This window comes from Pristiophorus japonicus, chromosome 13 (assembly GCF_044704955.1).
Source record: "Pristiophorus japonicus isolate sPriJap1 chromosome 13, sPriJap1.hap1, whole genome shotgun sequence".
Classification (NCBI taxonomy): Eukaryota; Metazoa; Chordata; class Chondrichthyes; family Pristiophoridae; genus Pristiophorus; species Pristiophorus japonicus.
Window position 1 is genome coordinate 194076993 of NC_091989.1, and position 72089 is coordinate 194149081.

The 72089-nt window shown below is 49.2% G+C and overlaps 1 protein-coding gene across 3 annotated transcripts; it reads right to left on the reverse strand.

Annotated features, from left to right (window-relative positions):
- Positions 1 to 2894: 2894 nt before the first annotated feature.
- LOC139279012 (BTB/POZ domain-containing protein kctd15) lies at positions 2895 to 41836 on the reverse strand. 3 transcript variants are annotated; one of them, XM_070898329.1, is made up of 5 exons: positions 41745 to 41836; positions 18725 to 18900; positions 12624 to 12768; positions 9885 to 10190; positions 2895 to 3597 (listed from the first exon to the last, which is right to left on the reverse strand). In XM_070898329.1, exons 1-5 carry the CDS (start codon positions 41751 to 41753, stop codon positions 3439 to 3441), a joined length of 795 nt encoding a protein of 264 aa, XP_070754430.1. In that variant the 5' UTR covers positions 41754 to 41836; the 3' UTR covers positions 2895 to 3438. The 3 variants fall into 3 exon arrangements, with proteins under 3 accessions (XP_070754430.1, XP_070754431.1, XP_070754432.1); XM_070898330.1 differs by having other exon boundaries at positions 18725 to 18896; positions 41745 to 41791; XM_070898331.1 differs by lacking the exons at positions 2895 to 3597; positions 9885 to 10190 and adding an exon at positions 10207 to 11396.
- Positions 41837 to 72089: the final 30253 nt, after the last annotated feature.

Here is a 72089-nt window from a genome sequence, read left to right on the forward strand (position 1 = left end):
ATAGCATATGTCACAGTTACCAACAAATGTGTTCTGCAGAAACTGCAAGAATGAAGTACCTATGCAGTTCCCGGGCCAGACGGGATACATCCTAGAATCCTTGAGCAATTGAAATACTGGAGGATTACAATAAAGCAGTAAGGCACAAAGGTAGTAATTACAGGCCAGTTGACTGACCACCCATACAGGGGTAAATGGATATTCTATGGGAGAGTACAAGACCAGCGGTGACTTGGAGGGCAACCAACATGGTTTGAAAAGCAAGAAGGACTTGCATTTCTATAGCGCATCTCACAATGTCAGCACGTCCCAAAGCACTTTACATCCAATGAAGCACGTTTTGAAGTGTCGTCACTGTTGTAATGTTGGAAATGCGGCAGTCAATTTGCACACAGCAAGTTCCCACAAAGCAATGAGCAGATAATCTGTTTGTGATGTTGATTGAGGGATAAATATCGGCCCCAGGACACCGGGGAGAACTCCCCTGCTCTTCTTCAAAACAGTGCCACAGGATCGTTTACGTCCACCTGAGAGCAGACGAAGACTCGGTTTAACGTCTCATCCAAAAGACAGCACCTCCGACAGTGCAGCGCTCCTTCAGTACTGCCCCTCCGACAGTGCGGCTCTCCCTCAGTACTGCCCCTCCGACAGTGCGGCACTCCCTCAGTACTGCCCCTCCGACAGTGCAGCGCTCCTTCAGTACTGCCCCTCCGACAGTGCGGCTCTCCCTCAGTACTGCCCCTCCGACAGTGCAGCGCTCCTTCAGTACTGCCCCTCCGACAGTGCGGCTCTCCCTCAGTACTGCCCCTCCGACACTCCCTCAGTACTGCCCCTCCGACAGTGCGGCACTCCCTCAGTACTGCCCCTCCGACAGTGCGGCTCTCCCTCAGTACTGCCCCTCCGACAGTGCGGCACTCCCTCAGTACTGCCCCTCCGACAGTGCGGCACTCCCTCAGTACTGCCCCTCCGACAGTGCGGCTCTCCCTCAGTACTGCCCCTCCGACAGTGCGGCACTCCCTCAGTACTGTCCCTCCGACAGTGCGGCACTCCCTCAGTACTGCCGCTCCGACAGTGCGGCTCTCCCTCAGTACTGCCCCTCCGACAGTGCGGCACTCCCTCAGTACTGCCCCTCCGACAGTGCGGCTCTCCCTCAGTACTGCCCCTCCGACAGTGCGGCACTCCCTCAGTTCTGCCCCTCCGACAGTGCGGCTCTCCCTCAGTACTGCCCCTCCGACAGTGCAGCACTCCCTCAGTACTGCCCCTCCGACAGTGCAGCACTCCCTCAGTTCTGCCCCTCCGACAGTGCGGCGCTCCCTCAGTACTGCCCCTCCGACAGTGCGGCGCTCCCTCAGTACCGCCCCTCCGACAGCGCGGCGCTCCCTCAGTACTGCCCCTCCGACAGTGCGGCACTCCCTCAGTACTGCCCCTCCGACAGCACGCCGCTCCCTCAGTACTGCCCCTCCGACAGTGCGGCACTCCCTCAGTACTGCCCCTCCGACAGTGCGGCACTCCCTCAGTACTGCCCCTCCGACAGTGCGGCTCTCCCTCAGTACTGACCCTCTGACAGTGCGCGCTCCCTCAGTACTGGCATTTGGAGTGTCAGCCTGAATTATGTGCTCAAGTCTCATTACCATGACCTTCTGACTCCGAGGCGAGTGCCATGGCTGCCTCATTAGAATAAATTTTACCTTACAAACTTTGTCTATTAGACCCTGAATGTGTGAGGAATTTATCAGTACAAAAAGCACCGACAAGTTGCAGGTAAACATCTTATTTTATTTATAATTAAAAAAATTCAACTGTCTCTTCAGTTTTTAATAAATTGTAATTTAACGTTAGCTGCTGTATGTGTCCTGGGCCCATGCCCTGAGTGTGACAGGGGCAATAACTGAGATGGGGACATGAGAGGGAGGGGTGGAGAACAGGTTCCTTACAGTGAGATGGGGAGGAAGGGGGCACTACGCCCTCCGAACCCAATAATTATCATAATCACCGTGCCGCGTGACAAATGAGCTTGTGTGTGCTATGCATTGTGTAGTGTCACAGAGTCATCATTGAACTAAGCACTGGCTGTGTGTGTAACTGGACTGAGTGGCTCCAGGACATGTTTGGGGCGAGGGGTGGAAGAGATATATGTTTTCGGGGAGGGGGGGGGGGGGAAAGAGATATGTTTTGGGAGGGTGGAGTGGATGTTTTGGGGGCCGGATGTTTTGGGGGGGGGGGGGGGGATGGATGTTTTAGGGGAGGGGCAAGCGGATGTTTTAGGGAAGGGATGTTTGGGGGGGAGGGGTGGATGTTTTGGGGGGGCGGATGTTTTAAGGGGAGGGTTGTTTGGGGGGCGGGCGGATGTTTTGGAGGGAGGGGTGTTTTGGGGGGAGGGGTGTTTCGGGGGGGGGGGTTTGGAGGGCGTGGACAGGCGGATGTTTCGGGGGGAGGGGTGTTTTGGGGGGAGGGGTGTTTCGGGGGGGGGGTTTGGAGGGCGTGGGCGGGCGGATGTTTTGGCGAGAGGGTTGTTTTGGGGGGGAGGGGTGTTTTGGGGAGAGGGATGTTTGAGGGGGGGGGTGTTTTGGAGGGCGTGGGCGGGCGGATGTTTTGGGGGGAGGGGTGTTTTGAGGGGAGGGATGTTTGTGGGGGGGAGGGATGTTTGTGGGGGGGAGGGATGTTTGTGGGGGGGAGGAGTGTTTGTTTTGGAGGGCGTGGGCGGGCGGATGTTTTGGGGGAGGGGTGGTTGTGGTGGGGGGAGGGGTGTTTCGGGGGGAGGGTTGTTTCGGGGGGGAGGGGTGTTTCGGGGGGGGGAGGCGGATGTTTTGGGGAGAGGGGTGTTTGGGGGGGGGGGGGGAGGGGTGTTTCGGGGGGGGGGTGTTTCGGGGGGGGGAGGCGGATGTTTTGGGGAGAGGGGTGTTTTGGGGGGGGGGTTGTTTCGGGGGGGGAGGGGTTTCGGGGGGGGAGGGTTGTTTCAGGGGGGGGTGTTTCGGGGGGCGGGGCAGGCGGATGTTGGGGTGTTTTGGGGGGGGGGGGGGGCGGGCGGATTTGGGAATAAGTACCCTGCAATGCGCAGCAGGTGGACAGGAGGAAACAGAGAACATTTTACAGGGTGGAGGCTAATGGTGTAGAAGTCGGTTTGTGGCGTCCATCCTCTCTCTCGGCCGCGTTACATTAGGACGCGGTTTCCGTGGATGCGCCCAATGACCGCTGATGGCCTTCTCTTCCCCGCTCCCCTGTGTCGAACTGTTTGGAAGAGACGATTGGAAGCGTCAGGATTCCGTACCCACAGTGGTAGATGGGAATGCAGCTAATCCAACCCATCGATAAATATCCTCGCCCAGAGATCTGTCCCCTCGACAGACGCTCGTCCTCGAGTCCAGCAACTAAATCGAAACGGGGAGACGGGGGGAGAAAAAAAAACAAAGAAACGGGGGCAGAGGGAATCTGCTCGGCCTAATCCAGTGGCTCCTGTTTTATTCTGAGCGTTGTTGGTGTGAGCTGTAACCGCTTGTCCTGACGATACAGCACGTATTCGCTGAACTGCGAGGAATCCACACCGCCCCCACAGGACGCCACAACCCGGAATCCCTTGTGTAACAATCGTTCGAGAACCTGCGGGAAACAATCGGTAAATCAGTCATCCAACAAACGACTCAAGCACAGGAGGAGGCCATTCACCCATCGTGCCTGTGCCAAGCTCAGAGAGAGCTATTCAATCAGTCCCACTCCCCTGTGCGATCCCCATAGTCCTGAAAAACTTTCCCATCACATATTTATCCAATTCCCAGTTTGAGAGTTACTATTAAATCTGCTCCCACCGCCCTTTCAGGCAGCGCGTTCCCGATCACAACAACTCACTGAGTAAAAACAGTCTCCTCATCTCCCCCTCTGGGTCTTTTGCCAATCACCTTAAATCCGTGTCCCTCTGGTTACTGACCCTCCTGCCCCTGGGAACTCGGTCAAATCACCTCTTACTTTTGAACACCTCGATCAAATCTCCTCTCAACCCCCCCTGCTCCGAGGAGAACAACCCCAGCTTCTCCAGTCTCTCCCCGTCACTGAAGTCCCTCATCCCTGGAACCATTCTCGTAAATCTTTCCTGCACCCTCTCCAAGGCCTTCACATCCTTCCTAAAGTGCGGTGCACAGAATTGGACACAATATTCCAGTTGAGGATGAACCCCAGTGTTTTATACAGGTTCATCATACCTTCCTTGCTTTGTACTCTATTTATGAAGCCCAGGATCCCGTAAGCGTTTTTAACCACTTTCTCAACCTGCCCTGCCACCTTCAACAATTTGTGTACCTATACCCCCAGGTCTCTCTGTTCATGCACCCCCTTTAGGATTGTACCCCTTAGTTTATGTTGCCTCTCCTCGTGCTTCCGACCAAAACGTATCACTTTGCACTTTTCGGCGTGAAATTTCATCTGCCACGTGTCTGCCCATCCCACCGGCCGGTCTATGTCCTCTTGAAGTCTATCACTATCCTCCTCACTGTTCACTATACTTCCAAGTTTTGTGTCATCTGCAAAAAATTGTGCCCTGTACACCCACATCCAAGTCATTAATATACACCATGAAAAGCAGTGGTCCCAGTACCGAGCCCTGGGGAACACCGCTGTATATCTTCCTGCAGTCCGAAAAACAACCATTCACCGCTACTCTCTCTTTCCTGTCACTGAGCCAGTCCGTATCCAGGCTGCCGTTGTCCCTTTTATTCCACGGGCTTCAACTTTGCCGGCAAGCTTATTATGTGGCACTTTATTAACATTGGCTGCCGCGTTTCCCACATTACAACAGTGACTACACTTCAAATGTATTTCTTGACTGTAAAGCGCTTTTGGGGACGTCCTAAGGTGGTGAAAGGTGCTATAGTCTCTCTTGCTTCTATCAGCAAAGACGGGAAGAATGAGAGAGGGTTGAATAACTGACCACCTCCTCTAAACCCTGATAACTAAAACAAGGATCGTGGGTGATCTGAATTAGGCAAAGCCCACCATCTCAGGGTACACTAGGAAGTTATGCTGAACTCCCAAATCCGGGCCCATCTTTCCCACAATTCCATGTTTGAATCTCTCCAATCAGGTTTCCGCCTCAGTACCGAAACGCCCCTCATCAAAGTCACAACTGATATCTTATGTGATGGTGACAGTGGTAAACTCTCCCTCCTCGTCCTTCTTGACTTGTCTGCTGCCCTTGACACTGTTCACCGCTCGATCCTCCTCCAAAGCCCCTCCACCAACGTCCAGCTGGGTGGGACTGCACTCGCCTGGTCCCATTCTTATCTGTCGAATCGTAGCCAGAGAATTTCCTGCAATGGCTTCTCTTCCCGCCCCCACATCGTTACCCCTGGTGTCCCCCCCAAGGATCTGTCCTTGGCCCCCTCCTATTTCTCATCTACATGTTGCCCCTTGGCGACATCATCCGGAAACACAGCGTCAGTTTCCACATGTACGCTGACGACACCCAGCTCTACCTCACCACCACTTCCCTCGACCCCTCCTCGGTCTCTAAATTGTCAGTCTGCTTGTCCCACATCCAGTTCAGGATGAGCAGAAATGTTCTCCAATTGAATATTGGGAAGACCGAAGCCAGTGTTTTCGGTCCCTGTCACAAACTCCGTTCCCTAGCCACTGACTCCATCCCTCTCCCCAACTCCTGTCTGAGGTTGAACCAGACTGTTCGCAACCTTGGTGTCATATTTGACCCCGAAATGAGATTCTGACCACATAGCTAAAGCATAACCAAGACCATGTATTTCCACCTCCGTAACATCGTCTATCTCCACCCTTGCCTCAGCTCATCGCTGCTGAAGCCCTCATCCATGCCTGTTACCTCTATACTTGACTATTCCAACACACTCCTGCCTGGCCTCCCACATTCTACCCTATGTAAACTGGAGGTGATCCAAAACTCGGCTGCCCGTGTCCTAACTCGCACCAAGTCCCACTCGCCCATCACCCCCTGTACTCGCTGACCTACATTGGCTCCCGGTTAAGCAACGCCTCGATTTCAAAAGTCACATCCTCATTTTCAAATCCCTCCATGGCCCTCGCCCCTCCGATCTCTGTAATCTCCTCGAGATCCTGCGCTCCTCTAATTCTGCCCTCTTGACCATTCCGGATTATGATCGCTCCACCTTTCGTGGCCGTGCCTTCTGTTGCCTGGGCCCCAAGCTCTGGAACTCCCTCCCTAAACCTCTCTACTTCTCTTTCCTCCTTTAAGATGCTCCTTTAAAAACTACTTCTTTGACCAAGCTTTTGGCCACCTGCCCTAATTTCTCCCTATTTGGCTTGGTCAATTTTTTGTCTCGTAACACTCCTGTGAAGTGCCTTGGAACGTTTTACTACATTAAAGGCACTATATAAATACAAGTTGCAGGAGGGTCGGTAACCAGGACACAGATTTACGATAATTGGCAGAAGAACCAGGGAGTACAAGAGGAAACATATTTTTACGCAGCAAGTTTTTGTGATCGGGAACACGCTGCCTGAAAGGGCGGTGGGAGCAGATTCAATAGTAACTTTCAAACAGGGAATTGGATAAATACTGGAATAGGAGTAATTTGCCGGGCTGTGGGGAAAGAGCGGGGGGAGTGGGACTAATTGGATCGCTCTGTCACAGAGCCGGCACAGGCACGATGGGCCGAATGGCCTTCTGTGCTGTCTGATTCTATGACCTGCAGGGAGGCCAATGAATATACTGTAAACAGAACAAAGTATTGACGCAGGGTACTGCACAGTCAGATCTCGGACCGTAGCCTGTGAACAGAACAGAATTATAAAGGGCCTGGAATAAAATGTGTTAAATGTGAAATAGAACATTCGTTATGATCAATTAAAGTCAAAAGCAGTAAAGATAAATCCCCGGTGTTTGGTTACCAAGCTGTTGGGGCAGTAATGGAGAGCCAGGAGTCAGTGGGACCACACAGTCTCCTCTTCAGAAACCAAACCCGTCTGAAGAGATTATTAAGAGGCTGTGTGACCCCCACGGTAACCTCCCTCCAGCTTCCGAAGCTTCATTTCACCAACACCCCGAGGGGCCGATTAAAGACACCAAACACACTGAGATGTAACAGAGAGGCACGGAGCAGTAATGGGAATAGATACAGGCAACAGACAGAACTCAGCCCCCAATTCACCCCCGGTGAACAATAGGCCACAAATGATTGGCAGAGAAAGGAACATTACACAAGCACTGCATCCTGTCCTGGACCCCGCGCGGTGAGTTATAGACAGGCCCAGGAACAGGAACAGGTTCAGGTTCAGAGGAGGGACACTGGATTGAGACCAACTTTTAAGGACCCTGATTTATCGCAATAGGTTTAGAGAGCTGGGGTGTTTTATTCCAGGAAGTGGAGACTTCAGGGGAGATTTGATTGAGGTCTTTAAAGTGATGAAATGATTTGATTCTATCTATGTGGACAAGCTATTCGAGTCAGATAGGTTAGGGGTCGCCGGGGGGTGGGGGTCGCCGGGAGAGGTCACAGGGGGCTGGGAGAGGTTGCCGGGGGGGGGGGGGCCGGGAGAGGTCACGGGGGGCTGGGAGAGGTTGCCGGGGGGGGGGGGGGGCCGGGAGAGGTCACGGGGGGCTGGGAGAAGTCGACGCCGGGGGGGGGGCGGTTGGGAGGGGTCATGGGGGGGGCTGGGAGAGGTCACCGGAGGGGGGGGGGGCCCGGGAGAGGTCACGTGGGGCTGGGAGAGGTTGCCGGGGGGGGGGGGGGGGCCGGGAGAGGTCACGGGGGGCTGGGAGAAGTCGACGCCGGGGGGGGGCGGTTGGGAGGGGTCATGGGGGGGCTGGGAGAGGTCACCGGAGGGGGGGGGGGCCCGGGAGAGGTCACGTGGGGCTGGGAGAGGTTGCCGGGGGGGGGGGCCCGGGAGAGGTCACGTGGGGCTGGGAGAGGTTGCCGGGGGGGGGGGAGGTTGGGAGGGGTCACGGGGGGGCTGGGAGAGGTCACCGGAGGGGGGGGGGCCCGGGAGAGGTCACGGGGGGCTGGGAGAGGTTGCCGGAGGGGGGGGGGGGGCTGGGAGGGGTCACGGGGGGCTGGGAGAGGTTGCCGGAGGGGGAGGGGGGCCCGGGAGAGGTTGCTGGGGGGGGGGGGGGGCTGGGAGGGGTCACGGGGGGCTGGGAGAGGTTGCCGGAGGTGGGGGGGGGGGGGTCACGGGGGGCTGGGGGAGGTTGCCGGGGAGGGGGGGGGGGGGTGTGTGCCCGGGAGAGGTCAGGGAAGTCATGGGGACAGCAGTAACGTTGCCTCTAAGCGACACGGCCAGCCAGCTCGCTGCCAAGCCCGGGAACAGTGAGAAAACTGTAAAGGTAAATGGGATTCTGGGTGTTATCGGCAGAGAAAAGCCAGGAAGGCGATCCATGCACTGTGCTGTGGTCAGTCACCGCATTATACAAAAGGACATTGCAGCCATGGTCAAGGTGCAGTGAAGATTCACTGAGTTGATACCGGGGATGGGTCAGAGAGGAATTTCTCAGGTTTTTTTCCCCCAAATTGGCCTGGGATTTAAATGGTTTTTTTTGCCTCTCTCAGGAGATCACATGGTTTGGGGTGGGGTGGAGTGTGTATAAGTTGTGATACACAAGGCTATCGCAATTGTGTGGGACAGGCTGGATGGACCAAATGATCTTTACCTGTCCGTCATTGTTGGTATGTTCATATGGCAGGGTGGAGAGACTTAAAACCAGGGCTGTGTTCTTTGTACAGAGAAGGTAAAGAGGGAAAGTAAGGAAGGGACTGAGAGGGTAAATACTAAAGTGATCGATTCCACTGATCAATGAATGGGTAATGAAGGGTCTCCTGATTCATGTGTTGGATTTACACGATGGTCGTTGTAAATTCTATACATTCACATCAAGGGATCTGTGTGCACTCAAGAGCTGCAGGGCACCATTAAGTGGTATTTAGTTTGGCAAACTCCTGTTTCCTTTCAGAGCAGCTCGACATCTGCTTAACATTTGGTGCATGGTTCGAAGATGGAATCAATACAAACCCGAGCGCTGCGTGGAAAAACACACAACCGTCCACCTCACAGCAGAGCGTGAAGCCACACCTGGTGGAGTTACCGGCCTTCCCAGAGATGTGGCGAATGTCTCGGTGAAGGGGAATGAATGGCTGGAAAAATTCGGGGCTTCCAGCGGATAGCCGGGGGCTGGGATAAATCAGTACAGTTGTGTTGTACCTCCTTCGAGCACTGGGAGAGCAGGAGCGTGACAGGTCAGGCCATAGATTTTACAAAAGTGGGAGCGCCGACCTCCGAACCCAAAATCGCTGAGCGTGAAACTCTACTCCCGGAGCAAATGCACGAAATCTATCCCAGAGTGACTGGTGTGAGTGCGCTCTGGTCACTATAGTGTGTACATGTATCTCGGACACAGTGGGTCACAGTGCTCCTCCGTGTGCACGCACATATCTCTGACTGACTTACTGAGGGCCCTTGTATATTTCCTGATCGTTATTCCACTCTGTCCACTTCAGTGAGGCCCAGTGCTGCCAGCTGCCTTGCCTCTCTAGAGAGCATGCTCTTATCGCCGAGAGCATGCAGAAACCAAGCGCAGGCAGCGGAAGGAGCATGCGGCAAACCAGTCCCACCCTCCCCTACCCTCAACCACTGTCTGTCCCCTCCTGTGACAGGGACTGTGGCTCCCGTATTGGGCTGTTCAGCCGCCCAAGGACTCATGTTTCGAGTGGAAGCAAGTCTTCCTCGATCCTGAGGGACTGCCGATGACCTCTAGAGAACGCTCTTCAGGTGCATGCACAGACACACAAAGTGTCAGCAGGTTTCGGGCGCACAGACAGAACTACCCAAGCTCAGCGTTGGTAAGGTTTATAAGATTTACCAGAAAGAGTCAGTGACCGAGAGGCCAGGACCAATTGTCCCAGACCACACCTTACCTGGACTGAGTTGAGCCGGCAGTATCCATTGATTGGAAATCGTATGACGTGTGTGGGATCCTGGTTCCACCCGGCGTTTACAGAGTTGCACATGACGTCCCCAGTCTCGGGGAAAATATCCTCTATTAGCGACTTCTCTCCGCTCAGACTGATGCGCTCTCCCAGGTCAGGGGTCACTCTCAGCACCAGACACTCACAGGGCTGTGAACACTTGCGATACTCCTTTTCCTGTTTCCACCTCTCCAGTTCCCTCACCATGGGCTGGAGCTGGTAATACTTGGCTTCCTCGTATAACAAACTGAAATCCTGCAACAAGAGTCATTTAGTTTCACTTCTTGTTTCTCGTTCCGTGTTTCCTGCTCAGATAGGAGCAGCAGGAGGCCATTCAGCCCCTTGAGCCTGTTCTGCCAATCAATTATATATAGAGTGAACAGCACAGAAAGAGGCCCAGCTTGTCCAGGCCGGTGTCTGTGTTCCACATGCATTTCCTCCCACCCTTCTTCATCTAATCTGATCAACTAGACCATGGGTGATCTGTACCTCAACTCTATTTACTCCTCTTTGCTCCCTATCCCTTGACAGCTTAGCCAAGAAAAATATATCAATTGCAGATTCACCAGATTGATACCGGGGCTAAAAGGGTTAAATTGTGAGGCTAGGTTGCAGAGACTAGGCCTGTGTTCCCTCGAGTTTGGAAGATCACGGGGTGCTCTAATCGAGGTGTTTAAGATGATGAAAGGATTTGATGGGGTAGATAGAGAGAGACTATTTCCTCTGGCGGGGGGAGTCCACAACAAGGGGGCCGCAACCTGAAAATGAGAGCCAGACCGTTCAGGGGTGATGTCAGGAAACACTTCTTCACACAAAGGGCGGTGGGAATCTGGAACTCTCCCTCCCCAAAACGCTGTTGAGGATGGGGGGGGTGGCGGGGCAATTGAAAATTTGAGATCAATAGATTTTGTTTGGGAAGCGTATTAAGGATGGGATGTGGAACCAAGGCGGGTAAATGGAGTTACGATACAGATCAGCCAGGATCTAATTTAGTGGCGAAACAGGCCAAGGGACTGAAATAGCCTCCTCCTGTTCCTATATTGTTGTTATGAAAATTTCAATTGACCTAGCCTCCTGAAACCCTCCCTCTTTGACCAAGCTTTTGATCACCTGTCCTAATATCTCCTCCTTTGGATCGGTGTCAATTTTTGTCTGAATGCTGCTGTGAAGCACCTTGTTAAAGGTGCTTCTAACGGGAGCTATAAGGGCCCGAAATTGGTGGCCGTACCGACCACTGCCACAGAGTTTTTTTAGCCGCTCTCCCCTCGGTGACAGATTGCTCCAGGTCTGCATCCGGTGGTGGGGGGAGTACCACCGGGAACTGCCCCGCTGGCGGCCAAGTCGCGTAAGTGGCCTCCGGCCAGCCGAGCCGACATATTGGTGCAGGCGGGAGTTGTGGAGACAGCAGGGGGAAGGACCACTGTGTGGAGGCCGGTCCAACCCGGCGGTAAGTACGAAGACCTGCAAAAAAAAAGGTTAGTGAACAATTTTTAAGTATATTTCTTTCAGCGTTTTACCTGTATGGGGTCCCCTGAAGGTGTTATGGTGGGTTTTTTTAAATTTATTTTTTAGCGTTCCCCCTCCCTGGGCCCGACTCAATCCTCGGCGAGGAACACATTTGCCGCCCAGTTTGACGGCGCAAGCTGTTAATTGGCCGCCGGGCAGTACTGTCAGCTCTTTTACTGGGATCTTCCTGGCAAAGTACCGCCAGGAAGGGGTCTCGGCGGCCATCGGCTGTCGTTTGGGCACCACTTGGGTGGGCCTTGTCTTCCACCAAGTCGGATCCATAGAGTGTTCCCCAGGATCGGGATTGGGATCACTGCTCTTTTTGAGATATATTACTGGCCTGGACTTGGGGATACAGGGGCACCATTTCAAAGTTTGCAAATGATGTGAATCTTGGAAATGTAGTAAACAATGAGGAGGGTAGTAACAGGCTTCAGGAGGATATGGTCAGACTGGCAAAATGGGCAGACACTTGGGAGATGCAACTTGGTAGGAAGAATGAGCAGAGGCAATATATAAACTAAAGGGTACAATTTTAAAGGGGACAGGAACAGAGAGACCTGGGGCTGTATGTACACAAGTCTTTGAAGGTAGCGGGATAAGTTGAGATGGTTGTTTAATAAAAACATATGGGATCCTTAGCTTTATTAATAGAGGAATAGAGTACAAAAACAAGGAAGTTACGCTAAACCCTTTAAAAATCACTGGTTAGGCCCCAGCTGGAGTATTGTGTCCAATTCTGGGCCCCACACTGCAGGAAGGAAGTCAAGGCCTCGGAGAGGGTGCAGGGGGGGATTTACCAGAATGGTCCCAGGGATGAGGGACTTCAGTTACGTGGGGAGACTGGAGAAGCTGGGGTTGTTCTCCTTCGAGCAGAGAAGGTTAAGTCTGCCAGAGAACGAGTGCATATGACGGAGGACAGGATGGGGCAGGGCTGAGGTACTCCGTGGTCGGATAGCTGGCCACCGCTCAGTACAACAGTGACTGCACCTAAAAACTACTTCATTGACGGTAAAGCGCTTTGGGGAACCCACAAGATCATGAAAGGCGCTATAGAAAGGCAAGTTCTTTTTTTTTTTCCTGTGAAACCCACTGGCAGCGGCTCTGAGCAATTCACCAATCGTCAACAACGGAGAAATCAGCGAGAAAAGGAAATTAATCCAACTATCGTTGCGCCCTCACCTTGAAATCCTCCGGGAGCAGAAGCTTCGACGTCCTGAGGAAACTTAGGACGTATCGGAAAATCTCTCCATCCCGGTCGATGAAGTAATGCTGCTTTAAACTGTCCAGGACGATAGGCTCCGTCCCATTGAAAAGGCGTCCTATCCTGAGAACAGAGTGTGAGTACAGGTGTTCCAAGTAGCACTGCCATCGGAAGTGTAGAAAATATATAACCACGTAGCGTTACTCATTCTGCAATGGCTATGAGACTTTAAATGCTCGAGTACAAATGAGTATTCATGTGGAATGGCAGGAGTTTAATAAACAACCAAGGACCCACACAACAAACGGTAATGGCTAACCTTAACACCAAACGCGCTTTAGTGTCAACAGCATACATACTGTGACAACATATTGTACCCACATCAGTCCTACGTAATTTAACCTATAAAAGGTACAACACACAACAACTCCTGGGGAATTTCAATCTAGTCTTGCTGAGGTTCACGCAACAATCGATGCCAATCTAAGGGGTTGTGTTTTATTATCTCGTTGACTTGATTTAGTAAAAGATATTAACCAGGCGTTTGCGTGTATCCTAGTCTTCAAACGTATTCAAGGTAAAGAATGTTTGACAATTTCACACATGGAGCACTGTGAATTCTTCTCGTCTCCATAATACGAGAAGGATACAGAGGCCCTGGAGAAAGTGCAAAACATAGCTTGAGAGGTTATACCTATCACGGAACTTTGAACAGGTTGGGCTCTATTTTTTTCCAAGAAAAGAGGGCTGACCTGATGGAAGTCCTTCAAATGCTGAAGGGGTTCAATAGGGGAGGCATGGAGACGATGTTTCCACTTGTGGGGGAGATCCAAACTAGAGGCATCAATATAACAATCACTAATAAATCCAATGGGGAATTCAGGAGAAACTTTGTCACCCATAGAGTGCTGAGAATGTGGAACACGGAGTGGTAGCGATGCATTTAAGGGGAAGCTGGATAAATACATGAGATAGAAAGGAATGGAAGGATATGTGGATGGGGTGAGATGACATAAGGTGGGAGGAAGTTGGTGTGGAGCATAAACCCCGGCACGTACCTGTGGGGCCGAATGGCCTGTTTTGTCCTGTAAATACGGTGTAATCCTATGATACCTCCACATGAGGGAATAGGGTTAAATGACAATATCCTATATAAACCCAAGACAGAGCACGGGGCTGAAACCATGGCAACCTCATCATGCAGGGACCCTGATTAAATCCAATATTTTTTTTTAGACTGTAGCCACAATGAGTCCAGTGGGAGTTAATGGCCTTGCTGCTCTCCACACCAGGGGCTGGTACTTTACAGGCAATAGTGTCTGACCAGAGGAACATTTCTCTAGAGATGCAAGGACTCTGAGAAATCGATACTAAACACTTTATGCAATCAATAAGCCCCTTCTATGCCTGGGGTTTTATATTCCTGTTTCGTCTCTGTGTTGCTCCCAATACTACCAAACGCTGAATAAAAAGCACAGACACTGTGCTAAAGATTAGAGCAGGCACACGTGGACACTCACTGTCCAGACTGACAGGTGAAGAACAGCCATGGGCTGAGGGACTACTGGGTGATCTAGGCTCATGAACCCGTCCCCAATCGAGAGACTGAGGGAGGGGGCAGCACAGCTTACCAACACCACACATCCTGTCCCTCTACACTGTCCCATCAAACACTCCCAGGGCAGGTACAGCACAGGTTAGATACAGAGTAAAGCTCCCTCTACACTGTCCCATCAAACACTCCCAGGGCAGGTACAGCATGGGTTAGATACAGAATAAAGCTCCCTCTACACTGTCCCATCAAACACTCCCAGGGCAGGTACAGCACGGGGTTAGATACAGAGTAAAGCTCCCTCAAACTGTCCCATCAAACACTCCCAGGGCAGGTACAGCACGGGGTTAGATACAGAGTAAAACTCTCTCTACACTGTCCCTTCAAACACTCCCAGGGCAGGTACAGCACGGGTTAGATACCGAGTAAAGCTCCCTCTACACTGTCCCATCAAACACTCCCAGGGCAGGTACAGCACAGGTTAGATACAGAGTAAAGCTCCCTCTACACTGTCCCATCAAACACTCCCAGGGCAGGTACAGCACGGGTTAGATACAAAGTAAAGCTCCCTCTACACTGTCCCATCAAACACTCCCAGGGCAGGTACAGCATGGGTTAGATACAGAGTAAAGCTCCCTCTACACTGTCCCATCAAAGAGGAGATTAACGCAATAGTAAGGAGGGACATTAGCTTGGAGGATGTGGAATCTGTATGGGTGGAGCTGCGGAATACCAAAGGGCAGAAAACACTAGTGAGAGTTGTGTACAGACCACCAAACAGTAGTAGTGAGGTTGGGGATGGCATCAAACAGGAAATTAGTGATGCATGCAATAAAGGTACAGCAGTTATCATGGGTGACATTAATCTACATATAGATTGGGCTAACCAAACTGGTAGCAATATGGTGGAGGAGGATTTCCTGGAGTATATAAGGTATGGTTTTCGAGCAATATGTCGAGGAACCAACTAGGGAGCTGGCCATCCTAGACTGGGTGATGTGTAATGAGAGAGGATTAATTGGCAATCTTGTTGTGCGAGGCCCCTTGGGGAAGAGTGACCATAATATGGTAGAATTCTTCATTAAGATGGAGAGTGACACAATTAATTCAGAGACTAGGGTCCTGAACTTAAAGAAAGGTAACTTTGATGGTCTGAGACGTGAATTGGCTAGAATAGATTGGCGAATGATACTGAAAGGGTTGACGGTGGATAGGCAATGGCAGACATTTAAAGATCACATGGATGAATTTCAACAATTGTACATCCCTGTCTGGCGTAAAAAATAAAACGGGGAAGGTGGCTCAACTGTGGCTAACAAGGGAAATTAGGGATAGTGTTAAATCCAAGGAAGAGGCATATAAATTGGCCAGAAAAAGCAGCAAATTGGAGGACTGGGAGAAATTTAGAATTCAGCAGAGGACGACAAACGGTTTAATTAGGAGGGGGAAAATAGAGTATGAGAGGAAGCTTGCAGGGAACATAAAAATTGACTGCAAATGCTTCTATAGATATGTGAAGAGAAAACGATTAATGAAGACAAATGTACATCCCTTGCAGTCAGAATCAGGTGAATTTATAATAGGGAACAAAGAAATGGCAGACTAATTGAACACATACTTTGGTTCTGTCTTCACTGAAGACACAAATAACCTTCCGGAAATACAAGGGGACCGAGGGTCTAGCGAGAAGGAGGAACTGAAGGAAATCCGTATTAGTCAGGAAATTGTGTTAGGGAAATTGATGGGATTCAAGGCCAATAAATCCCCAGGGCCTGATAGTTTGCATCCCAGAGTACTTAAGGAAGTGGCCCTAGAAATAGTGAACGCAATGATGGTCATTTTCCAACATTCTATAGACTCTGGATGAGTTTCTATGGATTGGAGGGTAGCTAATGTAACACCACTGTTTAAAAAAGGAGGGAGAAAACAGGGAATTATAGACCGGTTAGCCTGACATCGGTAGTGGGGAAAATGTTGGAATCAATTATTAAAGATAAAATAACAGTGCATTTGGAAAGCAGTGACAGGATCGGTCCAAGTCAGCATGGATTTATGAAAGGGAAATCATGCTTGACAAATCTTCTAGAATTTTTTGAGGATGTAACTCGTAAAGTGGACAAGGGAGAACCAGTGGATGTGGTGTATTTGGACTTTCAAAAGGCTTTTGACAAGGTCCCACACAAGAGATTAGTGTGCAAAATGAAAGCACATGGTATTGGGGGTAATATATTGTCGTGGACAGAAAACTGGTTGGCAGACAGGAAGGAAAGAGTAGGAATAAACGGGTTATTTTCAGAATGGCAGGCAGTGACTAGTGGGGTACTGTAGGGCTCAGTGCTGGGACCCCAGCTATTTACAATATACATTAATGATTTGGACGAAGGAATTGAATGTAATATCTCCAAGTTTGCAGATGACAATAAGCTGGGTGGCAACGTGAGCTGTGAGGAGGATGCTAAGAGGCTGCAGGATGATTTAGTTAGGTGAGTGGGCAAATGCATGGCAGATGCAGTATAATGTAGATAAATGTGAGGTTATCCACTTTGGGGGCAAAAACAGGAAGGCAGAATATTATCTGAATGGTGACAGATTAGGAAAAGGATAGGTGCAACGAGACCTGGGTGTCATGGTACATCAGTCATTGAAAGTTGGCATGCAGGTACAGCAGGCAGTGAAGAAGGCAAATGACATGTTGGCCTTCATAGCAAGGGGATTGGAGTATAGGAGCAGGGAGGTCTTACTGCCATTGTACAGGGCCTTGGTGAGACCTCACCTGGAATATTGTGTTCAGTTTAGGTCTCCTAATCTGAGGAAGGACATTCTTGCTATTGAGGGAGTGCAGCGAAGGTTCACCAGACTGATTCCCGGGATGGCAGGACTGACATATGAAGAGAGACTGGATCAACTAGGCTTATATTCACTGGAATTTAGAAGAATGAGAGGGGATCTCATAGAAACGTATAAAATTCTGACGGGATTGGACAGGTTAGATGCAGAAAGAATGTTCCCAATGTTGGGGAAGTCCAGAACCAGGGGACACAGTCTAAGGCTAAGGGGTAAGCCATTTAGGACCGAGATGAGGAGAAACCCCTTCACTCAGAGAGTGGTGAACCTGTGGAATTCTCTACCTCAGAAAGTTGTTGAGGCCAGTTCGTTAGATATATTCAAAAGGGAGTTAGATGTGGTCCTTACAGCTAAAGGGATCAAGGGTATGGAGAGAAAGCAGGAATGGGGTACTGAAGTTGCATGATCAGCCATGATCATATTGAATAGAAGGCTCGAAGGACTGAATGACCTACTCCTGCACCTATTTTCTATGTTTCAAACACTCCCAGGGTAGGTACTGCATGGGTTAGATACAGAGTAAAGCTCTCTCTACACTGTCTCATCAAACACTCCCAGGGCAGGTACAGCACGGGTTAGATACAGAATAAAGCTCCCTCTACACTGTCTCATCAAACACTCCCAGGGCAGGTACAGCACGGGTTAGATACAGATTAAAGCTCCCTCTACACTGTCCTATCAAACACTCCCAGGGCGGGTACAGCACGGGTTAGATAGAGTAAAGCTCCCTCTACACTGTCCCATCAAACACTCCCAGGGCAGGTACAGCACGGGTTAGATAGAGTAAAGCTCCCTCTACACTGTCCCATCAAACACTCCCAGGGCAGGTACAGGGGGTTAGATACAGAATAAAGCTCCCTCTACACTGTCCCATCAAACACTCCCAGGACAGGTACATGGGGTTAGATACAGAGTAAAGCTCCCTCTACACTGTCCCATCAAACATTCCCAGGGCAGGTACAGGGGGTTAGATACAGAATAAAGCTCCCTCTACACTGTCCCATCAAACACTCCCAGGACAGGTACATGGGGTTAGATACAGAGTAAAGCTCCCTCTACACTGTCCCATCAAACACTCCCAGGGCAGGTACAGCACGGGTTAGATACAGAGTAAAGCTCCCTCTACACTGTCCTATCAAACACTCCCAGGGCGGGTACAGCACGGGTTAGATAGAGTAAAGCTCCCTCTACACTGTCCCATCAAACACTCCCAGGGCAGGTACAGCACGGGTTAGATAGAGTAAAGCTCCCTCTACGCTGTCCCATCAAACACTCCCAGGGCAGGTACAGAGGGTTAGATACAGAGTAAAGCTCCCTCTACACTGTCCCATCAAACACTCCCAGGGCAGGTACAGCACGGGGTTAGATACAGAGTAAAGCTCCCTGTACACTGTCCCATCAAACACTCCCAGGACAGGTACAGTAGAAGCTGGAAGTGCTTCCCAAACGCCAAACTCAACTCTCAGACACTTGTGCCCTCTACTAACATCAGCTCCATTTCCCAGTCTTAGTGAGCTTTGTAGAGAGACGGGAATGTCATCCCATCTGTGGGAGGAGATGGGGGACTGATCATCAGCGAGAGCTGGTTTGAAACCCGGGCCCCAGAGGTGAACGGCCATGTTCGAAGCTTTAACGCCGCTGAAGTTGAGTGCGTGTGTCTTGCCGATACGGACACGCTCTTACCTGGAGTCTGTGTATTTGGTTAAGGTCGCTAGGCTGCTGGTATACATGTGTCCTCCGACATCAATGTGAACAGGAGCGTTGGACTTGGTGAGCTGAGCTGGCAGTGGGATGCCCTGGGACGCCACAGGAGACACGGGGGAGCGGGTCAGAGAGAGCCGCGACATTGTTCTTCCTTCCTGGAAACAAAACACAGGCACAATAAAAATAACAAGATTATTTTCTGTTGCAGTATCAGCCTACCTGCTTGTCAGAGAACCCTGGCCACACAGCGAGACAACGGGGCATGGGAAACATTGTACTCCATTGATAAATACTGGGAACATCGTAGCTATGTGCAGGCTCAGAGGACGTGTGGCAACTGCAGGCGTGACTCGGGAGCCTTCAGCTCACATTTATACTCACATCAATAAAGCTTTTGTCAGAAATCATTGGTGCTTCATGGGAATCTTCTGAAGACTCCCAGCTAACGAGAGATCACCGTGCAGTCAGTGACTCCATCCCCAGGGCAGCAGACTGTGGCACTGGGTGGACAGACAGACAGAACTGGCGCTTGCGATGCAGGCCACACTGTCTCGCGGGACTTTCGGGAGCTGCCGTCCAGTGGGGACGTGGATCTGGAGCCCAGCTAGCGGTTGCCAACACTCAAATTGCCCTGGAGTCTCCGGGAACTACAGATTAATTCCAGGATCAGCCGCGAGCAGAAACCCAGGAGAAAAATCATAGGAGTATTTTTGCTTACACTCCAAGTCAGAAGGTTGTGGGTTCAAGTCCCACTCCAGAGACTTCAGCACAAAAATCTAGGCTGACACTCCCAGGGCAGTACTGAGGGAGTGCTGCACTGTCGGAGGTGCCGTCTTTTGGATGAGACGTTAAACCGAGGCCCAGTCTGCTCTCTCAGTGGACATCAAAGATCTCATGGCATTATTTTGAGAAGTTATCCCCAGTATCCTGGCCAATGTTTATCGCTCAATCAACATCACTAAAACAGATTACCTGGTCATCATCACATTGCTGTTTGTGGGAGCTTGCTGTGTGCAAATTAGCTTCAGCATTTCCTACATTATAACAGTGACCACACTTCAAAAAGTACTTCATTGGCTGTAAAGCGCTTTGGGACAGCCGGTGGTCGTGAAAGGCGCTATATAAATCCAAGTCTTTCTTTTATTTAACAAGTAGACTTTGCGGCCATCAATACAAAAAGAAAACCTGCCTGACCCTGCAACTGACCCCACTATTGATTTAACAAATTCACAGTGATTGCACCTGGTCATCATCATAGGCAGTCCCTCGAAGCGAGGATGACTTGCTTCCACGTCAAAAAGGGATGAGTTCACAGGTGTTTCAATGAAGGACCTAATATTCCAGATCCTGAACTACATCCTGAAGGGTGGAAGATGTCTGTGCGTGGATTTTTTTAACGTGGGGTGGCCGTTGCACACCAGCCACCACACGGGCTTGACAGAGCGAGGTCTTGGTCCAGTGGCAAGGGTTACCCAGGACGACTGGAGACCAGCTCTGCTGCACGGGCCGAGTGCGCTCACATATCGCAGTGTGGGCTGGGCCCGTGCTGCCCCTGGGCCCGTGCTGCCCCTGGGCCCCTGGCCCCGAACTCACGCCTCCCCTGGGCCCTGATCATGTCGCTCCATGGTCACTCGCTGCCCCTGCTGTACCTGCCCACGCTCCAATCCAGTCGCCCTCTTCACAGCCGGCGCTCTCCAACAGGCGCTGTACCTTGAAGTGGTGCGTTCCTTTGAAGGCCCTGACCTGCCGATGGTCCTTGCAGGTCGGGGCCACTGCGCTGAATGCCAGATTGCACCTGGTCATGCTCAAGGAACACACATGCATTCTGGTGCCAGTGTATCGTATTAGTATAACACTCCTGTCCGAGATCAGTCTATCGCACCTTCCCCGACAGTGTCACGGGAGATCGCGCAGTAACAGATGCCAATGTCACACTTTGTTGCAGATGTAAAACGCTGGGTCCTTTTGAGCTGCAAGGTCAATGGACAGGAACAGTATAATCTGCTCACTCCATGACCAAACTACAACTGAACTCGGAGTGCTCTCAGCCTCTGTTTTCCCAACAACAGATAGATTTTGTGACCTTAAACAGAATGAGCTCCACCTTATCAGAATAATATATTGTGCACACCATAGTCTAACATTCACTGTGCAAACAACATTGTGAAAAGTCCACCAATGCAATCTCAACATTATACGACTTTGGAGAAATGCAATGGGACTGTTGATAAAGGCACTGCTGGTACATTATTGAGCTCCCAGATTCAATACCCAATCTATGGTGATTATGCCAACCTCAATTGGCCTACAATACTCTGATACGGATGGTCCCTGATCCTCTCAGCTATCCTGCGATCTTCCCTGGCAGGTGTAGGTGAACATTGGGAGACAGCAGGATCAGGTACGGTTACAATATGTTCCTGTGTCAAATAGGCTGCCAACACTTCCGGATTGGCCTGGAGTCGCCGAGAATTGAAGATTAATCTCCAGGAACCTGCTTCAAGCAACCACCCAGGGAGAGAAATCATCGGGACGTGAAAAGAAATTGTATGTGCTTTTAAATGTTCTTCGAACACTTCCATTTATTCGTCGTAAAAATATTGGAGAAGGGAAAATTGGCTGTTCGACTGACAATCATCTAATGGGGTAAGAAAGGTTCTGTTGACTGTTCACGCTGCGAGAAGGCGAGGCGACACGAGGATGCAGGTGTCAGGCGACCAATGGCGACTGGTCATTGGTTGGGCTCACGGGAAGAGGAAGATACTGAACACCTTGGACCCCAGCAATAAGTCCGGAGAGGATGGGAAGGACACTGAAAGGTAGCAGGTATAACACCTTGGAATATTGAAAGGGTAATTCTGATTTCATTGTGAGGAACCTGAACTTTACGTCCCGGCTGCTCCAGAGCAGTTAATCTTCATGGACAACTGCGATGGTCAGGTACTGACGCAACCTCGGAGACACAAGTGTCCGCCCTAGTATTCAGGAAACACACGGAGGCTGACACAGCTGTAATTAAGGGCATTTGAATCCAGCTGTTTTGCTACAAAACATGTCAGGGAGAGAAAAGAAGAACTGCTTATTAGAATTACAGAGTCAAAAATACATACACGGTGACGGTCAAAGCAACAATGCAAAGAATTCTAATGAATGGCCACAGACACTAAATTCCTTAAGGTGTAACCAATACCTTGTCCAGCTAATATAATCTAGCAACTCAAATTCTAAGCACATTTTCAATTGATCTAAGGCATCAGCATCAGGCTCTCCACTTGCCTGGATGAGTGCAACTCCAACAACACTCAGGAAAGCTCGACACCATCCAGGACAAAGCAGCCGCTTGATTGGCCCCCCATCCCCCACCTTCAACATTCACTCCCTCCACCACCGGCGCCCCCTGGCTGCAGTGTGCACCATCTACAAGATGCACTGCAGCAACTCGCCAAGGCTTCTTCGGCAGCACCTCCCAAACCCGCAACCTCTAACAACTGGGAAGGACAAGGGCAGCAGGCGCATGGGAACACCACCACCTCCACGTTCCCCTCCCAGTCACACACCATCCCGACTTGGAAATATATCGGCCGTTCCTTCATCGTCGCTGGGTCACAATCCTGGAACTCCCTCCCTAACAGCACTGTGGGAGCACCTTCACCACACGGACTGCAGCGGTTCAAGAAGGCGGCTCACCACCACCTTCTCAAGGGGCAATTAGGGATGGGCAATAAATGCCGGCCTTGCCAGTGATTTGGTGGAGCAGGCTCGATGGGCCAAATGGCCTACTCCTGCTCCTAGTTCTTATGTTATGTCCACAACTTGAAAATTGATTTTTTTTTAATGGATATGGGATAATCCACCTGCTGTGTATACAGACACAGGATGGTCTATCTGATTTATAAATTATACAGCAACAGTTAATCCTGCTACAACTGTACAGGGTATTGGTGAGGTCACACCTGGAGTACTGCGTACAGTTTTGGTCTCCGTATTTAAAGGAAGGATATACTTGCATTGGAGGCAGTTCGGAGATGGTTCACGAGGTTGATCCCTGAGATGAGGGGATTGACTTATGACGATGGGTTGGGCCTGGACTTATTGGAGTTCAGAAAAATGAGAGGTGATCTTATTGAAACATACAAGATAATGAGGGGGCTCGACAAGGTGGATGCAGGGAGGATATTTCCACTCATGGGGAATCGAGAACTCGGGGACATAGTTTCAGAGTAAGGGGCCGCCCATTTAAAACTTAGATGAGGAGAAATTTCTTCTCTGAGGGTTGTAAATCTGTGAAATTCTCTGCCCCAGAGAGCTGTGAAGGCTGGGTCATTGAATATATTTAAGGTGGAGATAGACAGATTTTTGAACGATAAGAGAATAAGGGGTTATGGAGAGCGGGCAGGGAAGTGGAGCTGAGTCCATGATCAGATCAGCCATGATTGTATTAAATGGCGGAGCAGGCTCGAGGGGCCGAATGGCTGACTCCTGCTCCTATTTCTTATGTTCTTTTGTAAACGTGGCCTCACGAAGGGGAGTGAAGACAATCGGTTCCGCAATTTGTGGCATCTGCTGGTTCAAAAATACTGAAATCAGAACAAGTAGTTTGTTTGGGATTTGTTCATTTTCATTGGCAGCTTTCATTACCTCCAGAGAGTGACTAGAAATTGATTTTTTAATGTCTCAGATATCATAATAGCTAAACTCAGACCAATAATAATGGTCAACTTTACAACTATAATCCATGCTAGTGCTGAGGGAGCACTCCACTGTCGGAGAGGCAGTACTGAGGGAGCGCCGCACTGTCGGAGGGGCAGTACCGAGGGAGCGCCGCACTGTCGGAGGGGCAGTACCGAGGGAGCGCCGCACTGTCGGAGGGGCAGTACCGAGGGAGCGCCGCACTGTCGGAGGGGCAGTACCGAGGGAGCGCCGCACTGTCGGAGGGGCAGTACCGAGGGAGCGCCGCACTGTCGGAGGGGCAGTACTGAGGGAGTGCCGCACAGTCGGAGGGGCAGTATCGAGGGAGCGCTGCACAGTCGGAGGGGCAGTACTGAGGGAGTGCCGCACTTTTGGAGGGGCAGTACCGAGGGAGCGGCGTACTGTCGGAGAGGCAGTACTGAGGGAGCGCCGCACTGTCGGAGGGGCAGTACTGAGGGAGCGCCGCACTGTCGGAGGGGCAGTACTGAGGGAGCGCCGCACTGTCGGAGGGGCAGTACTGAGGGAGTGCTGCACAGTTGCAGGGGTCTTCTTTCAAATGAGATGTTAAACCAAGGTCCCGTCTACCCTCTCATGTAAAGATCCCATGGTACTATTTCAAAGAAGAGCAGGGGAGATCTCCCTGGTGTCCTGGCTGATATTTATCAATCAACCAATATCATTAAAAACAGATCATCTGGTCATTATCATACTGCTGTTTGTGGGAGTTTGCTGTGTGCAAATTGGCTGCCGCGTTTCCCACATTACATCACTGATTAAACTTTCTAACTGTTCCCATCTGTGAGCTCAGCAGCGACAATGGGGCCCGAGTGAATTCGCTCCACTGTTGTCGGCCCTGAACTAGCCTGCCTATCTCAGTCACCTGTTTCCCTTTGTGCCACCAGTCACTCCTGACATTGTCTACCCAGCGCTTCCTCATCTTCCTCAGCCTCCTGCTCCACGTTCCTCTGTGTGTTCGGCCGTGAAAGGGCGTCTGGCTCGTTCCAATCTTCAAACGTCCCCGAAACTATCGCAGTCTTCTTTCTTGGATCTTGTGTATAAGCGTTGGTTCTTGTCTGAGTCAGCTTCAAATTATTTCATTCCTGATCCTTTGCACCCGGGACACTCCCAGCAATCCTCTCAACCAATTTAACTAATCATAATTTATTGCTCCACAGACACCCGACACCTTTGAGAGGTGTGACACACTAGGACACACTCGGTACAACTCTTTTTGGGGAGAAAAGTAGACATTAAATCAAGTGCCCCCCGATCTGGGGGACACTCCAAACATTTTTCAAGGCCCTTTTTTGTGTGTTTTTTGGGGGGTTTTTTGTATTTTTTCTTTTGGTTTTTTTGGGCACTAAAATCATTTTTTTTTTTTAAGTGCCCCCTATAAAAGGGGAGGGGAACACTAAAAACCTGGCAATTAAAACAAATTAAACTTTAAAACATATAAAACCAAATTAAAATTTGGTTGCCGGGGGTGATGATGCACTCCAGTCCCTCCGGCGCCCACCTCTCGCGGAAGGCCGCGAGCGTCCCGGTGGACACCGCGTGCTCCATCTCTAAGGACACCCTGGCCCGGATGTAGGCGTGCACTCGGTACAAGACTTCAACCACACACACAGATGTTACGGTGATACTTAGAAGGCCATTCGACCCATCGTGGCTGTGCTGGCTATCCAATCAGTCGCACTCTCCCTACTCTTTCCCCGTAGCCCTGAAAATGGTTCCACTTCAACTATTTATCCAATTCCCCGTTTGAAAGTTAGTACTGGATCTGCTCCCACCGCCCTTTCAGGCAGCGCGTTCCCGATCACAATAACTCGCTGCGTAATTTTTTTTCCCCTCACGTCGTCTCTGGTACTTTTGCCAATGACCTTAAATAGTGTCCTACAGCCACTTGAAACAATTTCTCCTTATTTACTCTATCCAAGCCCTGTGAGATTTTGAACACTTCCATCTCCTTTGCTCGGAGTTTCTCTAGTTGTTCAGATGAACACTTACAAGGAGAACAATAACGTGTTTCTTTTTGTTGGTAATTTGGGGATCTGAACTCATTCCTCGCTGAGTGATTGAAGGTGTCGCTCTCCGTCTCCTACATTTAAAAACCATGGACGATTCACAAGGAAAGGTGTTCGGTGTGATAGGCAGTTACTGCCATCACGGTCACATGCGTCAGTTCTCAGTTAACGTCTGCACAATAAATCCGCCAATAGTATTTTTTCACCAAAATTACTGTTTTCGCTTCGCTCCTGCCAGTCGGCCGGAAATTCAACCGTTAATTTGCGCAGCGGTAAAAGTCATCATTGCACAAGGATCCGCGGCACAAACCGCGATGCTCGCCAACTTTAGTCTGAGGCCGATAGCGCTGCCGGAGGGGCCTTGGGTGGGGGGGGGGGGGGGGGAGAAACACCCCAAAAAAATTCACAAAACATTCACAAGACACTTATCTATTGAATCGCTGAAAAAAAAATTACAAATAAAAACTTTTTTTTGCGGTTCTTCATACTTACCACAGGTTTTACCATCGGTATTCTGAGCGCAGAATACGGATGTGGAGAGAGCCAAATTATTTTGGTGAAAACGCTATTTTGGGTCTTGCACGGCAGGGCTCCCCTCTCCCTCCCCGGCGGTACGGGGAAAGCGCCACCGCGAGACGTCACCAAATTTCCCGCCGACCGGGTTTTCGCCAAAATAGCACCAAAAATCCCGGTCGCATAAATCGCCGAATTTCTAGCCCGCTCAGTAGGCAGTATTACTGCGCTCACACTCCCATTGTGTCCCCAAGAGAGAGTGTGTGAAAGACTTGCCATTATATAGCGCTCTTCACAACCGCAGGACATCCCAAAGCGCTCCACTTTTGAAGTGTGGCCGCTGTTGTAATGTGGGGGGTTATAAGCATTATCACTGCTCCCTCGCATGTCAGCTTGGCTCAGTGGGTAACGCTCTCCTCTCCCGAGTCAGGAAGGTGCACTGCGGCTGGGGAGGGTGGGTGCTGGGGGGGTTGGGGGCTGGGGGTGGGTGGGGGGCACGGCTTCTCGTCAATGTGTACTTGTTTCAGGTTTTTCTCCCAGTTGTTGTTTCACTGATACCAACCCCGAAAGCCGACTCCTCCGCTGCCGGTTATTCTAACCATAATCCGATGAACAAAGGCAGTTAGTTGCTGCTGGGAGTTGCTGCCTGGGGCTCGGAGCCTTGAGCTGGGAGTGCTGCATCAACTCACTATGATTCACAAACATGCAGTTTTACAGCATATTTCCTGCACCACTCTGAAAGGCCTTCCTAGGCAGAGAGGATTATTGGGTGTAGGTGTCTCCCCATGTCTCATGGCACAAAATCCCCAGATACAGTTCCACAGGCACTCACTCTCACTGGGGTACAGTCCCACTCATACTGACTCTCACTGGGGTATGGGTCCCACACACACTGACTCTCACTGGGGTATGGGTCCCACACACACTGACACTCACTGGAGTATGGGTCCCACACACACTGACTCTCACTGGGGTACAGTCCCACACACACTGACTCTCACTGGGGTACAGTCCCACACACACTGACTCTCACTGGAGTATGGGTCCCACACACACTGACTCTCACTGGAGTATGGGTCCCACACACACTGACTCTCACTGGAGTATGGGTCCCACACACACTGACTCTCACTGGGGTACAGTCCCACACACACTGACTCTCACTGGGGTATGGACCCACACACACTGACTCTGACTGAGATATGGGTCCCACACACACTGACTCTCACTGGGGTATGGGTCCCACACACACTCACTCTCACTGGGGTACAGTCCCACACACACTGACTCTCACTAGGGTATGGACCCACACACACTGACTCTCACTGGGGTACGGGTCCCATACACACTGGCTCTCACTGGGATACGGGTCCCACACACACTGGCTCTCACTTGGGTATGGGTCCCACACACACTGGCTCTCACTTGGGTATGGGTCCCACACACACTGGCTCTCACTGGGGTACGGGTCCCACACACACTGGCTCTCACTGGGGTACGGGTCCAAAAGATGCTGACTCTCACTGGGGTACAGTTCCTGAAGGTGCTGACTCTCACTGGGGTACAGTCCCAGAAGGTGCTGACTCTCACTGGGGTACAGTTCCTGAAGGTGCTTACTCTCCCTGGGGTACAGTTCCTGAAGGTGCTGACTCTCCCTGGGGTACAATTCCTGAAGGTGCTGACTCTCTTGGGTACAGTCCCTGAAGGTGCTGACTCTCACTGGGGTACAGTTCCACAGGCACTGACTCTCACTGGGGTACAGTTCCACAGGCACTGACTCTCACTGGGGTACAGTTCCACAGGCACTGACTCTCACTGGGGTACTGATTCACGGACACTGACTCCCATGCGTTCTGGAAACCCTTCAGTATCTCACCCAAGAGGACATTCTGCACAGGGCCGATATTATTAATGTGTGGTTCCACCTAGGAGCAGGTATCAGGAAACTGGTTCCCTCCAGCCAGGTCCCCGGTTCCCTCCAGCCAGGTCCCCACCCTTTCCATAGCCCCCGACAAGATCACGAACATCATTCTATGTGATAGGAGCGATTGTAACCGTGGTGCACTATCTTCCTTGAACTCTCCGCAGCATTTAACAGTCAACCACACCACCCTCCTCGCCCAGCTCAGTGGGGCTGCCCAAACACACGAGCCCAGAATGTGATTGTGGGCGGACTATTCCACCGCAGTGGTGCAATCCTGACCACACCCGGTGTTCGGGCACACGTACTTTCCGCTCATTTGTGATTCACAAACGCCCCTTCCTGAACCCGACGGCAAGGGAGAGGCTGGGACAGGGATTGGGAAACACTGGAGCTAATGGACGGACTACTGATTGCCGCGACCCAGATTTACATGGCAGACCGGAAGCACTCAAAGCAGGAAACTGCTGGCTCAGCACTCTGTGGGAGCAGCAGTGGGTCACCCACATCCTTCAGGAGAGACACATACTGACGCAACGTGTTCGGGCCAATATTGATCCCGTAACCAATAGGTTATCTTGTCATTATCATATTGCTGGTTGTGGGAGCTTGCTATGCACAAATTGCTGCCGCGTTTCCTACATTACAACCGTGACTACACTTAAAGAAAGGTAACTTCGATGGTATGAGACGTGAATTGGCTAGAATAGACTGGCGAGTGATATTCGTTGACGGTGGATAGGCAATGGCAGACATTTAAAGATCACATGGATGAACTTCAACAATTATACATCCCTGTCTGGCATAAAAATAAAACGGGGAAGGTGGCTCAACCGTGGCTAACAAGGGAAATTAAGGATAGTGTTAAATCCAAGGAAGACGCATATAAATTGGCCAGAAAAAGCAGCAAACCTGAGGACTGGAAGAAATTTAGAATTCAGCAGAGGAGGACAAAGGGTTTAATTAAGAGGGGGAAAATAGAGTATGAGAGGAAGCTTGCAGGGAACATAAAAACTGACTGTAAAAGCTTGTACAGATATGTGAAGAGAAAAAGATTAGTGAAGACAAATGTAGGTCCCTTACAGTCAGAATCAGGCAAATTTATAATGGGGAACAAAGAAATGGCAGACCAATTGAACAAATACTTTAGTTTTGTCTTCACTAAGGAAGACACAAATAACCTTCCGGAAATACTAGGGGACTGAGGGTCTAGCGAGAAGGAGGAACTGAAGGAAATCCTTATTAGTCAGCAAATTGCGTTTGGAAAATTGATGGGATTGAAGGCCAATAAATCCCCAGGGCCTGATAGTCTGCATCCCAGATAGTTAAGGAAGTGGCCCTAGAAATAATGGACACATTGGTGATCATTTTCCAACATTCTATAGACTCTGGATCAGTTCCTATGGACTGGAGGGTAAATAATGTAACACCACTTTTTAAAAAAGGAGGGAGAGAGAAAACAGGGAATTATAGACCGGTCAGCCTGACATCAGTGGTGGGGAAAATGTTGGAATCAATGATTAAAGATGTAATAGCAGCGCATTTGGAAAGCAGTGACAGGATCGGTCCAAGTCAGCATGGATTTATGAAAGGGAAATCATGCTTGACAAATGTTCTATAATTTTTTGAGGATGTAACTAGTAGAGTGGACAAGGGGGAGCCGGTGGTTGTGATGTATTTAGACTTTGAAAAGGCTTTTGACAAGGTCCCACACAAGAGATTAGTGTGAAAAATGAAAGCACATGATATTGGGGGTAATGTATAGATGTGGATAGAGAACTGGTTGGCAAACAGGGAGCAAAGAGTAGGAATAAACAGGTCCTTTTCAGAATGGCAGGCAGTGACTAGTGGGGTACAGCAAGGTTCAGTGCTAGGACCCCAGCTATTTACAATATACATTCATGATTTAGTTGAAGGAATTGAATGTAATATCTCCAAGTTTGCAGATGACATTAAGCTGGGTGGCGGTGTGAGCTGTGAGAAGGATGCTAAGAGGCTGCAGGGTGACTTGGACAGGTGCTTGGGCAAATACATGGCAAATGCAGTATAATGTAGATAAATGAGAGGTTATCCACTTTGGTGGCAAAAACAGGAAGGCAGATTATTATCTGAATGGTGACAGATTAGTAAAAGGGGAGGTGCAACGAGACCTGGGTGTCATGGTACATCAGTCATTGAAAGTTGGCATGCAGGTACAGCAGGCGGTGAAGAAGGCAAATGGTATGTTGGCCTTCATAGTGAGAGGATTTGAGTATAGGAGCAGAGAGGTCTTACTACTGTTGTACAGGGCCTTGGTGAGACCTCACCTGGAATATTGTGTACAGTTTTGGTCTCCTAATCTGAGGAAGGACATTCTTGCTATTGAGGGAGTGCAGCAAAGGTTCACCAGACTGATTCCTGGGATGACAGGACTGACATATGAAGAAAGACTGGATCGACTAGGCTTATATTCAATGGAATTTAGAAGAATGAGAGGGGATCTCACAGAAACATATAAAATTCTGACGGGTTTAGACAGGTTAGAGGCAGGAAGAATGTTCCCAATGTTGGGGAAGTCCAGAACCAGGGGTCACAGTCTAAGGATAAGGGGTAAGCCATTTAGGACCGAGATGAGGAGAAACTTCTTCACCCAGAGAGTGGTGAACCTGTGGAATTCTCTACCACAGAAAGTTGTTGAGGCCAGTTTGTTGGATATATTCAAAAGGGAGTTAGATGTGGCCCTTACGGCTAAAGGGATCAAGGAGTATGGAGAGAAAGCAGGAATGGGGTACTGAAATGCATGATCAGCCATGATCTTATTGAATGGTTGGTGCAGGCTCGAAGGGCCGAATGGCCTACTCCTGCACCTATTTTCTATGTTTCTAAAACGACTATATGGCTGCAAGATGTTTTGGAATGTCCCGAGGTCGTGAAAGACATTAAAATGGAAAAACATTCAACTCTTCACCCACCTCGCAGAAACTTCGTCCTAAAAAACCAGCTCTTGACTCAAGGCAAGAATGTAATAAATCAGCAAAGGAGTACTCAGACAGCAATATAATATTAAACTAAACGTTTCAAAGAGAATACAGCCCACTAGATGCTTGTGCTACTAGCAGGTCGGTCGAATCGATTTTTTATATATTAAGCTGTTTCCAAATACAGAATACCTTTTATTGCATTACCGCCCCTCCCCCAACCCCGCCCCTCCCCCAACCCCGCCCCCCCCCAAAACCCCCGCCAACCCCCCCCCACTGCCCCACCCCAAAACTCCCCCGCCGACCCCCCCCCCCACCGACCCCCCCAAAACTCCCCGCCGACCCCCCCCCCCACCGACCCCCCCAAAACTCCCCGCCGACCCCCCCCCCCACCGACCCCCCCAAAACTCCCCGCCGACCCCCCCCCCCACCGACCCCCCCAAAACTCCCCGCCGACCCCCCCCCCCACCGACCCCCCCAAAACTCCCCGCCGACCCCCCCCCCCACCGACCCCCCCAAAACTCCCCGCCGACCCCCCCCCCCACCGACCCCCCCAAAACTCCCCGCCGACCCCCCCCCCCACCGACCCCCCCAAAACTCCCCGCCGACCCCCCCCCCCCACCGACCCCCCCAAAACTCCCCGCCGACCCCCCCCCCCACCGACCCCCCCAAAACTCCCCGCCGACCCCCCCCCCCACCCAAACCCTGCCCTCTGGAAGTACAAAAATATCCCAGTGACTTACTCCCAATGATATTGAATGTACAGCTCAGAAACAGGCCATTCAGCCTAACCGCTCCGTGTTCCACACCAGCCCCTCCCACCCGTCTTCATCTCGCCCCATTACCATATCCCTCGATTCCTTTCTCCCTCATGTGCTTATCTAACTTCCCTTTAAATGCATCGATACAATTTACCTGAACCACTCTATGTGGTAGCAAGTTCCACCGTCCAACTACTCTCAGGTTTCTCCTGAATTTCCGATTGGATTTAATAGTGACTATCTTACAGTGATGGTCACTGGTTTTGGTCTCCCCTACAAGTGGAGACATCTTCTCTACGTCTACCAATCAAATGCCTTCATCATTTTAAGTGAGCCCATTCAGTGCTATGGACTACAGCTCAGCAGGTAACTGTATCACAGGCTGTGGTACGGAGCTGCACAGGCCTGGTCCCTACACAATTCAATCCCTGGTCTGTGCTGAGTTAGCTGGTCTCCGCCAGTTCAGCGCTCCGGCTGCGACTGTTGGTCTCAGTGGAGAGAGATCACTGAGTGACATCAAACACTCCCAGGGCAGGTACAGCACGGGTTAGATACAGAGTAAAGCTCCCTCTACACTGTCCCATCAAACACTCCCAGGGCACGTACAGCACGGGTTAGATACAGAGTAAAGCTCCCTCTACACTGTCCCATCAAACACTCCCAGGGCAGGTACAGGGGGTTAGATACAGAGTAAAGCTCCCTCTACACTGTCCCATCAAACACTCCCAGGGCAGGTATAGCAAGGGAAGTAAGATGTGGAGACTTAGAAGAGTTTTAGTATACTTGACACTCAAAATTTCCACCCAACACAGAGCAGCGAGCAACACACCTAACAGAATGTTGAGCTACACGGCCAAAATAGTAGATTACAAGTCAGAGGAAGTCACACTCAAACTGTACAGAGAGCTGGTCAGTCTCACTTTGAGCACTGTGTCCAGTTCTGGTCAGACCCACCCTGAGCACTGTGTCCAGTTCTGGTCAGACCCACCTTTGGTACGTATCTGGTTCTGTTCACTGGACTGGAGGACTGCTAATGTGGTACCCTTGTTTAGGAAGGGAGAAAGGGATAGGCCGAGTAATTACAGGCCTATCAGCCTAACCTCAGTGGTGGGAAAACTATTGGAAAAAATCCTGAATGACAGGATAAATCTACATTTAGAAAGGGACAGTCAACACGGATTTGTTAAGGGAAGATCGAGTTTGACTAACCTGATTGAATTTTTTGAGGAGGTAACCAGGAGGGTCGATGAGGATAGTGCGTACGATGTAGTATATATGGATTTTAGCAAAGTTTTTGATAAGGTCCCACATGATAGACTGGTCATGAAGGTTAAAGCCCATGGGATGCAGGGCAAAGTGGCAAGTTGGATCTAACATTGGCTTGGAGGTAGGAAGCAAAGGGTAACGATTGATGGATGTTTTTGTGACTGGAAGGATGTTTCCAGTGGGGTTCCGCAGGGCTCAGTGCTGGGTCCCTTGCTTTTTGTGGTATATATCAATGATCTAGATTTGAATATAGGGATTATGATTAAGAAGTTTGCAGGGGACACTAAAATTGGCTGTGTGGTTGGGCAGAACAGTGACAAATGGAATTTAATTTGGAGAAGTGTGAGGTAATGCATATGGGGAGGGCTAATAAGGAAAGGGTATACACATTAAACGGTAGGCAACTTAAAAGTGCAGATGAACAAACGGACTTTGGAGTGCTTGTCCCAGAATCCTGAAAGTAGCCGGCCAGGTGGATGAGTTGGTTAAGAAGGCATACGGAATGCTTACCTTTATTGGCCGAGGCATAGAATACAAGAGCAGGGAAAATATGCTTAAATTCTATAATACTCTGGTTAGGCACCAGCTGGAGTACTGCGTGCAGTTCTGGTCGTCGTATTATAGGAAGGACATGATTGCACTAGAGAGAGTGCAGAAGAGATTTACTAGGATGCTGCCTGGAATGGAGAATCTTAGCTATGAGGACAGATTGGATAGACTGGGTTTGTTCTCATTGGAACAGAGGAGGTTGAGAGGAGATCTCATGAAGTAGATAACATTTTGAGGGGCCTGGATATAGTGGATAGCAAGGGCATATTTCTCTTGGTGGAGGGGTCAATTACGAGGGGGCATAGTTTTAAGGTGGTTGGTGGAAGGTTTAGAGGGGATTTGAGGGGAGGTTTCATCACCCAGAGGGTGGTGGGTGTCTGGAACTCGTTGCCTCGAAGGGTGGTGGATGCAGAAACCCTCACCACATTTAAAAGGTGCTTGGATGGGCACTTAAAGTGCAGTAACCTGCAGGGTTACGGACCTAGAGCTGGTAAGTGGGATGAGACTGGATAACATAGAAATATAGGCCCCAAGTTTCCACACGCGACGAAAAAGGCGCACCTCAGAGCTGGACGCCTGTTTTTCGCGCCGAAAAAAAAGTGCGGTATTCTCGAGCTCCTTGGAGCTCGATGTCTGCTTGGTGCGGCGCACAGGGGGCGGAGCCTACCACTCGCGCCGATTTTGTAAGTAGGAGGGGGCGGGTACAATTGAAATGAGGCTTCTTGGTGCCGGCAACCCTACGCGTGCGCGTTGGAGCGTTCGCGCAGTCTGAAGTAAACATTGGCACTCGGCCATTTTTAAAAGTGCTGCAGAAAAAGTGAAGATTTGTTTCTTGAACCCCTGCAAAGGCTTGTATTTTAATTTTCTTGATATTTCTGTGTGTGAGGGAGTGCTTTTAGCAGCACTGCTGAATAAATCACCTGCTGAAATCAGTGAGTTCAGCTTTTCACTGCTAAACTTGCAGAACCGGTGCCTGCAAATTAAGGACTGTGTGTTTGGAGAAATAAAAGTGCCAATTCAACTTTGCAATGGATCAACTTCCGCCAAGAACAAAGAATTTCTTGTATGAGAAAGCAAACCATTGCATAATATGTGGTGCACCCATTCTGCAAATTTAAATATAAAGATGTCGATGTGGCTGCCTCTCCCTGTCCAAATGGCCTCAGTCAGTCCCCCTCACAGCTCGAAGGCTGCTGCTGTTCTTTCTTCGGCTCCCGGCCAGCCACTACACCGCTGCAATCCCATGGCCGAATGGCCTCACGTCCGCTCCTGATTCTTCGGCTGCCTTCGAGCCACTGACGCCGCCCCATAAGCGTGGCCGAACGGCCTAAAGAATTTTAAATCTGCAGCTGCGTGTGTCCTGTGTTCATTCTTTGGCTCCCGGCCAGCCACTGACGCCGCTGCAATCCCATGGCCGAATGGCCTCAAGTCCGTCCGGGTGCTGCATCTTCGCGGGGAATGAAGGCCTGCCTCAAGCACCGCAGCTCAGCTCGAAGGCTGCTTGCTGCCTGCCGTCGAGACGAGACACTGACGCCATACCGCTGCCTGAAACACTTTCACACAGGTAGGAACATGGTTTATTTAATCTTTTCTTTGCTTATAAATTTTTATTCAGGTTGGATTTATTTGTATAATATTTGTATAAGTATAACTAAGGATTGATTGTAGAATTTAATGACTTCCCTTCCCCCCCCTCCCCCCCACCTCGTTCCCGACGCCTAATTTGTAACCTGCGTCTGATTTTTTAAAGTGTAGACAAGGTTTGTCCAAGCGTACAAAAATCTTCACTTACTCCATTCTAAGTTAGTTTGGAGTAAGTTTTCACTCACGAAACTCTTGAAATCAGGCGTTAGTGGCCGGACACGCCCCCTTTTGAAAAAAAAATTCAGTTCCAAAGTGAAACTGTTCTACCTGACTAGAACTGGAGGAAACTAAATGTGGAGAATTCCGATTTCTAAGATACTCCGTTCTACACCAGTTGCTCCTAAAAATCAGGAGCAAATCATGTGGAAACTTGGGGCCATAGAAACATATAAAATAGGTGCCGGAGTAGGCAATTCAGCCCTTTGAGCCTGCACCACCACTCAATAGGATCATGGCTGATCATGTAACTTCAGTACCCCATTCCTGCTTTCTCTCCATACCCCTTGATCCCTTCAGCCGTAAGGGCCACATCTAACTCCCTTTTGAATATACCTAACGAACTGGCCTCAACAACTTTCTGTGATAGAGAATTCCACAGGTTCACAATTCTCAATGAAGAAGTTTCTCCTCATCTCAATCCTAAATGGCTTACCCCTTATCCTTAGACTGTGACCCCTGGTTCTGGACTTCCCCAACAACGGGAACATTCTTCCTGCATCTAACCTGTCCAATCCCGTCAGAATTTTATATGTTTCTATGAGATCACCTCTCATTCTCCTAAATTCCAATGAATATAAGCCTAGTCGATCCAGTCTTTCTTCATATGTCAGTCCTGCCATCCTGGGAATCAGTCTGGTGAACCTTAAGCTGCACTCCCTCAATAGCAAGAATGTCTTTCCTCAGATTAAGAGACCAAAACTGTACACAATATTCAAGATGTGGCCTCACCAAGGCCCTGTACAACTGCAGCAAGACCTCCCTACTCCCATACTCAAATCCCCTAGCTATGAAGGCCAACATGCCATTTACCTTCTTCACCGCCTGCTGTACCTGCATGCCAACTTTCAATAACTTAAGGTACCATGATACCCAGGTCTCGTTGCACCTCCCCTTTTCCTAATCTGTCACCATTCAGATAATATTCTGCCTCCCTGTTTTTGCCATAAAGTGGATAACCTCACATTTATCCACATTATACTGCATCTGCCATGCATTTGCCCACTCACCTAACCTGTCCAAGTCATTCTGCAGCCTCATAGCATCCTCCTCGCAGCTCACACCGCCACCCAGCTTAATGTCAACTGCAAACTTGGACATATTACACTCAATTCCTTCGTCTAAATCATTTATGTATATTGTAAATAGCTGGAGTCCCAGCACTGAACCCTGCGGCACCCCACTAGTCACTGCCTGCCATTCTGAAAAGGACCAGTTTATCCCAGCTCTCTGCTTCCTGTCTGCCAACCAGTTCTCTATCCACGTCAGTACATTATCCCCAATACCATGTGCTTTAATTTTGCACCCTATTCTCTGTGTGGGACCTTGTCAAAAACCTTTTGAAAGTCCAAATACACCACATCCACTGGTTCTCCCTTGTCCACTTTACGAGTTACATCCTCAAAAAATTCTAGAAGATTTGTCAAGCATGATTTCCCTTTCATAAATCCATGCTGACTTGGACCGATCCTGTCACTGCTTTCCAAATGCGCTGCTATTACGTCTTTAATAATTTATTCCAACATTTTCCCCACTACTGATGTCAGGCTAACCAGTCTATAACTCCCCGTTTTCTCTCTCCCTCCTTTTTTTAAAAAGTGGGGTTACATTAGCTACCCTCCAATCCATCGGAACTGATCCAGAGTCTCTAGAATGTTGGAAAATGGCCACCAGTGCATCCACTATTTCGAGGGCCACTTCCTTAAGTACTCTGGGATGCAGACTATCAGGCCCTGGGGATTTATCAGCCTTCATTCCCATCAATTTCCCTAACACAATTTCCTGACTAATAAGGATTTCCTTCAGTTCCTCCTTCTCGCTAGACCTTTGTTCCTATTATAAATTCACCTGATTCTGACTGCAAGGGACCTACATTTGTCTTCACTAATAATTTTCTCTTCACATACCTATAGAAGCTTTTGCAGTCAGTTTTTATGTTCCCTGCAAGCTTACTCTCATACTCTATTTTCCCCCTCCTAATTAAACCCTTTGTCCTCCTCTGCTGAATTACAAAATTCTCCCAGTCCTCAGGTCTGCTGCTTTTTCTGGCCAATTTATATACCTCTTCCTTGGATTTAACACTATTCTTAATTTCCCTGTTAGCCATGGTTGAGCCCCCTTCCCCGTTTTATTTTTACTCCAGAGAGGGATGTAAAATTGTTGAAGTTCATCCATGTGATCTTTAAATGTTTGCCATTGCCTATCCACCGTCAACCCTTTAAGTATCATTTGCCAGTCTATCCTAGCCAATTCACGCCTCATATCATCGAAGTTACCTTTCTTTAAGTTCAGGACCCTAGTCTCTGAATTAACTGTGTCACTCTCCATCTTAATAAAGAATTCTACCATATTATGGTCATTCTTCCCCGAGGGGCCTCGCACAACAAGATTGCTAATTAGTCCTTTCTCATTACACATCATCCAGTCTAGGATGGCCAACTCTCTAGTTGGTTCCTCGACATATTGGTCTCGAAAACCATCTCTAATACACTCCAGGAAATCCTCCTCCATTGTATTGCTACCAGTTTGGTTAGCCAAATCAATATGTAGATTAAAGTCAACCATGATAACTACTGTAACCTCTTGTTGGCTGGTGCAGATACAATAGTAAGCACTGCAGGGAATCGAATACGGCCAGGGTGATCTCCTGGACTGGTTTCGATCACCTGGATGGGTCGGAGAGGAATTTTCCCAGATTTTTTTCCCCCAATTAGCCTGGGTTTTTTTGTGTGTTTTTTGGCGTCTCCCAGGAGATCACATGACTCCGGTTGGAGTGGAGTGTAGAATGATGTGGTGCAGGGGGTGTCGCAGTTGTGTGGGGCGGACTGGTTGGGCTGGGTGCTCTTTATCTTTCCGCCATTGTTCATAGGTTTATATAGGGCTGCTGACCGAGGGCCGTGTGGCTCTTTGTCGGCCAGTGCCGACACGATGGGCCGAAATGGCCTCCTTCTGCTCTGTAAATTTCTATATTTCTAAAAGTGTTGGTGGCAAAAATGGGCTAATGACTTGTGTCACTGACGGCTGCTTAATAACGAACTCCTGGTAACATTCTGAGCGTGAAGCAGTTGGGTTGAAAGAGGCACCATTTATTCCACAGCCTCAGCTCTTGCCTATAACATTGGATAGACCAATAGACAGTAGATAGAGGGTAGACAATGGATAGATAGTCAAAATGAGGTACAGACAGCGAGATAGATAGATCGACAGGCAGATATACAACAAGTACATGGATAATCTGATAAATAACCTGGTAAACACTTAACCTGATACGTAACCTGACAGATCATCTAATAAACAGAGCTCAAATAATCTGATCGCCAAGCAATCTGATATGACAGACAGGTGGTCTAATTCAATAGATAATCTGACAAATAATAAAGAAAAACTTGTATTTCTATAGCGCCTTTCATGGCCTCAAGGAGTCCCAAAACGCTTTACAGCCAATGAGATACTTTTGAAGTGTAGTCACTGTTGTAATGTAGGAAACGCGGCAGCCAATGTGTGCATAGCTAGATCCTGCAAATAGCAATGTGATAAAGACCAAATATTTTTTTTTTTGTGATGTTGAGGGAGGGATAAATATTGGCCAGAACACCAATTAGAACTGCCCTGCTCTTCTTAAAAAATAATGTCATGGAATCTTTTATGGCCACTGAGAGAGCAGAAGGGAGAGACAACTCTTTTTGAGTAAACAAAATCAACATTAAATCAAGTGCCCCCCCCCCCCCGATCTGGGGGACACTACAAACATTTCACAAGGCCCTTTTTTTTTTTGTTTTTTTGGGGTTTTTTTTTGTATTTTTGTAGGTTTTTTTTGTGCTCTAAAACCATAATTGAAGGGAGAGACAACTCTTTTTAGAGACAAAATAAAACATTTAAATCAAGTACCCCCCAATCTGGGGGGCCACGCCAAACATTTTCCAATGCCTTTTTTTTTTGTTTGTTTTTTTGGGGGTATTAAAATCGTGAATTTTCCAAGTGCCCCCTATAAAAGGGGAGGGGGAGGGGAGAGACAATCCCCAGATACAGTTTCACAGGTGCTGACTCAGTTTAACGTCTCATCTGAAAGACGGCACCTCCGACAGTCCCTCAGTAGTGCACTGGAGTGTCAGCCTAGAGTTTTGTGCTCAAGTCTCTGGAGTGGGACTTGAACCCACAGCCTTCTGACTCAGGAGCAAGAATGCTGCAGCTGACACACTAATAGATACCTGTAATATAACAAATAATCTAATAGATAATTAAACAGGATTTACAGCACAGAAACAGGCTAATCGGCCCAACAGATCCAGGTCGGTGTTTATGCTCCACACGAGCTTTCTCCCACCTTATCAACATATCCTTCTATTCCTTTCTCCCTCGTGTTTATCCAGCTTCCCTGTAAATACATCTCTGCTGTTCACCTCAACCACTCCCTGTGGCAACGAGTTCCACATTCTCACCACTCCCTCCCTGGGTAAAGAGGTTGCTCCTGAATTCCCGACTGGATTTATTTTCTCATATTTATGTCCCTAGTTTTGGTGTCCCTCGCAAGGGGAAACATCTTCTCTACGTCACCCTATCAATGCCTTTCATAATTTTAAAGACCTCTATCAGGTCATCCCTCAGCCTTCTCTATTCGAGAGAAGAGAGACCCAGCCTGTTTAATATTTCCTGATGGTATAACCTCTCCGTTCCGTTGCCATTCTAATAAATAATTTTTGTACCTTCTCTAGTGCCTCTAGATCCTTTTAATAATAGGACGATCAGAACTGTTCACATTACACCGTGTGGTCTAACCAAGGTTCTATGCACGTTTAACATCTCTGCTTTACAATTCTATCCCTCCTGAAATGAACGCCAGGGCGGTTTTTTAAAATTATTATCACTAAAAATAACGACCCGGTTAATTTGATAGATAGGTAAAAACAGATTCCATTTGGTTTACAAGTTGACTGTCACAATCTCTGTTGGAAACTTTTGAGCATATTGGTCGTTGTTCCTGCACCGAGTCCCACGGCCAGGGACATGGACCGGTTCTGATAAACGGCGGAGCGACTGGAATCAGCTCACACCCCGTTTGGGGAATTCGATTGCCCCAATAATTGTTCTTGTTGTAGTGCAATCTTTCCAGTTTGCTTGTGCATGCTTTGTGAACTTGTTTTAACTTCTCCCGGAGCCACGTCCATTCATTCCAACTTTAAACAAAGCCCAACTTCAAACAATGCCCACACCAAACTTTTCTCTGGCCCCCTCCAAGCTCACACCCAAAGCTTGTGCCCGGGACCATCGGGCCAGCAATATGTTCACACAGCGCAAAACAACAGCACAGTAATAAACTCAGCTTTGCAAAACAATAAGACACAAGCAGGCTGTGTTTAAAAGATGAGAGTTTCCAGGAAGGGTTTCAGCGGCTCGCCCTGCTTCCTCTCCCCGGGCTCCTGCGCTCTGATCTGGGCGTGGGAGCTGCTGTGACCCCCCGGAGCAACAGAAACCAAATCACACAGCAACTGGGCACCGAGTACCCGGAGAGAGCGTGGACCGGGCAAGGAAGGAACGGCGCTCGGTACCGGAGGGGGCGGCAGCGGGGACCGGGGGCTCGATACCGGAGGGGACAGCCAGAGTCGGTACGGGGAGCAGAGCCGGAGCTGGGGGCAGAGTCGGGGGGTGTAGTGGGAACCGGAGCCCGGGGGGGAGGGGGGTAAGCCGCAGGGAGCCGGTACCGGGGGGGGGGGGGGGGGGGCGGGGAGAGCCGGTACCAGGAGGCGGAGGGAGCCGGGGCGGTAGAGCTGGAGCTGGTACCGGGGGCGGTAGAGTTGGAGTCGGTACCGGGGGCGGTAGAGTTGGAGTCGGTACCGGGGGCGGTAGAGCTGGAACTGGAGCCGGTACCGGGGGCGGTAGAGCTGGAGCTGGAGCCGGTACCGGGGGCGGTAGAGCTGGAGCTGGAGCCGGTACCGGGGGCGGTAGAGTTGGAGTCGGTACCGGGGGCGGTAGAGCTGGAGCTGGAGTCGGTACCGGGGGCGGTAGAGCTGGAACTGGAGCTGGAGCCGGTACCGGGGGCGGTAGAGCTGGAACTGGAGTCGGTACCGGGGGCGGTAGAGCTGGAGCTGGAGCTGGAGCCGGTACCGGGGGCGGTAGAGCTGGAGCTGGAGCCGGTACCGGGGGCGGGAGGGAGCCGGGGCGGTAGAGTTGGAGCCGGTACCGGGGGCGGTAGAGCTGGAGCTGGAGCCGGTACCGGGGGGGGGGGAGGTGACCGGGGGGGGGTGACCGGAGTTAGAACCGGTACCCGGAGAGGAGAAGGGGGAGGCGGAGCCGGAGCCGGAGCCGGTACCAGGGGGCGAGCCGGAATTGGAGCCGGTACCGGGGACTCCAACACTCCCAAAGTATCAAGAGCCTGGACGCTGCAAGTTAAAGACTGGTGATGAATTAATAAAAGATGCAGAGGCTGGCCAGACACTGAGACACACACCGGGAGAATCTTACCGTGAACATCAAACCTTCTTTCTGTCCTTCTCCTCTCTGTCTTTTCCTTCTCTTCTTCCCGGAATCCAAACGATGCGATTTGTGGGGCAATTTCTCTCTCTCTCTCTCTTCCCTTCTGTGTCTGTCTTTGGCCGGCTTGTTTCTGTGTTAAAAGCAGATTGGGATCTGTTGCAGGATAAGAGAGGAGAGAGAGACAGAAAACCAATAATCAGTCTCTAAATAACACAGGGAGGCGAAAGAGGGGGGGTGGTGGGGAGGGGGGGGAGCTGGATTCTGCCGCCGGGCAGTGCAGCAGCCGCCGGGCAAGCACAGGGCTCCGATTAAATCGTTCCCTGCCTCATTTCCAGATGAAAATCCCAGAGATATTTTTTTTTCCCTCTCCTACCGAAACAGTCTGCAGCCAGAGCCCTCGGCGATAGAATTGTTTGTTGCCCCCTTTCTCTTGCTAACGGTCTCGGTTGCCGGTTCTGCCCCCCTCCACACACTGCCCGGGATAACGGTTTTAATCAGATGGCTGTGTCAGCCTCCTAATACATTTTACAATCCCCCCCCCCCTCCCTCCAACCCAAAAATAGAGCTGATTTTAATCATTGTCATTCCTTCTGATGTAATATTCCCCCAGGCACTTTCAACTAGGCATAAATTTTCAGTTCTGGGGAAAAGAAGTAACACAGGCCACATCTCCTGCAGCCTTTACCTAGCCTGATGAACAGGAATAGTGGGGACTTGTTGAGAAAAAAAAAGGTAGGGGGGCGGGTGGGTGGATTGCATCTGCATTTTTATAAAAATATATATCTATGTCTGTGTGCATTTTTCTAATGTCTGCAATGCCAAATTTCCTGCCGGCCATTAAATCCCAATGACGTGAATCCCCATGCATTCTTCTATTGTAAAAGCGCCCTCGCAACTTGCCTGGGGCGGAAAGCGCCATTTCAATTATAGCTCGATGTCTGCCTCCAACATTTCTCAGGGAGCTCCGCCGGCGATTGGCCTCAATTGCTTTGTTTCTTTTAAAACTAGACACAAAGATCTTTCTTCCCCCCTCTCTCTCTATGTAGATATGTTATTTTTAAAATGTTTTCTCGTCTTCATTTATTTTACCCCCCAAAAAATAAAAACTTTTCCTCACACTTTCCGCCTCCTTTCTAACACTATTATAATAACTTTGCATTCGAAGTAATGACACTGCAAATTGGAATTTTAAATAAATAAAGCACCGCACCCCACCCCACCCAAAAAAACCTGAGTTTTTGCAAAGGTTGCCGTGATATTTAATGCCTGATTTCGCCTCCCCTCCTTCGCTCGGGCACTGTGTAAAAGTGGAACACGTTTGTTCCTGAGTTGTGCAGAAAGCACTCCCAGTTACCTGCAGCTCAAATTCCTGTACTTTCTCTCTCGTTATGTTTTTAAAATTGATCTTTGGCGCCAACTAGCTAGATAATCATGCAAGTGTAACCTTTAAGTGGAATGATTAGGTGTGACATAATTGAGCGCCAAAAAATAACGTGTCATTTATAACTCTAAAATGATTAAGTTATATTATTCCAAGTTTTTTTGAACTTTCCTCTGTTGATGAATGTATAAATCCGTTTATTTTAAAGGATTATTACCTCAATTAAAAAAGAATACTTTGAATTTTTTTTACATTCATTCCTGGGATGTGGGCGAAGGAACGACCGATATATTTCCAAGTCAGGATGGTGTGTGACTTGGAGGGGAACTTGCAGGTGATGGTGTTCATACAAAGTTAAGTGTTTGCCTGCTCTATCACCAGCCAGAGTTTGCTGTAGATGTGATACTCATAAAGCGATTTCCTATTGCTACTTTGTATATTTTCAAAAGTTAATTCTTGCGATGTGGGCATTGCTGACAAGGCCGCAATTTATTGCCCGTCCCTACTGCCCTGAACCGCTGGTGCAAGTTGGTTATAACTGAATGTCTTGCTATCTCAAACGTTTCAATGAATGAATCAAGGCTCTCGTGCAATAGACCTAAAAGAAGACAACCATTTATTATTTCAATATCCTTAAGCGTTTAAAAAAGAGTAAAAAAGACCCAAGATTGGAAGTTAGACCATTTACATTTTACTATGTTTGAATTCTACTCTTCAAAGTCTAAATTAGAGAATTGCATGATGATGGAGTGTACCTATTCAATGTAGTCACTGTCACTGTGTGAAATGAGTATCTCCCAAATCAGCGAGCCCTACAAATATTTTAGTTGAAACTGTAAATTAAATGCCCCCTTATTAAAGGGCTACTAAAACTGACAGATTAAACTTTAAACGGTCAAATTAAAATTGGTTGCTGGGGGTGATGATGCACTCCAGTTCCTCTGGTAACCACCTCTTGCGGAAGGCCACGAGCGTACCAGTGGACACCGCGTGCTCCATTTCCAGGGACACCCAGGCTCCAACGTAACCTGGGAAGAGAGGCAGGCAGTCGGGCTGAACGACCCCCTCGACCGCTCGCTGCCTGGACCGGTTAATGGCCACCTTGGCCAAGCCCAGGAGTAGTCCAAGGAGGAGGCCTTCCGACCTGCCCGCTCCCCTCCGCACAGAATGCCCAAAGATCAGGAACGTGGGACTGAAGTGCAACCAGAACTTGAAGAGCAGCCCCTCAAATAATGGAACAGGGGCTGCAACCTCTCACACTCAAAATAAACATGGAACACGGACTCTTCCAGACAACCCAGAAGGACAAGGGCAGCAGGCACCTGGGAACACCACCACCTCCACGTTCCCCTCCAAGTCACACACCATCCTGACTTGGAAATATATCGGCCGTTCCTTCATCGTCGCTGGGTCACAATCCTGGAACGCCCTCCCTAACAGCACTGTGGGAGCACCTTCACCACACGGACTGCAGCGGTTCAAGAAGGCGACTCACCACCACCTTCTCAAGGGCGGTTAGGGATGGGCAATAAATGCCAGCCTTGTCAGCGACGCCCACATCCCATGAACAACTAAATAAAAAATGGGATATGTAATTTATTCTTAATATACCGTATAAGGTAAGAACACAATCAGAATAACGCTACCTGAGAACCACATTCAGACCGTAATCAAACCCAGTGCAAATGAGCAGTCAGCTGGAACTGCAACAATTCACATTCATAATAGACTCTCTGTGTTCTGTGCATCTGAAAGAAAGAACTTGCACTTACATAGAGAGAGGGAATCGAAGGGAGAGAGAGGGGGATTCGGAGGGGAGGGAGAGAGAGGAGGAATTAGAGAGGGGGGGGGGGAGTCAGGAACTCGGGGGGAGGTAAAGAGCACGGAGAGTGGGGATGGCAGGAGAACATAATCCAGATCTAAAGAGGGGATTCGACAGTGAAAACATGATCTAGATGGTAAGACGGATCACGTTCTTCCAACCTTACACCCACACCACGCTCTCCCTCTCCTCCCCCGAGATCTGGTTGATTTCCCGGAAAGCTCGGTGGGTGTGTGGCAAGTGACATAATTGAATTGGGCGAAATCTAGAAGTCACTATTACTGTCACTATTCACTTCATACCCAATAAACCTGCTAACAATCCGTGACCCACACACAAAGCCCCATCTATGGCGGGGGGAGGGGGGGGGAGCAGGTCATGAACCTCGGAAGGGGAAGAAGGACAGGAACTCGGGTGAAGGGGAGGCGGAGAAGGTCATATATTTGGGCTGGGGGGAGTTGTAGGTCTGGAACTTGGGCGGTGTGGAGGAGGTAAGGTTGGGGGGGGGGGTGGGATAAGGTCTTAACCCGCAAGAGTGAGCCCTATCTGTTCCAAGTGAGCTCGGTTCTGCCTGGAGTAGGCAGTCAGAATGGCTCGAATTACACTTTACTGTCACTGACTTTGTAGGCAGGATCTAATTACACATTCCAGAGAAACTACTGGGTGTGCCTTGTTCTCCAAGGGGACCAATCAGAAATCAGGACTTGTCATCCAAGGGGACCAATCAGAGCTTTAGGAGACGCACGGACGCTGAGACGAGCTCAGGCTGAAGCCAGACTCTGCACCAGGTGAGAATCAGTAGGCGCAGGGGAGTCATCAATCGGCAAGTGGGCGGGCAGGCTTCATAAACAACTGGTGTAGGCCACAAGCCCCGAGTAATAACCCCAAACTCCCGCATTTGCAGCGACGGGTTTTTCTCCCGGTAACAGGCCCGGATTCACCGCCATCTTTATACAGGAAGGCGGGAAGGTTCAGAGTGCAGCTCGCTAGCTTCATGGCGTGACAGCACATGCGCTGCACTTCACCTCCATATCCCTTGATTCACCGAGAGTCGAAAAATCTATCTATCTCAGCCTTGAATAGACTGAGCATCCACATCCCTCTGGGGCAGAGAATTCCAAAATTCACAACCCTCTGAGTAAAGAAATTCCTCCTCATCTCTGTCTTAAATGGCCTACGCCTTATCCTGAGACTGTGCCCCCTAGTTCTCGAGTCGGCAAGAGGCGGGAGCAGCATCGAGACCGGTGCAGGGAGAGAAAGAAATCGAAAGGTGACGTCACAGCCAAGGGGGTAAATGATTGGCTGGTGATTGGTAAATGGTTTTTCTTTTTCTTTTCTATATCAGTATGTAACATTTAGCATTGTTGTTGCCAAATTAAGTTTATCGAAGGGTTAAGTCATGGCAGGATAGCTCGGACACGTGTTATGCTCCTCCTGTACTATGTGGAAACTCAGGGATGCTTCCGATGACCCCGACAACTACGTGTGCGGGAAGTGTATCCGCCTGCAGCTCCTGACGGACCGCATTGCGACACTGGAGCTGCGGGTGGATGAACTCTGGAGCATCCACGATGCTGAGAATGACGTGAATAGCACGTTTAGCGAGTTGGTCTTACCGCAGGTAAAGGGTACACAGCCAGATAGGGAATGGATGACCAACAGGAAGAGCAGTGCAAGGAAGGTAGTGCAGGGGTCCCCTGCGGTCATCCCCTGCAAAACAGATACACCGCTTTGAGTACTGTTGAGGGGGTGACTCATCAGGGGAGGGCAGCAGCAGCCAAGTTCATGGCACCGTGGCTGGCTCTGCTGCACAGGAGGGCAGGAAAAAGAGTGGGAGAGCTATAGTGATAGGGGATTCAATTGTAAGGGGAGTAGATAGGCGTTTCTGTGGCCGCAACCGAGACTCCAGGATGGTATGATGCCTCCCTGGTGCAAGGGTCAAGGATGTCTCGGAGCGGGTGCAGGACATTCTGAAAAGGGAGGGTGAACAGCCAGTTGTCGTGCTGCATATAGGTACCAATGATATAGTTAAAAAACAGGATGAGGTCCTACGAGACAAATTTAGGGAGCTAGGAGTTAAATTAAAAAGCAGGATTGCTACTAGTGCCACGTGCTAGTCAGAGTAGGAATCGCAGGATAGCTCAGATGAATACGGAGCTTCAGGAGTGGTGCAGAAGGGAGGGATTCAAATTCCTGGGACATTGGAACCGGTTATAGGGGAGGTGGGACCCGTACAAACCGGACGGTCTGCACCTGGGCAGGACCAGAACCAATGTCCTCGGGGGAGTGTTTGTTAATGCTGTTTGGGAGGAGTTAAACTAATATGGCAGGGGATGGGAACCTATGCAGGGAGACAGAGGGAAATAAAAGGGAGTCAGAAGCAAAAGATAGAAAGGGGATAGTAAAAGTGGAGGGCAGAGAAACCCAAGGCAAAAAACAAACAGGGCCACATTACAGCAAAATTCTAAAGGGGCAAAGTGTGTTAAAAAGACAAACCTGAAGGCTCTGGGCCTCAATGCGAGGAGTATTCGGAATAAGCCGTGGAATTCCAAAGGGCAGAAAACGCCAGTGGGAGTTGTGTACAGACCGCCAAACAGTAGTAGTGAGGTTGGGGCAGCATCAAACAAGAAATAAGGGATGTGTGCAATAAAGGTACAGCAGTTATCATGGCAACTTTAATCTACATATTGATTGGGCTAACCTAACTGGTAGCAATGCGCTGGAGGAGGATTTCCTGGAGTGTATTAGGGATGATTTTCTAGACCCGTATTTCGAGGAACCAACTAGGGAGCTGGCCATCCTAGACTGGGTGATGTGTAATGAGAAGGGACTAATTAGCAATCTTGTTGTGCGAGGCCCCTTGGGGAAGAGTGACCATAATATGGTAGAATTCCTTATTAAAATGGAGAGTGACAAAGTTAATTCGGAAACTATGGTTCTGAACTTAAAGAAAGGTAACTTCGACGGTATGATGCGTGAATTGGCTAGAATAGACTGGCAAAGGATATTTAAAGGGTTGACGGTGGATAAGCAATGGCAAACATTTAAAGATCACATGGATGAACTTCAGCAATTGTACATCCCTGTCTGGAGTAAAAATAAAACGGGGAAGGTGGCTCAACCGTGGCTAACAAGGGAAATTAAGGATAGTGTTAAAACCAAGGAAGCGGCATATAAATTGGCTAGAAAAAGCAACAAACCTGAGGACTGGGAGAAATTTAGAATTCTACAGAGGAGGACTAAAGGTTTAATTAAGAGGGGGAAAATAGAGTACGAGAGGAAGCTTGCAGGGAACATAAAAACTGATTGCAAAAGCTTCAAAAATATGTGAAGAGAAAAAGATTAGTAAAGACAAACGTAGGTCCCTTGCAGTCGGATTCAGGTGAATTTATAATGGGGAACAAAGAAATGGCAGACCAATTGAACCAATACTTCGGTTCTGTCTTCACAAAGGAAGATACAAATAACCTTCCTAATGTATTAGGGGACAGTGGGTCTAGTGAGAAGGAGGAACTGAAGGATATCCTTATTAGGCGGGAAATTGTCCTAGGAAAATTGATGGGATTGAAGGCCGATAAATCCCCGGGGCCTGATAGTCTGCATCCCAGAGTACTTAAGGAAGTGGCCATAGAAATAGTGGATGCATTGGTGATCATTTTCCAACAGTCTATCGACTCTGGATCAGTTCCTATGGACTGGAGGGTAGCTAATGTAACGCCACTTTTTAAAAAAGGAGGGAGAGAGAAAACGGGTAATTATAGACCGGTTAGCCTGACATCAGTAGTGGGAAAAATGTTGGAATCAATCATTAAGGATGAAATAGCAGCGCATTTGGAAAGCAGTGACAGGATCAGTCCAAGTCAGCATGGATTTATAAAAGGGAAATCATGCTTGACGATTCTTCTGGAATTTTTTGAGGATGTAACTAGCAGAGTGGACAAGGGAGAACCAGTGGATGTGGTGTATTTGGACTTTCAAAAGGCTTTTGACAAGGTTCCGCACAAGAAATTGGTGTGCAAAATCAAAGCGCGTGGTTTTGGGGGTAAAATGTACTGACGTGGATAGAGAACTGGTTGGCAGATAGGAAGCAGAGAGTAGGGATAAACGGGTCCTTTTCAGAATTGCAGGCTGTGACTAGTGGAGTGCTGCAGGACTCAGTGTAGGGACCCCAGCTATTTACAATATACATTAACGATTTAGATGAAGGAATTGAGTGTAATAAACACCAATTTTGCAGATGACACTAAACTGGGTGGCGGTGTGAGCTGTGAGGAGGACGCTAAGAGGCTGCAGGGTTACTTGGACAGGTTAGGTGAGTGGGCAAATACATGGCAGATGCAGTATAATGTGGATAAATGTGAGGTTATCCATTTTTGGGGCAAAAACATGAAGGCAGAATATTATTTGCATGGCGGCAGATTAGGAAAAGGGGAAGTGCAACGAGACCTGGGTATCATGGTTCATCAGTCACTGAAAGTGGGCATGCAGGTACAGCAGGCGGTGAAGAAGGCAAATGGTATGTTGGCCTTCATAGCTAGGGGATTTGAGTATAGGAGCAGGGAGTCTTACTGCAGTTGTGAGGGCCTTAGTGAGGCCTCACCTGGAATATTGTGTTCAGTTTTGTTCTCCTAGTCTGAGGAAGGACATTCTTGCTATTGAGGGAGTGCAGCGAAGGTTCATCAGACTGATTCCAGGGATGGCTGGGCTGTCATATGAGGAGAGACTGGATCAAGTGGGCCTTTATTGACTGGAGTTTAGAAGGATGACAGGGGATCTCATAGAACCATATAAGATTCTGACAGGACTGGACAAGTTAGATGCGGGAAGAATGTTCCCGATGTTGGGGAAGTCCAGAACCAGAGGACATAGTCTTAGGATAAGTGGTAGGCCATTTAGGAATGAGATGAGGAGAAACTTCTTCGCTCAGAGAGTTGTTAACCTGTGGAATTCCCTGCCGCAGAGAGTTGTTGATGTCAGTTCGTTGGATATATTCAAGAGGGAGCTAGATATGGCCCTTACGGTTAAGGGGATCAAGGGGTATGGAGAGAAGGCGGGAAAGGGGTACTGAGGGAATGTTCAGCCATGATCTTATTGAATGGCGGTGCAGGCTCGAAGGGCAGAATGGCCTACTCCTGCACCTATTTTCTATGTTTCTATGTTGTAAATAAACACATCCACAAAATATTGACCCCATGACACCAGGAAGAACTCCCCTGCTCTTCTTCAAATAGTGATGTGAGATCCACGGAGAGAGCAGACGGGACCCCAGTTTAACGTCTCATCTGCTTGACGGAACCTCCGACAGCACTCCCTCAGTACTGCATTGGGCGTGTCAGCCTAGGCTTTGCGCTTAACTTTCTAGAGAGGAACTTAAACCCACAACTTTGTGTAGCAAATGTGTAGCTGTGAATGCTTAAGCAAAGAACCCATGACTAGTGGAGTGCCGCAGGGCTCAGTGCTGGGACCCCAGCTATTTACAATATACATTAACGAATGCACTACAATAGCCATCTTCAAAAAACACCTCCTGCCTCCCTGCACCTCGAGTGTCTAATAGTCGAAATAGTACTGGAGCTGTACAGCCTGGTTTGACCCTTGGTAGATGCTGAGTGAGCTACCAGCCAAAGCAGCAGTTGGCATGCTATAGATGGCCTTGGCACCCCCAGGGAGAGCAGCGGGTTGCAGGGGCAGGGCAGGGGGGGCATGGCGGGGCGGAATCCGTGGGGGCTCTTGGTCCTAATCACTCTCCGCTGAAATCTGCTGGAAGGACAGGTTCAGACTCTGTTCTGGTGGGCCCCAGGATCAAACACTCTCACAACGATCTCTGTGTAAACCCCATATATGACAGGCAGTGAACTGAGTGATGTACCAGAGGGCAGCCAGTGCTGATGGAACTCAACAAGTGTTCGAGTCTTTAAACTAGGAGGAGTGGGGGAGGAGGGCGGGGGGATTATATAAAGTGGCATTCTCTCATTCAGAAAGGAGCGGGACTCTGAAATTGGTTCAATTGCATAAAATATGCAGAGGAGGTAGTAACTGAAACCAAGATTTAAATGGTTTACAGAACTGTCCTGGGGCCTCATCAGTTAATTTCCTTAATTTATGGATTTTTAATCTGAAGGGCTGAAATGAAAGAGCGAGCGACTAAGGGGGAAAAATTCTGTTTCGCTCCGTTTGGGGGCAGTAACATCCGTGAGGCGGGACTTTCTGCAACAAGCGCAGAAGTTCTGCCCTGCTCTCGAAATTAGGGTTTACCACCCCCGAGAGGAAGTGGAGCGGAAAAGAACGCGCTTCCCTTGCGCTCTGGCGTGCTAACGTGGCAGAAGAGGGCGCGGGGCGCAGTGCAGCTGCTAGGTACTGGGCCGCGTAGCACTCACGTGTAGGAAGAGCTCTCCCCATCATTAAAGGGGAGGGACCAAGCTACCAACTCTGTGGGGTCCTACCTGGACCATGGGTGAGCTAGGTGCTGTGACACCAGCCCGCTACTCAAGCAGAGTGCCGGGCCGCCAGATCACGGCATGGAACCCCACGTACAAAGCGCCAACGGGGCACTCGGCAAATTGATTTTTATTTCTGATACGTCCTTACTAAACAGTATAAATGCACACAAGGCCCATGTCTGTGACCTGTCCTTTATTCCTTAGCACTCAAGTGATGGAAGTGGGTGGAGCTTGCCCTTTTATACCTGAAGGTCCAGGTTAGGAGTGTCTCCCACAAGTTCACCCCCTAGTGGTCAGTGTTCTCACAGTGTACAACTTAGGTCAGATTATACATGGGTTACAATGCTGGTTGAATGCATGACATCACCTCCCCCCCCCCAAAGTCTTATTGGGATCACGGGTTGAGTCTCTCTGGTGGTTTATGCTCCCTTGTAGAGCGCCTGAGTTGGGACTCCGGTTGTTGGGCGCTGGCCTGAGTGTCTGCTGTTTGCGGTGCCTCAGGCCTGTCCGGACTGCCCACAGTGACTGGGCCCTCCTCCACTTGGTTCTGGTGTTCGGTCACCTGTGGTGGAGTGAACTCTATATCGTGTTCTTCCTCTGCTTCTTCTATGGGGTTGCTGAACCTCCTTTTTGTTTGATCCACATGTTTGCGGCAGATTTGTCCATTGGTAAGTTTAACTACCAGAATCCTATTTTCCTCTTTGGCAATCACAGTGCCTGCGAGCCATTTTGGCCCTGCAGCGTAGTTGAGGACAAAAACAGGGTAATTGACATCAATACATCGCGCCTTCGCATTCCTGTCATTGTAGTTACATTGTGACTGGCGCCTGCTCGCGACAATTTCTTTCATGGTGGGGTGTATAAGGGATAACCTGGTTTTGAGCGTCCTTTTCATTAGCAGCTCTGTGGGTGGAACCCCTGTGAGCGAGTGTGGTCGGGATCTATAGGCCAACAGGAGGCGTGATAAGCGGCTTTGTAGGGAACCCCCTTGGATTCTGAGCATCCCCTGTTTGATTATCTGCACTGCTCGTTCTGCCTGGCCGTTTGAGGCCGGCTTGAATGGTGCCGTTCTAACATGGTTAATTCCATTGCCTGCCATGAAGTCCTGGAATTCAGTGCTTGTGAAGCACGGGCCATTGTCGCTGACCAAGATGTCCAGTAGACCGTGGGCGGCGAACATTGCCCGTAGACTTTTTACCGTAGCAGAGGATGTGCTTGAATTTAAAATGTCACACTCGATCCATTTGGAGTAGGCGTCTACTGCAACCAAAAATATTTTCCCATGAAAGGACCTGCGTAGTCCACATGGATGCGTGACCAAGGCTTGGTGGGCCATGGCCAGGGGCTAAGGGGGGCTTCCCTGGGCACATTGCCCAGCTGAGCACACGTGTTGCACCTGCGAACACAAAGTTCCAGGTCTGCATCTATCCCTGGCCACCAAACGTGTGACCTGGCAATTGCCTTCATCATGACAATGCCCGGGTGCTCATTGTGGAGTTCTCTGATGAACACCTCTCTGCCCATCTGGGGCATGACTACACGGTTTCCCCAAAGTAGGCAATCGGCCTGAATCGAGAGTTCATCCCTGCGCCTGTGAAATGGTTTAAATTCCTCAGGGTATGCCCTGTACGTGGCTGCCCAGTCCCCATTCAGGACACATTTCTTGACTAGAGACAATAGCGGGTCTTTATTTGTCCAGACTTTAATCTGACGGGCTGTCACGGGTGAGCCTTCGCTTCCGAAAGCTTCAACAGCCAAGACCATCTCAGCAGCATGCTCGGTAGCCCCTTCAGTGGTGGCTAGTGGGAGCCTGCTGAGTGCATTGGCGCAGTTTTCTGTACCCGGTCTGTGCCGAATTGTGTAGTCATAGGCGGCTAACGTGAGTGCCCAACTCTGTATGCGGGCCGATGCATTTGCATTTATGGCCTTGTTGTCGGCCAAAAGGGACGATAGGGGTTTGTGATCTGTCACCAGCTCAAATTTCCTGCCAAACAGGTACTGGTGCATTTCCTTTACCGCATATACACATGCTAGCGCTTCCTTTTCTACCATCCCGTAGCCCCTTTCTGCCTGGGACAGACTTCTGGAGGCATAAGCTACTGGCTGTAACTGACCCTTGGCATTGACATGCTGCAACACACATCCGACACCATAGGACGACGCATCGCACGTTAACACAAGTTTCTTACATGGGTCATATAGCATTAACAGATTGTTGGAACATAACAAATTGCGTGCTCTATTAAAAGCCCTTTCCTGGCTGTCCCCCCAGACTCATTCGCGACTTTTGCGTAGGAGCACGTGTAGCGGCTCTGGCAGCGTGCTCAATTTGGGAAGAAAGTTACCAAAATAGTTCAGGAGCCCCAGAAACGAACGCAGCTCCGTCATGTTACGGGGTCTGGGTGCTCTCTGGATCGCTTCCGTCTTGGATGCAGTAGGGCTGATTCCATCTGCTGCTACTCTCCTCCCCAGGAATTCTACCTCTGGAGCTAGGGAGACGCACTTCGCCTTTTTCAGTCGCAGCCCTACCCGGCCCAGTCTGCGTAGCACCTCCTCCAGGTTGTGGAGGTGTTCTTCAGTATCGTAACCCGTGATGAGGATGCCGTCCAGAAAAACTACCGTCCCTGGAATTGACTTGAGGAGGCTTTCCATATTTCGTTGGAAGATCGCGGCGGCCGAGCGAATCCCGAACGGACATCTGTTGTACTCAAACAACCCCTTGTGTGTCGTGATGGTGGTCAGCTTCTTCAACTCACTCGCCAGCTCCTGGGTCATGTAAGCTGAGGTCAGGTCCAATTTTGAAAAAAGTTTGCCATCGGATAGCGTCGCAAAGAGGTCCTCCGCTCTCGGTAGCGGGTACTGGTCTTGGAGTGACACCCGATTGATGGTGGCTTTGTAATCGCCACATATCCTGACTGACCCATCCGCCTTGAGCACCGGCACAATCGGGCTCACCCAGTCACTGAATGCGGCTGGCGAGATGATGCCTTCCCTCAGCAGGAGGTCCAATTCGCCTTCTATCATTTCCCGCATCACGTACGGCACCACTCTGGCCTTGTGGTGTACTGGCCTGGCGTCCGGGTTTATGTGAATATGGCCGACACCTCCCCTTTAAGCAGCGCCCCGCAAGCCTCCTGTTTATGTCCCCCTGACGCTGTCACTGTCATCGCCCGGCGCAGCGTCAGGGGGAGCGGACCAATTTTTCCAGGGCAAAAGCCGGGTGCTGTGCACAGTGATACCATTGTCATCGCTGGTGCAGCGGAGCGACCGGTTACCACCACCGCTAAACACCCTGACTGGTGCCGCGTCCGGCCAAAAAGTAATTTGTGCCTCGTCAGCGCCCCCGGAGGCACTAAAGGGTGGTGCAAACAACCCAAATTTCTCAACCTAAGGAACCAGGGTACCCCATCAACTCCAAACCTTCTCACACACACTGTACCCCATCCCACTCCCCACCCCCTCACACACACTGTACCCCATCCCACTCCCCACCCCCTCACACACACTGTACCCCATCCCACTCCCCACCCCCTCACACACTGTACCCCATCCCACTCCCCACCCCCTCACACACACTGTACCCCATCAACTCCAAACCTTCTCACACACACTGTACCCCATCCCACTCCCCACCCCCTCACACACTGTACTCCATCCCACTCCCCACCCCCTCACACACACTGTACCCCATCCCACTCCCCACCCCCTCACACACACAGTATCCCATCCAAGTCCCCACCCCCTCACACACACTGTACCCCATCCAACTCCCCACCCCCTCACACACTGTACCCCATCCCACTCCCCACCCCCTCACACACACTGTACCCCATCCAACTCCCCACCCCCTCACACACACTGTACCCCATCAACTCCCCACCCCCTCACACACACTGTACCCCATCCCACTCCCCACCCCCTCACACACACTGTACCCCATCCAACTCCCCACCCCCTCACACACACTGTACCCCATCAACTCCCCACCCCCTCACACACAGTGTACCCCATCCCACTCCCCACCCCCTCACACACTGTACTCCATCCCACTCCCCACCCCCTCACACACACTGTACCCCATCCCACTCCCCACATCCTCACACACTGTACCCCATCCCACTCCCCATCCCCTCACACACACTGTACTCCATCCCACTCCCCACCCCCTCACACACACTGTACCCCATCCAACTCCCCACCCCCTCACACACACTGTACCCCATCCCACTCCCCACCCCCTCACACACACTGTACCCCATCCCACTCCCCACCCCCTCACACACTGTACCCCATCCCACTCCCCACCCACTCACACACACTGTACTCCATCCCACTCCCCACCACCTCACACACTGTACCCCATCCCACTCCCCACCCCCTCACACACACTGTACCCCATCCCACTCCCCACCCCCTCACACACACTGTACCCCATCCCACTCCCCACATCCTCACACACTGTACCCCATCCCACTCCCCATCCCCTCACACACACTATACTCCATCCCACTCCCCACCCCCTCACACACACTGTACTCCATCCCACTCCCCACCCCCTCACACACACTGTACCCCATCCCACTCCCCACCCCCTCACACACACTGTACCCCATCCCGCTCCCCACCCCCTCACACACACTGTACCCCATCCCACTCCCCACCCCCTCACACACACTGTACCCCATCCCACTCCCCACCCCCTCACACACTGTACCCCATCCCACTCCCCACCCACTCACACACACTGTACCCCATCCCACTCCCCACCACCTCACACACTGTACCCCATCCCACTCCCCACCCACTCACACACACTGTACCCCATCCCACTCCCCACCACCTCACACACTGTACCCCATCCCACTCCCCACCCCCTCACACACACTGTACCCCATCCCACTCCCCACCCCCTCACACACACTGTACCCCATCCCACTCGCCACCCCCTCACACACACTGTACCCCATCCCACTCCCCACCCCCTCTCACACACTGTACCCCATCCCACTCCCCACCCCCTCACGCACTGTACCCCACCCCCTCACACACTGTACCCCATCCCACTCCCCACCCCCTCACACACTGTACCCCATCAACTCCCCACCCCCTCACACACTGTACCCCATCCCACTCTCCACCCCCTCACACACTGTACCCCATCCCACTCCCCACCACCTCACACACTGTACCCCATCAACTCCCCACCCCTTCACACACTGTACCCCATCCCACTCCCCACCCCCTCACACACACTGTACCCCATCAACTCCCCACCCCCTCACACACTGTACCCCATCCCACTCCCCACCCCCTCACACACTGTACCCCATCAACTCCCCACCCCCTCACACACTGTACCCCATCAACTCCCCACCCCCTCACACACTGTACCCCATCAACTCCCCACCCCCTCACACACTGTACCCCATCAACTCCCCACCCCCTCACACACTGTACCCCATCCCACTCCCCACCACCTCACACACTGTACCCCATCCAACTCCCCACCCCCTCATACACTGTACCTCATCCAACTCCACACCCCTTCACACACTGTACCCCATCCAACTCCCCACCCCCTCACATACAGATTGTACCCCATCCAACTCCCCACCCCCTCACACACACACACTGTACCCCATCCAACTCCCCACTATTAAAGACAAATTAAACTGCCTGTACAGAAATGTACACAGAATTCAAATTAAAACTGGGGACCTGGAGGCAATAATCTGAAGCGGGGAACCAGATGTAATAGGAATAACTGAAACATGGCAACATAAAGACCCAGGCTGGCAACTAAATATTGCAGGTTATAACATTATCAGAAAGAAGAGGGAAGAGAGCGGGGGTGAGGTAGCTGTACGAATTTGGCATAATGGCAGTAGAAAAAAGGGACATAACTAACAAAAGGTTAGACACAGAATCCATGTGGATTGAAATAAAAGTTAAGGGATCAATGTCGCTACTAGGGCTATACTACACACCACCTAATAGTGGAAAGTAGGCGGGGGAAGAAATATGTAAACAAAAATGTGAAATGAGTAAAGGACAGAGAATAATAATCATGGGAGATTTTAACTACCTCCAAACAAACTCTCAAGAGGTAGCGAAAGGGAATACAATGTGTGCACACCTCCTTTCTTACCCAGTATCTAAAACACCCAACAAGAGAGGCAGCAATCCTGGATCTAGTAATGGGAAATGAACCAGAACAGGTAAGAGAAGAAAGCTATGGGGAACATCTTGGCAATAGGGATCCCAATATAATAAGGATTAAGATCAAGATTGAGAAGGACGTACATAAGACCAAGACCAAAGTAATATATTGGAACAAAGCTGATTTTAAGGAGATTAGAATGTAACTCGGAAAAGTAAACCGGAACAATTTACTGACAAAGCAGTGGGAAACATTTAAACCGTCGATCAATAGCGACCAGGAGAAATATATCCCACTAAAAAGCAGGAACAAGCTAGCCGGTAATGTCACACCATTGATGAATTAAATTGAAAATAAAGGAAAACGTATACACGAAGTACATAGATAACAAAACATAAAGGGTGACAAAAGGGAATACAAAAAGGTTAGTAAATAAGTCAAGATAACAATTAGGAAAGCAAAGCGAAACTACCAAAAAATGTTTTGTGTTTGTTCCTGGGATGTGGGCGTCGCTGGCAGGGCCGGCATTTATTGCCCATCCCTAATTGCCCCTTGAGAAGGTGGTGGTGAGCCGCCTTCTTGAACCGCTGCAGTCCGTGTGGTGAAGGTGCTCCCACAGTGCTGTTAGGGAGGGAGCTCCAGGATTGTGACCCAGTGACGATGAAGGAACAGTGATATATTTCCAAGGGATATAAAAAGAAATAGTAAAGTATTTTACAGACACATAAATAACAAATTGAAAATCAGAATAGGGATAAGCCCACTTAGGGATACACATGGTAAACTCACAGGTAATGACAGCGAAATGGCAGAAATATTAAATAACCACTTTGCCTCAATATTTAACAGGGAGACTAACAAGGTGGACATAACATTAGAAGAAGAGATCAAGAAAGATATTGGGGCTGAAATTGGTGGATTCACTGCCCGCTGCTGCCGAGTTTTCTGGGCGGTCTTCCCTCCGAGCGAGTTTGGTGGAGGCCTCCCGCTGGTAGGGAGGGAAGACCGCTGGGGACCGCCCACTGATGTCCGCTGGCGTGCAACGCGCGTAAGTGTTCTCCTGCTCGCCGAGCTGCCAGTTTGGTCTGGGCGGCCCTCCGCTGCAGCAGGGGGAAGGACCTCAACGGTAAGCAAGAAAACCTGGAATAAAAGGTCGATACACTTCTTTATTTTTTTTGCAGCAATTCAGGTGGATTGGGATCCTCTGAAGGTTTTCTAATTTTTTGGGGGGGAATTTTGAATTTTATCTGTTGCCCCCCTCTCTGGGCCCGACTCAATCCTCGGTGGTACTTTGTAGAGGATTGCATTTGCAACGAGAATGGGAGCTCCCGCCCGCTGCTGTCCAGATTCAGGGTGTAAGTTCCTTTTTTGCCACTGGGCAGTCTTTCCAGGACTTTTTCATGATACTGCCGCCCAAAGTACTGTCAGGATCGCAATGTTCCTTTGGGCGGCTCTTGGGCGGAACTTAGCTTCCACCAAGTTTGAGACCAAAAAGATATTTAAGATAGAAAGGGGGAGATAATAGATAAACTACTCAAACTTAGACAGGCTAAAACCCTGGTCCAGATGGATTGCATCCACGCATATTAAAAAAAGTTAAAGAGAAAGCAGAGGGACTATATCATATATATAAACATAGAAACATAGAAAATAGGTGCAAGAGTAGGCCATTCGGCCCTTCGAGCCTGCACCGCCATTCAATTAGTTCATGGCTGAACATGCAACTTCAGTACCCCATTCCTGCTTTCTCGCCATATCCCTTGATCCCCCTAGTAGTAAGGACTACATCGAACTCCTTTTTGAATATATTTAGTGAATTGGCCTCAACAACTTCCTGTGGTAGAGAATTCCACAGGTTCACCACTCACTGGGTGAAGAAGTTTCTCCTCATCTCGGTCCTAAATGGCTTACCCCTTATCCTTAGACTATGACCCCTGGTTCTGGACTTCTCCAACATTGGGAACATTCTTCCTGCATCTAACCTGTCTAAACCAGTCAGAATTTTAAACATTTCTATGAGATTCCCTCTCATTCTTCTGAACTCCAGTGAATACAAGCCCAGTTGATCCAGTTGTTCTTGATATGTCAGTCCCGCCATCCCGGGAATCAGTCTGGTGAACCTTCGCTGCACTCCCTCAATAGCAAGAATGTCCTTCCTCAAGTTAGGAGACCAAAACTGTACACAATACTCCAGGTGTGGCCTCACCAAGGCCCTGTACAACTGTAGTAACACCTCCCTGCCCCTGTACTCAAATCCCCTCGCTATGAAGGCCAACATGCCATTTGCTTTCTTAACCGCCTGCTGTACCTGCATGCCAACCTTCAATGACTGATGTACCATGACACCCAGGTCTCATTGCACCTTCCCTTTTCCTAATCTGTCACCATTCAGATAATAGTCTGTCTCTCTGTTTTTACCACCAAAGTGGATAACCTCACATTTATCCACATTTATACTTCATCTGCCATTCATTTGCCCACTCACCTAACCTATCCAAGTCACTCTGCAGCCTCATAGCATCCTCCTCGCAGCTCACACCACCACCCAACTTAGTGTCATCCGCAAATTTGGAGATACTACATTTAATCCCCTCGTCTAAATCATTAATGTACAATGTAAACAGCTGGGGCCCCAGCACAGAACCTTGCGGTATCCCACTAGTCACTGCCTGCCATTCTGAAAAGTCCCCATTTACTCCTACTCTTTGCTTCCTGTCTGACAACCAGTTCTCAATCCATGTCAGCACACTACCCCCAATCCCATGTGCTTTAACTTTGCACATTAATCTCTTGTGTGGGACCTTGTCGAAAGCCTTCTGAAAGTCCAAATATACCACATCAACTGGTTCCCCCTTGTCCACTCTACTGGAAACATCCTCAAAAAATTCTAGAAGATTTGTCAAGCATGATTTCCCTTTCACAAATCCATGCTGACTTGGACCTATCATGTCACCTCTTTCCAAATGCGCTGCTATGACATCCTTAATAATTGATTCCATCATTTTACCCACTACCGATGTCAGGCTGACCGGTCTATAATTCCCTATTTTTTCTCTCCCTCCTTTTTTAAAAAGTGGGGTTACATTGGCTACTCTCCACTCCATAGGAACTGAATGTTGGAAAATGACTGTCAATGCATCCGCTATTTCCAAGGCCACCTCCTTATGTACTCTGGGATGCAGTCCATCAGGCCCTGGGGATTTATCAGCCTTCAATCCCATCAATTTCCCCAACACAATTTCCCAACTAATAAGGATTTCCCTCAGTTCCTCCTTCTTACTAGAGCCTCTGACCCCTTTTATATCCGGAAGGTTGTTTGTGTCCTCCTTAGTGAATACTGAACCAAAGTACTTGTTCAATTGATCTGCTATTTCTTTGTTCCCCGTTATAACTTCCCCTGATTCTGACTGCAGGGGACCTATGTTTGTCTTTACTAACCTTTTTCTCTTTACATATCTATAGAAGCTTTTGCAGAATGTCTTAATGTTCCCTGCAAGTTTCCTCTCGTACTCTATTTTCCCTGCCCTAATCAAACCCTTCGTCCTCCTCTGCTGAGTTCTAAATTTCTCCCAGTCCCCAGGTTCACTGCTATTTCTGGCCAATTTGTATGCCACTTCCTTGGCTTTAATACTGTCCCTGATTTCCCTTGATAGCCACGGTTGAGCCACCTTCCCTTTTTTATTTGTACGCCAGACAGGGATGTACAATTGATGTAGTTCATCCATGCGGTCTCTAAATGTCTGCCATTGCCCATCCACTGTCAACCCCTTAAGTTGCATCCGCCAATCTATCCTAGCTAATTCATGCCTCGTACCTTCAAAGTTACCCTTCTTTAAGTTCTGGACCATGGTCTCTGAATTAACGGTTTCATTCTCCATCCTAATGTAGAATTCCACCATATTATGGTCACTCTTCCCCAAGGGGTCTTTAGAAAAGGGAATAGTGCCAGAGGACTAGTGGACAGCTAATGTGATTCCTATATTTAAAACAGGGAATAAGAACAAGTCTATGGAATTGTACTGCAATTAGTTTAATGCCAGTGGTAGGAAACATAATGAAATCCTTACTCAATTATGGAATATAAAAACATCTAGAAACTGAAAATACAATAAATATTTGACCAACCTTATTGAATTCTTTGAAGAAGTATCAGAAAGGTTAGATAAGGGTAATGCAGTAGATGTAATATATTTGGATTTCCAAAAAGCCTTTGATATGGTATCTGATAGTAGACTCATGACTAAGGTCAGAACATGTGGAGTCAGGGGACAAGTAGCAAATGGATAGCAAGCTGGCTTCAAAAACAGGAAACAGTGAGTAGGGGTTAAAGGTAGTTACTCATATCGGCAAATGGTGGAAAATGGTGTCACACAAGGATTGGTGCTGGGACCACTGTTGTTCACCATTTACATAAAGGATTTGAACTCGGGAATCGGAGGTACAATTTCAAAATTTGCGGATGACACCAAATTCGGGGGTGTAGTGAACAGAGAGGAGCACTATGACAAAATACAGGAAGACATTTATAAACTTGCAGAATGGGTGTGTAATTGGCAAATGATCTTCAATAAAAATAAATGTGAAGTAATACATTTTGGTAGAAAGAATAAGGAGGCCACATTCTTCTTGGAAAATAAGGGGTCAAAATTCCCTTTCCACCGTCACTTGTTACCGCCAGCGGGAGGCGGCTAACAGGTGTCAAAGGCCTACCTTTGACGGTAAGCTGTGTCTATGCCTGCGCAGAGATTCAGTCGGCTCTTTGGCAGAGGGGGCCAAGAGCTAACGTTGCACCAGCTAACACCGCTCACGTGGTGACATCATCCAGCGTGTGATGCCTCCTTGGCGATATTTAGTTTGAACGTCGGCCTTTCCGGGCAGGTGTTCTTACAGTCTGGAAATAGTGGTGAGTAAACAGCGGAACTTGGGCGGAATTGCCCAGAGAGCAAGGTATGTTTTTCGGATGGACGGTCTGCACCTGGGCAGGACCGGAATCAATGTCCTAGGGGGAGGGGGAGTGTTTGCTAGTGCTGTTGGGGAGGGGTTAAACTAATATGGCAGGGGGATGGGAACCTATGCAGGAAGACAGAGGGAAGTAGAATGGGGGCAGAAGCAAAATATAGAAAGAAGAAAAGTAAAAGTGGAGGGCAGAGAAACCCAAGGCAAAAAGCAAAAAGGGCCACATTACAGCAAAATTCTAAAGGGGCAAAGTGTGTTCAAAAGACAAGCCTGAAGGCTCTGTGTCTCAATGCGAGGAGTATTCGTAATAAAGTGGATGAATTAACTGCGCAGGCAGCAATTAACGAATATGATGTAATTGGCATCACAGAGACATGGCTCCAGGGTGACCAAGGCTGGGAACTCAACATCCAGGGGTATTCAACATTTAGGAAGGATAGACAGAAAGGAAAAGGAGATAGGATAGCGTTGCTGGTTAAGGAGGAAATGAATGCAATAGCAAAGAGGGACATTAGCTTGGATGATGTGGAATCGGTATGGGTGGAGCTGCGGAATACCAAAGGGCAGAAAACACTAGTGGGAGTTGTGTACAGACCACCAAACAGTAGTAGTGAGGTTGGGGACAGCATCAAACAAGAAATAAGGGATGTGTGCAATAAAGGTACAGCAGTTATCATGGGTGACTTTAATCTACATATAGATTGGGCTAACCTAACTGGTAGCAATACGGTGGACGAGGATTTCTTGGAGTGTATAAGGGATGGTTTTCTAGACCAATATTTCGAGGAACCAACTGGAGGACTGGCCATTCTAGACAGGGTGATGTGTAATGAGAAAGGACTAATTAGCAATCTTATTGTGCAAGGCCCCTTGGGAAAGTCTGACCATAATATGGGAGAATACTTTATTAAGGTGGAGAGTGAAACAGTTAATTCAGAGACTAGGGTCCTGAACTTAAGGAAGGGTAACTTCGATGGTATGAAACGTGAAGTGGCTAGAATAGAGTGGCGAATGATACTTAAAGGGTTGACGGTGGATAGGCAATGGCAAATATTTAAAGATCACATGGATGAACTTCAGCAATTGTACATCCCTGCCTGGAGTAAAAATAAAATGGGGAAGGTGGCTCAACTGTGGCTAACAAGGGAAATTAGGGATAGTGTTAAATCCAAGGAAGAGGCATATAAATTGGCCAGAAAAAGCAGCACACCTGAGGACTGAGAGAAATTTAGAATTCAGCAGAGGAGGTCAAAGGGTCTAGTTAGGAGGGGGAAAATAGAGTATGAGAGTAAGCTTTCAGGGAACATAAAAACTGACTGCAAAAGCTTCTATAGATATGTGAAGAGAAAAAGATTAGTGAAGACAAACGTAGGTCCCTTGCAGTCAGAATCAGGTGAATTTATAATGGGGAATAAAGAAATGGCAGACCAGTTGAACAAATACTTTGGTTCTGTCTTCACGAAGGAAGACACAAATAACCTTCCGGAAATACTAGGGGATCGAGGGTCTAGTGAGAAGGAGGAACTGAAGGAAATCCTTATTCGTCGGGAAATTGTGTTCGGGAAACTGATGGGATTGAAGGCCAATAATCTGCATTCCAGAGTACTTAAGGAAGTGGCCCTAGAAATAGTAGATGCATTGGTGATCATTTTCCAACAGTCTATCAACTCTGGATCAGTTCCTATGGACTGGAGGGTAGCTAATGTAACACCACTTTTTAAAAAAGGAGGGAGAGATAAAATGGGTAATTATAGACCGGTTAGCCTGACATCAGTAGTGAGGAAAATGTTGGAATCAATTATTAAAGATAAAATAGCAGGGCATTTGGAAAACAGTGACAGGATCGGTCCAAGTCAGCATGGATTAATGAAAGGAAAATCATGCTTGACAAATCTTCTAGAATTTTTTGAGGATGTAACTAGTCGAGTGGACAAGGGAGAACCAGTGGATGTGGTGTATTTGGACTTTCAAAAGGCTTTTGACAAGGTCCCACACAAGAGATTGGTATGCTAGATCAAAGCACATGGTATTGGGGGTAATATACTGACGTGGATAGAGAACTGGTTGGCAGACAGGAAGCAGAGAGTCGGGATAAACGGGTCCTTTTCAGAATGGCAGGCAGTGACTAGTGGGGTGCCGCAGGGCTCAGTGCTGGGACCCCAGCTATTTACAATATACATCAATGATTTGGATGAAGGAATTGAGTGTATTATCTCCAAGTTTGCAGATGACACTAAGCTGAGTGGCGGTGTGAGCTGCGAGGGGGACGCTGGGAAGCTGCAGGGTGACTTGGACAGGTTACGTGAGTGGGCAAATGCATGGTAGATACAGTATAATGTGGATAAATGTGAGTTTATCCACTTTGGGAGCAAAAACGCGAAGACAGAATATTATCTGAATGGCAGCAGATTAGGAAAAGGGGAGATGCAACGAGACCTGGGTGTCATGGTTCATCAGTCATTGAAAGTTGGCATACAGGTACAGCAGGCGGTGAAAAAGGCAAATGGTATGTTGGCCTTCATAGCTAGGGGATTTGAGTATCGGAGCAGGGAGGTCTTACTGCAGTTGGACATGGCCTTAGTGAGGCCTCACCTGGAATATTGTGTTCAGTTTTGGTCTCCTAATCTGAGGAAGGATGTTCTTGCTATTGAGGGAGTGCAGCGAAGATTCACCAGACTGATTCCCGGGATGGCAGAACTGACATATGAGGAGAGACTGGATCAACTGGGCTTTTATACATTGGAGTTTAGAAGGATGAGAGGGGATCTGATAGAAACATATAAGATTCTGAAGGGACGGGACAAGTTAGATGCAGGAAAAATGTTCCTGATGTTGGGGAAGTCCAGAACCAGTGGACACAGTCTAAGGATGGGGGTAAGCCATTTAGGACTGAGATGAGGAGAAACTTCTTCACTCAGAGTATTGTGAACCTGTGGAATTCCCTACCGCAGAAAGTTGTTGATGCCAGTTCATTGGATATATTCAAGAGGGAGTTAGATATGGCCCTTACGGCTAAAGGGATCAAGGGGTATGGAGAGAAAGCAGGAAAGGGGTACTGAGGGAATGATCAGCCATGATCATATTGAATGGTGGTGCAGGCTCGAAGGACCGAATGGCCTACTCCTGCACCTATTTTCTATGTTTCTATGTATCCTTCCTTAGGTAAGGAGACCAAAACTGTACACAATACTCCAGGTGTGGTCTCACCAAGTCCCTATATAATTGCAGTAAGACGTCTTTACTCTTGTACTTATAATAAAACCAGTTGCTTTCCTAATTTATTTCTGTACATGCATATTAACTTTCAGTGAATCGTGTACAAGGACACCCAGTTCCCTCTGAATATCAGTATTTCCCAATTTCGCACCATTTACAAAATATTCTACTTTTCTATTTTTACTACCAAAGTGGATAACTTCACATTTCTCCATATTATATTCCATCTGCCATGTTCTTGCCCACTCAGTCAATCTGTCTATATCCCCTTGCACCCTCTTTTCGTTCTCTTCACAACTTACATTCCCACCAGCTTCGTATTGTCAGCAAACTTGGATACAATACCGCACCTCCGCACCAAACATTTGCCGCACCTCCGCCACCATCTCTCACCGCACCTCCGCACCAAACATTTGCCGCACCTCCGCCACCATCTCTCACCGCACCTCCGCACCAAACATTTGCCGCACCTCCGCCACCATCTCTCACCGCACCTCCGCACCAAACATTTGCCGCACCTCCGCCACCATCTCTCACCGCACCTCCGCACCAAACATTTGCCGCACCTCCGCCACGATGTCTCGTGCTCCTCCGCTGTGCCTGGGCCCCGCCGATGTTCCTGAACCGGCGACCTGGGCCTTGACGATGTCGCCCAGTCGCCCACCTCGAAGTCATCGCACACTTGGGACGACTCACGCGGGAAGCTATAGTGGCATGCCCACAATGTTCCAGGGCCCGCACTCACTCTTTTATCCTCCCGACCTGCGGGATGGCCCACACCCACACATTCACAGATCACTATATCTCAATCAGGACAGCTGTTGAAGAAACTTTGGCGAGTTGCTGCAGTGCATCCTGTCGATAGGGCGCCTGCTGGTTGATGGAGTGGATATTTACGGCGGTAGTTCGGCTGCTGATAAAGCGGATATAGACCTTATAATATAGGATTTATAACATAGAAAGTGACGCAAATCTTTTTCACCCAACTTTGTGATGAAGAAAAGAAAAATCAGCTCACAAAAGTGGAAGTTTTCAATTCATTTGTTTGCAGTTAAAAAATCCTTTACTTGAAACAGTAAAAGCAGATCTGTCTCTGTCAGTTGCACATTTCCAGGCTCTGGAAATTTGACAATTCACAGAAAATGTTTGCACATGGGTGTGAATGAATTTCTCAGGCGATAAAACATAGAAACATAGAAAATAGGTGCAGGAGTAGGCCATTCGGCGCTTCGAGCCTGCACCGCCATTCAATGAGTTCATGGCTGAACATGCAACTTCAGTACCCCATTCCTGCTTTCTCGCCATACCCCTTGATCCCCCGAGTAGTAAGGACTACATCTAACTCCCTTTTGAATATATTTAGTGAAAAGGCCTCAACAACTTTCTGTGGTAGAGAATTCCACAGGTTCATCACTGAAGTTTCTCCTCATCTAAATGGCTTACCCCTTATCCTTAGACTATGACCCCTGGTTCTGGACTTCTCCAACATTGGGAACATTCTTCCTGCATCTAACCTGTCTAAACCCGTCAGAATTTTAAACATTTCTATGAGATCCCCTCTCATTCTTCTGAACTCCAGTGAATACAAGCCCAGTTGATCCAGTTGTTCTTGATATGTCAGTCCCGCCATCCCGGGAATCAGTCTGGTGAACCTTCGCTGCACTCCCTCAATAGCAAGAATGTCCTTCCTCAAGTTAGGAGACCAAAACTGTACACAATACTCCAGGTGTGGCCTCACCAATGCCCTGTACAACTGTAGTAACACCTCCCTGCCCCTGTACTCAAATCCCCTCGCAATGAAGGCCAACATGCCATTTGCTTTCTTAACCGCCTGCTGTACCTGCATGCCAACCTTCAATGACTGATGTACCATGACACCCAGGTCTCGTTGCACCTTCCCTTTTCCTAATCTGTCACCATTCAGATAATAGTCTGTCTCTCTGTTTTTACCACCAAAGTGGATAACCTCACATTTATCCACATTTATACTTCATCTGCCATTCATTTGCCCACTCACCTAACCTATCCAAGTCACTCTGCAGCCTCATAGCATCCTCCTCGCAGCTCACACCGCCACCCAACTTAGTGTCATCCGCAAATTTGGAGATACTACATTTAATCCCCTCGTCTAAATCATTAATGTACAATGTAAACAGCTGGGGCCCCAGCACAGAACCTTGCGGTACCCCACTAGTCACTGCCTGCCATTCTGAAAAGTCCCCATTTACTCCTACTCTTTGCTTCCTGTCTGACAACCAGTTCTCAATCCATGTCAGCACACTACCCCCAATCCCATGTGCTTTAACTTTGCACATTAATCTCTTGTGTGGGACCTTGTCGAAAGCCTTCTGAAAGTCCAAATATACCACATCAACTGGTTCTTCCTTGTCCACTCTACTGGAAACATCCTCAAAAAATTCTAGAAGATTTGTCAAGCATGATTTCCCTTTCACAAATCCATGCTGACTTGGACCTATCATGTCACCATTTTCCAAATGCGCTGCTATGACATCCTTAATAATTGATTCCATCATTTTACCCACTACCGATGTCAGGCTGACCGGTCTATAATTCCCTGTTTTCTCTCTCCCTCCTTTTTTAAAAAGTGGGGTTACATTGGCTACCCTCCACTCCATAGGAACTGATCCAGAGTCAATGGAATGTTGGAAAATGACTGTCAATGCATCCAAAACAGAAGTTATGGTCCTTGTCTGTGATCGCAGTATTTCTCAGTGGATTCAGCTGTTGCTGAAAGTGTCACATGTCACTGCAAGGCCGATCTTATCACTGCGAACCCACTCCCCGCGCCCCCACCTCCCCGCCCCACGTTCCCGCTCCGATTCTGCACCTCCGCTGTAGTTCCCAAGGGAATTCTGTCCATGTGCCCACCTGAAACAGGCGAAAGCCTCATTGCTTCAAATCGAGGTTCCAAGACACAAGTAGGACCCTGATGCAATTTTAGGGGTGGGGGGGGGAGGGGGGCAACTGTGTGGGAACACGCCCTGGGAACCCTCTGCCCAGTTGTCCTAGGGGTTGGGGAACACACAGTAAGTTCAGGATTATTTTTGCAGAGGCCAGAAAGAGCAGGAGTGCCCATGCAAGCTCCACAAGAGAAATGTTGCCCTGAGCTCCGCGCCCACTCACAACTATCAGAAGCCCCATTCCCGCGCCCCCCCCACCCCCACATCGGATTTACCCCAGTCACAGCGTAAGCGCCCGAGTCCATTTCCATTTCATTGCGGGATTAGTAAGGAATCGACACGCATTATTTTCTTTTTACCGCCCCTGTTGACTCTGCACACTGTCTGGTACCTCACCCAAGTGGCCCAGATGGTGAATGCGGGAAGGCTATTTGACTGTGAAGGGCGTCACCTTTGAGATGATCGGGTCTTCACCACGCCCCGTGAACACACTGTCCAGCAGGGATTACCTTGAAGGTGACCAAGACTGGGACCCCTGGTCAATTTCCCCTCCCAAAGCCAGCTGTGCTCAGGCCAATTGTAGCAGCCCTAATATTATTCAAGCGAGACCAGTTTGCTCGGTACTAATCGGAGATCAAACCTGGAACCTTCCTGATCTGAGCGACTCAGCAATGCACCAGCTAGGGCAAAGCCACACACCAGGATCATCACCTCACACTCCAGATCTTGCTGTAAAAGGCCTGAGGGTGGAGTGTACATGGGCTGTAGAAGGAGATTAAATGGATGGGAGGCGATGGAATGATCTGTCAACAAACACAAGGTATTCCTGTCACGCCTTGCAGTTTGAGAATTTGAATTTGGTTTAAAAAAAAATTTTTTAAAAAAAATTTTCGTAGCCAATCTTTCCAATTTTTTGTCAGATCACAAACGCCAGAGGTCACCTTGCACACATCAAGGATCACTCTGCGCCAATGCTCTTAGCCAAAAGGCCTAGAGCCACTGCACCGTTCCTGGAAGTACTGCAATACCAGGTTCGTGCCATGGAGGTGGATGGGTCAATCCACCCCACCCACCTCCTATTTCCAAAAAGCATAGGAGAACCACCTTCCTGATCCAGGGAGAACCACTTTGGGGTCTGCGAGTAAAAAGCTGGTATCAGTAAAAGTGACCATGAAGCTGTGAACTGAGGTAAGGGAATACGATGGTGGGACTTCTTCTTGAACCGCAGCGGTTGATAATTTTTCCTAGCACTTTCATACAACTGAGGGACTCGCTGGGTTATTTCAGAGGGCAGTTCAGAGTCAACCATGTTGGTGTGAGATGGGAGTCACCTATAGGCCCAGTCTGGGTAAGGACGGCAGGTTTCCTTCCCTAAAGGACATTCGTGAACCAGTTGGGATTTTACGACAATCTGACAGCTTCACGGTCACTGTTACTGACACCAGCTTTGTATTCACAGATTTTTTTTTTAACTGAATTCAAATTCTCAGACTGACCTGGTGGGATTTAAACCCTCTAGCGGATTACTAGTTCAGGCCTCTGGATTGCTAGTGCAGTAACAGAACCACTCCACTGTCATACCCAACAACAGCTACAGGTACAGAAACAGCACGGTGCTTGTTATATATGCAGACTATAGATATACTCTCTGTGTAGTCACTGTATAGTTGCATAAGATGGAGGCTTGTTACCTGATGTACTATCAATAAGGTTTACACTGTGTATATATTATGCTGGCACCACTAGAGAGTGCAACTGGTGCTTTCCGGCCCCTGTGGCAGAGGCTGTTCACCAGATGGCACTGCGGTGGGAGACCTGAGGGTCACCTGCATAGGTGTGCAGGGCCCAGTATAAAAGGCTGCCCACCATGCTTGTGCCTCACTCTGGAGTTACGAATAAAGGACCAAGGTCACTACAGTTTGAGTACAACACATTGCCTCGTGGATGTAGTGCGTATGTAAGTGTAATCCATAATGGCGTGGTGCACAAGTGCATTACAGACATAACAACTGGCGACGAGAATACGGGCTTTCACGTGATTATGGCTACCTTTGGCACATTAAAAGACTTTGCAGAGGGTGATGATTGGGATGCCTTCAGGGAAAGGCTCGAGCAATATTTCGTGGCAAACGACCTGGTAGGGGAGACAGACACATTGGCGGAGAAGCGCAAGGCTTTACTGCTGACCAGTTGTGGGCCCAAGGTCTACCGCCTCGTCAGGGACTTGCTGGCACCCACAAAGGCCAAGGAAAGGACATACGATGAGCTGACTGAACTAATTCGCGACCAACTAAAACAAAACAGAGCATCCTCACGGCCAGATTCTACACTCACCGCAGACCTGAGGGCCAGGAGATTGCAAAATATGCTGCCGACCTCAGGAGACTTGTGGCACCGTGTGATTTCGGCACGCACCTCAACGACGCATTGCAAGACATCTTCATCATGGGAATTGGCCGCGAGGGCCTCCTTCACAAGCTATTATCTGCCGATACCACAGTCAACCTGCAGAAGGCCATCAGCATCAGTCAGGCATTCATGACCTCGACCTGCAGCACCAAGCAAATTATTCACCCTGTGGACTCAAACCCGGCAAGTACTGTACACAGAATGGTGCCTTTCACAGGCAAGACTGTAGAACGTGGCTCTGGCCAGGGCAGAGAGCACAAACCTCAGGGTTCCAGAACTCAGAGTCCGCTGAGGGGTGCTAATCGAGTAGCACCATGCTGGCATTGCGGAGGAAACCATAGGGCTCACCAGTGTTGGTTTGCTGAGTACATATGCAAAGCCTGTAACATGAAGGGCCACCTCCAGCGCATGTGTAAAAGAAATATAACTCACCGTCTAGCAGAGGAGTCAGTAGATGACTTTGAATCCAGCGGGGAGTATGATGATTTGGCCAGAGAGGCAGCTCAGCCACAAGAAGAAGTGTATGGAGTATATACCTGCACCACCGATTGTCCTCCAGTGAAGATGGAGGTCGAGATAAACGGTGTTCCAGTCTTCATGGAAGTGGTCATGGGAGCGAGCCAGTCAGTGATGAGCCAGGATGCCTTTGAGAGGCTATGGAACGAAAAACGACCCGAGCTGGTTCCAGTACAGGAAATGTTGTGCACCAACACCAAGGAGCTGATCCCAGTCCTTGGTAGTGTGGATGTAAATGTAATCCATAATGGTGTGGTGCATAAGTTACCTCTCTGGATTGTTGCAAGTGATGGTCCAATGCTACTCGGAAGAAGGTGGATGGGGAAGATCTAGTGGAAATGGGAAGACCCCTTCACTCCAGCAATCGATGTCCCCCCCGTGCTCAGAGGCAGAGCAAAACCTCACCTTCGCTTGGGCCAGGCACCAGAGAACAGACCAGCGCAGCACCTGAGGCACAGACCGTCCATCTCGACTGCGTGGCAATGATCCGACCGGAACGACCTAAAAGTACC

Excerpts from the sequence above, each read along its gene's own strand:
- LOC139279012 (XM_070898329.1), bottom strand. Across the intron at positions 12,769-18,724 it reads ACCAAATACACAGACTCCAG|GATAGGACGCCTTTTCAATG; the intron begins GTAAGAGCGTGT and ends CTCTGTTCTCAG. Across the intron at positions 10,191-12,623 it reads TGCTCCCGGAGGATTTCAAG|GATTTCAGTTTGTTATACGA; the intron begins GTGAGGGCGCAA and ends CTCTTGTTGCAG.